Source organism: Micropterus salmoides, unplaced genomic scaffold, assembly GCF_014851395.1.
Source record: "Micropterus salmoides isolate LMB-PRFRI ecotype aquatic unplaced genomic scaffold, ASM1485139v1 Ms_hic_scaffold_8, whole genome shotgun sequence".
In the NCBI taxonomy this organism is placed as follows: Eukaryota; Metazoa; Chordata; class Actinopteri; order Centrarchiformes; family Centrarchidae; genus Micropterus; species Micropterus salmoides.
Window position 1 is genome coordinate 15,615,491 of NW_024044570.1, and position 60,431 is coordinate 15,675,921.

At 38.4% G+C, this 60,431-nt stretch overlaps 7 protein-coding genes across 11 annotated transcripts in view; 2 read left to right on the top strand and 5 right to left on the bottom strand.

Moving 5' to 3' along the window:
• Positions 1-2,322: 2,322 nt before the first annotated feature.
• LOC119893832 (UDP-glucuronosyltransferase 2C1-like) lies at positions 2,323-6,068 on the bottom strand. Its single transcript, XM_038706188.1, has 2 exons — positions 5,882-6,068; positions 2,323-4,944 (listed from the first exon to the last, which is right to left on the bottom strand). Exon 2 carries the CDS (start codon positions 4,923-4,925, stop codon positions 3,324-3,326), a length of 1,602 nt encoding a protein of 533 aa, XP_038562116.1. The 5' UTR covers positions 4,926-4,944; positions 5,882-6,068; the 3' UTR covers positions 2,323-3,323.
• A 4,101-nt stretch (positions 6,069-10,169) lies between these two features.
• Positions 10,170-20,172, top strand: LOC119893466 (ubiquitin-conjugating enzyme E2 Q2-like). 3 transcript variants are annotated; one of them, XM_038705649.1, is made up of 13 exons: positions 10,170-10,423; positions 12,771-12,875; positions 13,017-13,139; positions 13,223-13,279; positions 13,389-13,538; positions 14,807-14,891; positions 14,997-15,057; positions 15,163-15,253; positions 15,337-15,395; positions 16,168-16,216; positions 16,322-16,417; positions 17,440-17,506; positions 17,597-20,172. In XM_038705649.1, exons 1-13 carry the CDS (start codon positions 10,265-10,267, stop codon positions 17,626-17,628), a joined length of 1,134 nt encoding a protein of 377 aa, XP_038561577.1. In that variant the 5' UTR covers positions 10,170-10,264; the 3' UTR covers positions 17,629-20,172. The 3 variants fall into 3 exon arrangements, 2 of the variants coding, with proteins under 2 accessions (XP_038561577.1, XP_038561576.1); XM_038705648.1 differs by having other exon boundaries at positions 10,173-10,423; positions 13,386-13,538; XR_005442808.1 differs by lacking the exon at positions 15,337-15,395 and having other exon boundaries at positions 13,386-13,538.
• Positions 20,173-21,478: 1,306 nt separating this feature from the next.
• Positions 21,479-31,031, bottom strand: scamp5a (secretory carrier membrane protein 5a). Its single transcript, XM_038707106.1, has 7 exons — positions 30,808-31,031; positions 29,879-29,959; positions 29,584-29,703; positions 28,435-28,591; positions 28,240-28,341; positions 26,515-26,632; positions 21,479-24,505 (listed from the first exon to the last, which is right to left on the bottom strand). Exons 2-7 carry the CDS (start codon positions 29,883-29,885, stop codon positions 24,317-24,319), a joined length of 693 nt encoding a protein of 230 aa, XP_038563034.1. The 5' UTR covers positions 29,886-29,959; positions 30,808-31,031; the 3' UTR covers positions 21,479-24,316.
• An 807-nt stretch (positions 31,032-31,838) lies between these two features.
• On the top strand, positions 31,839-36,773 carry parp16 (poly (ADP-ribose) polymerase family, member 16). 2 transcript variants are annotated; one of them, XM_038706652.1, is made up of 7 exons: positions 31,839-31,963; positions 32,863-33,059; positions 34,392-34,529; positions 34,616-34,822; positions 34,975-35,146; positions 35,230-35,374; positions 36,173-36,773. In XM_038706652.1, the coding sequence occupies exons 2-7, from the start codon at positions 32,871-32,873 to the stop codon at positions 36,306-36,308; spliced, it is 987 nt and encodes a 328-aa protein (XP_038562580.1). In that variant the 5' UTR covers positions 31,839-31,963; positions 32,863-32,870; the 3' UTR covers positions 36,309-36,773. The 2 variants fall into 2 exon arrangements, with proteins under 2 accessions (XP_038562580.1, XP_038562579.1); XM_038706651.1 differs by lacking the exon at positions 31,839-31,963 and adding an exon at positions 32,116-32,477.
• Positions 36,774-39,046: 2,273 nt separating this feature from the next.
• si:ch73-330k17.3 (IGFBP domain-containing protein) lies at positions 39,047-40,967 on the bottom strand. The gene is made up of 4 exons (XM_038706364.1): positions 40,555-40,967; positions 39,699-39,786; positions 39,418-39,613; positions 39,047-39,310 (listed from the first exon to the last, which is right to left on the bottom strand). Exons 1-4 carry the CDS (start codon positions 40,901-40,903, stop codon positions 39,251-39,253), a joined length of 693 nt encoding a protein of 230 aa, XP_038562292.1. The 5' UTR covers positions 40,904-40,967; the 3' UTR covers positions 39,047-39,250.
• A 1,297-nt stretch (positions 40,968-42,264) lies between these two features.
• Positions 42,265-54,805, bottom strand: ctdspl2a (CTD (carboxy-terminal domain, RNA polymerase II, polypeptide A) small phosphatase like 2a). 2 transcript variants are annotated; one of them, XM_038707111.1, is made up of 14 exons: positions 54,531-54,805; positions 51,585-51,612; positions 50,704-50,915; positions 49,884-50,013; positions 49,612-49,758; positions 48,686-48,913; positions 47,727-47,820; positions 47,171-47,282; positions 47,003-47,089; positions 46,845-46,907; positions 46,661-46,740; positions 44,782-44,908; positions 44,575-44,670; positions 42,265-43,461 (listed from the first exon to the last, which is right to left on the bottom strand). In XM_038707111.1, exons 3-14 carry the CDS (start codon positions 50,890-50,892, stop codon positions 43,396-43,398), a joined length of 1,419 nt encoding a protein of 472 aa, XP_038563039.1. In that variant the 5' UTR covers positions 50,893-50,915; positions 51,585-51,612; positions 54,531-54,805; the 3' UTR covers positions 42,265-43,395. The 2 variants fall into 2 exon arrangements, with proteins under 2 accessions (XP_038563039.1, XP_038563038.1); XM_038707110.1 differs by lacking the exon at positions 51,585-51,612.
• A 1,134-nt stretch (positions 54,806-55,939) lies between these two features.
• The window catches only part of LOC119894399 (sulfide:quinone oxidoreductase, mitochondrial-like), a 5,842-nt gene continuing 1,350 nt past the window's right edge, over positions 55,940-60,431 (bottom strand). The window contains 9 exon segments of the mRNA XM_038707114.1: positions 55,940-56,980; positions 57,079-57,257; positions 57,341-57,408; positions 58,963-59,146; positions 59,435-59,643; position 59,682; positions 59,729-59,923; positions 60,019-60,072; positions 60,249-60,419. Of these exon segments, the coding sequence (XP_038563042.1) occupies positions 56,923-56,980; positions 57,079-57,257; positions 57,341-57,408; positions 58,963-59,146; positions 59,435-59,643; position 59,682; positions 59,729-59,923; positions 60,019-60,072; positions 60,249-60,419 (1,119 nt within the window). The 3' untranslated portion in view covers positions 55,940-56,922.

Below are 60,431 nucleotides of genomic sequence, written 5' to 3' on the forward strand. Positions count from 1 at the left end.
AACACCTTTGGGATGAATTAGAGCGGAGACTGCGAGCCAGGCCTTCTCATCCAACATCTGTCCCTGACCTCACAAATGCCCTTCTAGAAGAACTAGAAGAATGGTCCAAAAGTCCAATGATCACACACACACAGCTGATTACCAGTTTTAGAACAGTATTTTGACATTTTTATTAAAGGAAAATCTAGTATTTGCAGGTGTTGTATCATTCTTTTTTACATATATATTGATTACATTAACAAGATTTTTATGTGAAATTATATAATAAAACTCAATTAAAGCACTCTACTATAAATTTTAAGCCTGATTATTTGTATTATAGCAGTGTTCAACTATATTTAAAGGTAATTTAATTGTTTTTACAGGTTTATATGTTTTTAATTAAACAATAAAATCCCCAAAAATTGCACATGTAAAATTACAGACTTGTCATTATGGAATATTACCGTATTTTTACGAGTGGGTTATTTACTGTTATTTAACGGTATTTTTCTGGTATATTTCAATTCTTTTACGAGTTGGTTATTTATTGTTATTTTACAGTATTTTTCTGGTGCCCCAGCTGCCAGAATATTTCCGTTTTTTTCACATATTTTTTTTTTAACAGTGTATAGCCTAGCCTCTGTGAAACATCTGTATCCTCACTGTGCTACATTATTATAAACTATGATGAACTGGTTGTGGGTCACATCTCTCTCTCATCCGCACGCTGTCTCTCCCTCTTCGTCTTCGTGCAGTTCTCAAGCATCAGTTCCCTGCTGATGACTATGTAACTGCTGTGGCTGCTTTGACATAGCCTACAGTGTGCTGGTGTTCAAGTTTGCTGTCTGCTGTAGTGTGGGCTACAATGTTCTCAACTTGTTGTAATTTGTTAATAACCTTTAGACATGCTATGTTGGCCATTTAAATGAATACAAAAACATGAATATTACAAGCTAGTATGACGTCATTATGTGGACGGACCTTCTTTCAGTGACCCCAACTGTGACTGACTTCCAACGTCCCTGTCCCTTTAAACACTAAAGTATTAGTATAAAGAAGTTTCAGTTTTTTATGAAGGGAATTGTTTGGATTAGTTCTATATTGTGCTGTCAATGATGCTGAAAGTGCAAATAATGATTAAGGACGCCACTGACTTCACATTGCTCAGGCTGACTGACGAAAATAGACCCGTTCATTGTCCTTAATTCATTTATTCTCTGACTTTGCATCTTTATTTTTATCTTTATGCAGAATTAAAAATGGCACAGAACCAAGCCTGGATCTCCACAGTGAAGAGTGAATTTGAAAAGAGCCCTCTTGTATCAAGTGTGTTTTTTGGCTTCATCCTTCTTTGCTTGGAGAAGTTAGTGGAAGTGGAGTTTATATGCCCACATGGAATGCTCTCTTTGCAGCTGCTTTTTTTTAATTTTTCCTGCAGTTCTGGTTTTTCTGCTGATGATAAACATTCAAGGATGCAAGTTTGAGATTTCAAAAACATGTGGGGAAAAGAGTTTTTCAGCATCATCCTTGCCATAGTGTGGTCCCTACTGGTGTTCTTGGATGGCCAATACTATGCCTGTGCAATGACAAACTGGTCAGGCAGGTATGTAATTGTTGATGAAGCTGCTCCTCAGAAATGGTGCGAACCAGACAACCACAACTCATCACAGAAGTTAAAGCTCAGGACCAAGCAATGCTTTTCTGTGTCTCAGGTATAAGGAATGTCTCGATTTGGCATTTGTAAGAAATTGATCTGTGAACAATATGAAAAGTATGCAGTCATTCTAGTGGCTCTGTGAGGCAGTGCTTTGAGCTAAATGCAAACATGTTAATAGTGACAATAGCAACATTCTGATGTTTAGCATGCATGTCACTGAAAACTGTACTTCATGGCAATTCAAATCAGTGGGAGAAAATCAGTGGAACAGACCAAACTACAGGCCAGTGTTGCCATGGTTTTAGGATGGTAAAAAAAAACCCAACTTAATACAACATTTTGGTTTGTTAACAGTGTTAATTACCAGCTTAATGGAACTCGTCTTTTTCCTTGTTTATTCTTTTGCCTGTAGTTTAGGCCATTGGAATGGGGCATATCATATCGTTCACTTTAGGATTAGGAGTATATTTAATCTATAAGTATGACAAAAAAAAGAAGGGCAACTTCACGCAGAACCTGTTCAAGACAGGGACCATCAGGATCCAGAAGCTCCTGTGCCGACAAATAATTAGAACATAGATGGTTCCTGGGATGTGACTTTCCACCTAAAGAAATTAAAAAGAAATGAAAAAAAAGACAGTGGAAATAGAAGAGGCTAAATGCTTTGAAATGATACATATGAACATAATTATAGAAAACATTTATTTTTATAAAAGTAGAACATCTTTTGTCAAATGTAACTTAAAAAACAATCCCAGTCCCTCTCATACATTTTGATCATCACAATTTGTTACTGAATCATTCATTTATAACTGAAATAAGTAAATTCAGATGTAAATCTTATTTTTATATTCTGCCTCTAAAGAATGAACAGAGAAATTCCTTTTGTTTTAAGATTTAAGATATTAAGATTTTTGTGAGTTCCCAATTAAAGGGCTGTAAAATAAGAGTTGTATAAGCAATGCTTATTGTATTTTTATTTTATTTTATTGTATATTACATAATGCAAGCAAAAATTGTCAAGCTAAAATTTCCTGTGTCTGTGTAAATGTGGTAAATTTACCGTTACGTGACACTTTGGTCCTTGTGTATGGAAGATTTAAAATGTACACTTTTTAAGTTAAATTTTTTTAAATTATAATATATAATATGTGTTTACTTTTTATGTATGCATTAACTGTATCATAATAACATAAAACATGTTAAATTACAATAATATTACTTTTGTTTTTAATATCTGAAGTAATTGTTTTAATTAATACATAAGTTTTAACTGAGTATCCACTATTAATTTAAGTAGAATCTTCAAAATATTTTACTCATCATATTCAGTTATGTTTCCATTATCATCCACATCCATAACTCATATTAGCTAACAGAAACATTAATTCTAAAGGTCTATTGTCCAAACAGTTAGGTGGTAAGTGATAAACATCTATTGCATTTATATTTATATGATATTAATATTTGTTACAAAACACATTAACCCTTTATTTTTTATAGTAAGGTCATAAGCCTTAATTTTGTCAACAGACAGCTATTTCTTCACATTTTATGAATCAAAAAGATTTCATCCAGTATTTTTCCTGTCTTTCAACTTTATCAACTTGACACACAAAAATAAATATTGGGTTATTGATAGTGCTTAGATTTCACACATAAAACAAACATTTTATTTTTCATGTCATTCATGTTTAACTTTGTTCCCAACAAAAATAATTCTCCACAACAATCTTACAATTGAAATGCTGGTGAACATTATAAGCAAAACAACTGTAAACAAAGCAGCAATGACATCCACAGACTTGTAAACAAACCAGGACATTTTGTTGAACTGTGTCTGCAGATGACAGGCTCCTTTATGTCTCATGACATATTCTATCCAAAACACAGCCTGGTCCAGTGGTTTCATGGGCTGATCTCTGTGCAGCTTTGAGAGTGTCTGCATGTTTTCCCTGATCGAGGAATTGTGAAGAGCTGTCATTAGGGCATCTGCAAAAATGTGTCTATCAAGCATGGCAATATCCACAATCACAGCTCCTCCCTTTGCTCTGATTCTGGAGAGGTTATCAGGCTGATCATAGAATAAGGGCAGCCCAACTACAGGAACTCCGTGGTAAATTGCTTCCTGAACCCCATTAGTGCCTCCGTGGGTCACAAACACTCTAGTTCTGGGATGTCCTAAGAGGTCTTTCTGTGGCAGCCAGTTGACCATTAATGTGTTGTTTCCCAGGTTGGCTGGCCTTTGTCCGATATACCTCCACACAACCTTCTGAGGCAGTTGGGCAAAAGCTGCAGCAATCTCCTCGGCAATGTCTTGTGGAAGACTCCCGACTAAAGTTCCTAAGGTCATAATTATGACCCCATGATCTCCAGAACTCTGGACAAAATCATCCAGGTCGGCAGGGAGGGGCTTTGGGGGCTTGCACTGAAATCCACCTATGTAGACTATATTTGGCATTGTTGGACGTGGAAATTCAAAGACAAAATCGTTCCTCATAAGCCATATGTCAGCATCCAGGAAAAATGCTGAGTAATCCACACCAGGGCCAAAGTACCTCTCAACTACCGGTTTGTAATTAGGTTCTGAGATGCATGATAGCACGTACATCCCAATGATATAACTCAAAACATTTTTTACCCTTTGAGGGAAGGTCATCTTATGTGTCAACTCCGTTGAAGTGAACGGAATGTATGACAGAGGTGAGGGAGCAATAAGGAAATGAGCTTCACCTTCAATGGTCCATCTGACATTGAAAACAAGAGGAAGTTGGAGCCGACGGGCCAGCATTGCCCCTCCGCCGATGCTAGGGTCAGTCAAAACCACGTCATATTTGGCTCGATGTAAAGTCTGCATCAGGTCTTCATCTTCAAACATCTGAACGACCATTTCACTCATGCCCTTATGGAACTCAGAGAACTGGTCCATGATGACCCGCTGCCTCTGAATACGATTCCAGATGTTAGACCAAAAAGATGTGTGCTTACCCTGAAGCCGGACCTCTAGCAGTTGAGACAAAAAAGTATCAAAGTTTTCCTGAAATCCATTAGGGCTGGGAATAGTGACAGAGGTGTAGAGAGGAGACTTTTCGCTGATGTACCAGCTATCGGACGTCCGAACCACAGTGACCTCGTGGCCTTTGGTATGCAGTTCCTCTACGAGTACTTTCATGTTTACCCAATGGCTTCCATCCAATGGGAACACCAGGATTTTGCCCCCTGATGCACTGGAGAGTTGACTCAACAGTAGAGCAAAGGTGATCAGAGACGAATGAGGCACCTTCATGTTGACGTCCCTCAGAGGCCTTAAACATACAAAAAAAACAAGTCAGTAAGAATCTGTCTGTCTGGTTAGTACATGTTTTATTTACAGTCATGCTATAATCTGAAATGCAGAGGTAGAAAATAACTAAGTGCATTCACTCAAGTACTTACACTTAAGCAGGATTTTAAGATGCCATTTGACGCTACCTTATACTTCTACTCCACTACATTTAAGAGGGAAATGCACTTTTTACTGTACTACATCATTTTACTTTCCTGCCCTTTAATCAATCACGACACCACAAATTATCTTCTGTCCCTTTGGGGGGACAAGACCCCTAGGTTGAGAACCACTGGACTAAACAACCTAATTATATTTAAAGTAGTTAAACAGTAAATTAGAGAGCAGTAAACAGTAGAAAGCAGTAAAATATTGTACTACTTACACCTTCATTAGTATTAAAAATCTAACAAACATTTTACTGCAGAATGAGTTCTTTTAATTTTTACACTTTAAGTACATTTTACTGATAATACTTATGAATTAGGGACTTTTACTTGTAATGCAGTATTTTTGCCTTGTTTTATTGGTACTTTTACTTGAGTAAAGGATCAGAAAACATCTCCCCCCAATGTTGAGATGAAACTGGACTGTGAACATTACATTGGGCAATCAAATGAAAACAAAAGGATTGCCCAAACAACAAACCTTAAAACAGATTGAAATGTTTTCTATCAGTCCCGATTGTATGACTTTAATGCAGGAAATACTCTACACAACAACTAATGAAATAATATTTTTAAACAAAACTTGATTGCAGTACAAGCATTAGCCTACCTTGTAAACTTTAAACATAACTACCAAGACCTGCACAGACAACTGTTATTCTTTATACCATGTTTCACCAATACACACATTCAATGGCTGTTTTTACTTTATGTGTTTTGTGCTCATAACAGAGCTTTTTATTTACTTACCCAAATCCACTGGTACACGAAAGATAATTCAACTTCAACAGCACAGCTTGAAAGAAAAAGTGGTGAATACACCTCCTAGTAAGTCCCTTAAACTTATGACTAGCTGTGTGCTGCTACAGAAAACGGCCCTGTTTTAAAATGTGTCTACTGTTGATGGTAATGCTGCAACAAGAGTTAATGTTTAGTTGCACAAGAATTCATGATTACAAGAGTTCATGTTTAGTTGCAAGAGGAAAAAAAAATTGTCTGTTGTGCCATCTAGTGTCAAGTCAGTGTATTTAAAGTTGAATTGTTCTTGATCGGTTTACCTGAGCCCAGCAGTAATTTTAACAAGCCCATTTTTAAAAAAGCACAGAGCCATAAGAACCAAACTACTCTGGGAAAACCATGGGTCTGCAAATAACATTATGCTATTTTTAAACCCTCACATGCATAACCTGCCAAATACTCATTTCACAAAGATGGGAGAGAAAAAACACAGCACTAGAAAGGTCGTTGATGAATCAGTAGTTTGAATATAATCATCTTTTTCACAACAAACTCAATAATATTGCTTTACACATGGTACTCTAATCCGGTGTTTCCCAACCAAGTAACTTTCTACCTCCCGTTACAGGTTGTATACGTCTATAGATGATGGCCAGGTCAAAGAGAGGTTTTTCCCTCCCAGAATATTTTATTTGATTATTTTCAGGACTTAAAGATGTACAATAATACAGTAATAAAAATGCTAAAAGCAAGGATTGGAAAAATTATAAAAGATTGTGTGTGGTAGAAATTTATTATTTTGTTAGTATTCTGTTCAGCTGATGATCACTAAGATTTATCTTGGAACTTAAAACCACTGCTCCAATCAGTACATAAACTGTGTAAACAAATTTTACTAGTACTGTGTCAGGTGACATTGAGTTGGGTTTTCATCACAGGCAGGTCTTAATATCCTGATATCCTCTAAATTCTAATGTGTTCAATTAAATGTGCTTACTAGTGTTTGCACATTGAGGAATATATGCTAATTTTGCTCAGGTGTAATGACTTGAGTTTAGCATACTGTGTAACATGGGTTACCTGGGTTTTATAACGAGACCTGCCGGGGGGAGTAATGTTAGGATTATTGTGTTCAGAAATCAGTGTCCGCATAATAAAAAAATAAATAAATGCAAAGTTAAATTAAGATTGGAATTGAGACAACAATCAACAAGCCAACACAATAATACCTATATCATTACCATAAAAATCATACAAAACAGACAATAATACAAAAACAATACAAGATAAAAGCATGAGAACACTGAAAAGACTAAAATACACATTTAAGATAAATATAAAATTAGTAAAATACAATAAAATAAAAGGGATAAAATAAAGTCAAATAAAATCGGGAAAGGCTCTCCTATAAAAGTATGTTTTAAGAAGGGACTTAAAAGACTTCACTGACTCAGCCGACCTGATTTCCTCGGGCAGGCTGTTCCAGAGCCTCAGGGCCCTGACAGCAAACGCTCTGTCCCTTTTAGTTTTCAGTCGAGACTCTGGAACAGACAACAGACCTCTGCCCGAGGATCTCAAGGTACGTGCTGGTGCGTATGGGACTAAAAGGTCAGAAATATAACAAGGCGAGAGGCCATGAAGAGTTTTAAAAGTGATCAATAGAATTTTAAAGTCAATTCTAAAACATACTGGGAGCCAGTGTAATGAAGCTAAAATAGGAGTAATGTGGTCATATTTCTTTGTTCTGGTTAAAAGCCTGGCAGCTGAGTTCTGGACAGTCTGGAGTCGATCAATAGATTTTTGGGTTAAACAGGTGAAAAGGCTGTTGCAATAATCCAGGCGTGATGAGATGAAGGCGTGTAAAATGGTCTCGGTGTCCTTAAAAGTTAACATAGATCTCTCTCATAGATAATTTTTGCTATATTTCTAAGTTGATAAAAACATGATTGAACAAGCTTTGTGGTGTGCTGCTCGAAATTTAAATTACTATCAAACCAAACACCAAGGTTCTTTGCCACAGGCTTAATGTGATTTACTAGGGAACCAGCAGATGGCAGTATTTGATTTGCCATCTGCTCGGACGCAATGACCAGGATTTCTGTTTTGTCTGAGTTCAGCTGGAGGAAATTATTTGACATCCATTTTTTTACTTCACAAAGGCAGTCGGTAAGTGAACTCAGCATTCCAGGGTCTGTGGATCTGACGGGCAAGTATATTTGTGTGTCATCAGCATAAATATGAAAAGAAATGCCATGTTTATGGATAATATATCCAAGGGGAAGCAGATACAAGGAAAACAAAATGGGTCCTATGACCGACCCCTGATGCACACCATATTTAACTGGACAGAACAAGGAGACATAGTTGTTTACAGACACGCAAAACTTCCTATTTGACAGGTAGGATGAAAACCATTCTAGGGCAGTACCAGAGATCCCCACCCAGTGCCTCAGTCTGTCTAACATGATGTTGTGATCAATGGTGTCAAAAGCAGCGCTAAGGTCCAGGAGTACCAGGACTGAGCACATGCCTTCATCAGCAGACATTAAAAGGTCATTGGTGACTTTAAGCAGGGCAGTCTCAGTGCTATGGTACTTCCTGAAACCAGATTGAAACTTTTCAAATATTTTGTTATTTTCCAGTACAGTGAGCAGCTGTTTGGACACAATTCTTTCTAGAATATTTGCAATAAAAGGCAGTTTTGAAATTGGTCTAAAATTATGTGGGAGGCAGGGATCTAAACCAGGTTTCTTTAAAAGTGGGTTCACGCAAGCCGTTTTAAAATAATCAGGGACACAACCAGTAGATAGGGAGCTGTTGAAAACAGAGATCAAATGGGGCCCAACAGAATCTATTACTTTCAGTAAAAACTTTGTAGGTATTACATCAAGTGGGCTGGAGGACACTCTCATTTGTGATACTGTTTTTAAAAGCTCAGACAAGTCAATGGGATAAAACTGGTTAAAACTCTCTTGTTGCTGGTGAGGAACCTCTGAGTAAGAGGCCGCGGGGGTAATAGAGGCTCTGATTGACACCACCTTATTGGTAAAATAATCATCATCAGTCATCATTACTTCCAGCTGAGGCACAAGGAGGGGTTGGGTTTACCAGCTGATCCACAGTCTTAAACAGAAACCTGGGATTGTGTTTATGTGTAGTAATGAGTTCAGAAAAATAGTGTGTTCTCGCATCCTTAACCATGTTATTGTATTTAATTAATAAATCCTTCAGACTGAGGTAATGGACTTGGAGACTGGATTTTTTCCATCTGCGCTCTGCTTTCCTGCATTCCCTTTTGAGGCTGTGAATGCTGCCATTTATCCAGGGTTTTTGTACTGCCTTATAGGTATTCTGCTAAAAACTACCATAAAGAATAATCAACACCTCTGTGATACAGTTTTAAAACATCTCTCAATAGACAAAGACATTAGGTTTGTGTTGGACTGTATTATACTGTTCAAGTGGCCAAACCATTTTATAAAGTAGTATTTAAGTAATGCTTTTGATGATGCCTACTTTTTTTATTTTACATAGCTGGATTAACCTGTTTGGGGGCCCCAGCTCAAATACTTTCTGTTGGGCCCCCCAGTTGCCTGAAAGTTCCCATCAAGTACAAAACACACTGCACACTATAGACAGTAGCCTTATTATATTTTGCACAGAGACACAGAAAAAAAACCCTGCAGTCCTATATTGGAATACTAGCCACATGTTTTTTTCTTTGTCATTTAGTTTGTGGTAATTTGATGATATACACTTTTGTTTAGCCATAAATAACCATGTGACCACGCTATAAACTCACCTTTTAATAAGGTTTTAAAACTGGAGTTTGACACAGAACCACAGGGTTGTGTATTAATGCAGGACCCAGTTGATATTTCACCATTGTGGTGGAAATTCCCAAACAAATTTGCAATTACTCAAATGACCAAAACCAACCAACACACAGTTAACCTGGCGCTCTTGAGGCCCCTCAGTCTGAGGGTAATCCAGCCTGCTCAAGCTTTTGTTTGCTTGTATTATTATATATTGTATTATTATTATTATATACATGCATTATTTAGCATTTTTTCATGTTGGGTGTGCAGTAGGGTGGATTTCTGAGCACTAGGCTACTATGAAATTAGTGCCAAATAAAATCACGTCATGTAATATTAACAAATGAATACAACACAAAATTAAATAATAAAGTACATTTCATTTAATGTAAAGTTGTGTAGTGTAACAGCTGTCAAATTCTCCTGACAGTGTCTACATCATGAACCTCACCCTCCAGCCCTTTGTTGTTGTTCTCACGCTAACATGCGAGATCCGTAGACCCGACTCAACTGCGCGGTCACATCCCGCCCCGACTTCCCCTCTCCCAGCGGCCTGGTGGTTTGAGATGAGTAGAAGATGTCGGTTTCGGGGCTGAAGGCCGAATTGAAGTTTTTGGAGTCAATTTTTGACCCAAACCACGAACGATTCAGAATATTAGACTGGAAACCCGATGAACTCAGCTGCCAATTCAACGTAACCGGAGAGAAGCTGCTGATCATTCACTGCAACATCACGGTGAGTCCAGGCCAGCTCTGCGCACAAGCTAACCCTGCCACTGACTATCAACTGAAACCAAATCATTCCGCGGAAGGTTTTCGTGTTTACAAATGAACTACGAATAAAAGTGTTGACTTTTATTTTCATGCTGCGTTTCACCGTCAAGATCGGAGTAACCCCGTTGATTAAATAAAACAACATCGGACCAGTGTTAAATTCACTTTTTTTTTAAAAGTGTACGAAACGGCGTCGACTTGTAACGACGCTGCGGTAGCCTTTGCTAGCCTCTTAACTGAAAGTAACGTTGACGCTAGCTTGTCTTGTTAGCCAAAATAAATGCGTTACTGTTTTCAGTAGTACGTCTGCTAACTTTCTATCAACTGAACCTACGGATCTAGTTTATTTTCAACATTACTTTGCTTAGGTATGGATGAACACCACAGCTCTTTTTAACTATATTTCAGAGAACACGTTATCGGAACAGGCACACCACTCAATGTCCCTTTTCAGTTCTTTAACGTTAAATAGAGGCGGTTTAGTGGAATGTTGTTCCACTGTTTTCTGCCGTTTCAGTAAATAGCCGGATCCCTCTGACGAACTTACAGGCACGTATTTAAAGCTGTGACGTTATTGGTTCCTTTATCGGGATAGCAAAATATGTTGACAGCGATAAAATGTAGATATGAAGGAGTCTGCACTGTTAGTGTTACAATAATGCGAGCTTCGTAGTATATATATATATATATATATATATATATATATAACGTTAGATGGGCCTGTCGTTTTCATACATTTCAACACGAAGTCTTTGAAGCGGTGTAACGTCGGTAACGTAAATCATCTTCAAAGTTGTGCCAAACGCATGATGTTAGCCATCACAAAGTGTAGGTGATTTTCATGGTACTTGCATTCGTATTTTTTTTTAGGTGGCACAGACCATCCTAACATCTTGACCACATCCTCCTCTCTAAGCAAAAACATCCACACCCACACACCGTTCCACTTAGTGGTCGTTTTTGGGGACACAGATCAGGTTTGTTTAAAAGAAAAAAAAATTGATAGCCACGTCATGTTGAGACTCAAGCTGAGTCAGTATGCATCAATCTCAATGAAAGCAGAGTACATTGTGCATCACGATCTTTGTACTAGAAAAGGGGACGTGAGTGAGTTAAAAGTGGTCCCGCCACTTAGTTCAGTCAATCCTGCCTCTGGGAACCCCAAACCCACATTTCCCACATCTGATTAGCTGGATGTTGCATGATCACCAGTGCTTGATAGGCTGAACTGAACCTAGAGCAGGTAGAGATGGAAAATAATAACCTTGCCGTAGTTATTTGCGCTGATTTGTTCCACTGTGGTATGTACATTCTTTGAATTTGGCTTCATGATGGTTAGTGCTTGATCCTAGAAAGGTGTGGAGTTGTCTTAAATGTTAAATGGCAGCGGTTTGTCTGTATGCAAATGTCATTAGCTTATGCCATGGCAACAACAATCTGCACAAAAAACTATTATTTTATGTGTCGTTAATATCGGAATTACTGTAACGACCAGTTTCTGACTTGGAAAAACTGTTCACAAACAAGTCATTGTTATGAGTAAGATTTCTCTGAAAGTTCCGACATATCAGACTTGGCGCTTAATAAAACAGAAGTGTCTGAAAACCAAACAAAGACTGATGCCTAATGTCAGCCAAAGTCTGTCAGTTAAGGTAAGTAATCTCAAATTGAATGGATATAGAGCTGTATTGTCAATGCACAGTACTTTAAATCCTCACACGACTAACACCACAATCATACGACTATCTTGAGTTGTCTAACTACTTGTATGTTCAGAAGTCGTAAACATGGGAATCTTGAGAGGCATGAAACACTCCTGGAGACCAGTACATTACATATTGTACGTACCACACACAGATGCTGACCGCTTGCTAGACTACACAACAGCCCAGCTATATTTCCCCCCCAGTATACCATAATCTCCTGGGATTAAGAATTAAGCCTTTATAATTCAGATTTCTTCCATCTTTACTCATGTAAACCGAAGTCTTGTGATTTAACATTTATATTAAGCTCTAATTGAAGGTTCAGTGCAGCCACTTGTTGTCCAATGCTGGAGAGACACTTGCTGTATAGCTGGCCGGAGACAGAGCATGTTGTTCAGTGGGTGGCTGTGTGGGCTAAGACATTTGGTCTGAAATCTTTTATAGTTTCAGACCAAATGTTTGATATAGAAGAAATTTCCCAGGGCAACATTTTGGCTTCATAAAAACAGTGGTGTTCTCTGCCAGTTTACTATCTCTAGACAATGAAGCCATTGACATAGCATGATTGGCTAAATTAATTTCCTACTCTTGCCTCGGTTGCAGGAATCCTATCCCTCAACGCCGCCAATATGGTTTGTTGACTCAGATGATCCTAGTCTGGCTGACGTGTTGGAACGCTTGGAGGATGTAAGAAGAGGTAGCACATTGGTAAGTTGGCTGATGGGGATCCGGCTCCACAGAGGCTTGCTCAAAATGGTAATGTCACATTATGTTCAGTGCTGTAAGAGTGGAAACTTGGTAGAATTGTTTAATGGCAGTTTGATTTTCATTATCTGTTTTCACCCACAGCTTCTTCAGCAGTTGAAGCGCCTCATTTGTGATCTCTGTCGGCTTTACAACCTGCCACAGCATCCAGATGTAGAAATGCTTGACCAGCCTCTTCCTGCTGGCCCAATTACCCAAGAGCGAAAGGTACTCACCTAAAACAAGAATAAAGTTCAATGTCTTTTTGTGGCATTTAAAAACTCAGCTCACAATGTTTCACTGCACTACAGCATGGGCCACCAGATGAGGTGACATCTGAGGAGGAAGAGGAGGAAGAAATGGGAGAGGTACCAATGTGTATTCTTCGCAGTTTGGTGTATTCATATGATTTATAACTTAATGGCCCAGTTTGTTTTACATCCTGTTTCTAAACATAATTGATAACACTGGCAGCAGGACATTGACCTGGACCAAGATCTGGACCATTACGACATGAAAGAAGAGGAGCCAGTAGATGGAAAAAAGTCAGAAGATGACGGGATAGAAAAAGAAAATCTCGCCATCTTGGAGAAGATTCGTAAAAACCAGAGACAGGATCACTTGAATGTAAGTGCTTATTCACTTCATGTGTTTTTTTTATTGCGTTTTGGTGACTGTAATAGAGCTGAGAAGAGGAGGAGCTGCTTTTCCCTGTAAATTCTCTTTTAAACATTTAATTGAATGTTAATTCAGTATCAAATCTATTTATTGAGTCCAAATCCTGTCATATACCTTATCAAATCTAATTAGATTTCACATTTGTAGGTAACTGAAGTAATAATAACTAAACTAAACAGATTTAGATCAGTAACCACCTTTTGTCTACTGAGAAGGCTGAAACACCACTTTTAAGTGGCAGCCCACATAATGTTCACAACTTGAGATGAGCAGCATTAGCTATGAAATGTCAGTCAAATTCCTGCTTTATGGGTGAAATGTTTTCTGCGTTGCTCTCTACTAATAAATTTAGATGTTTAGCGTGTCTGGATATTTTGCCAACCAGGAACCATTTGGGGGGGTGGCGTGGTGGTGCAGTGGTTAGCATTGTCCCCTCACGGCAAGAAGGTCGTGGGTTCAAGCCCCTGTTGCCCCGGCCTTTCTGTGTGGAGTTTGCATGTTCCTCCCCTGGTGGCTTCCTCCCACCATCCAAAGACATGCAGGCTAGGTTAATTGGTGTCTCCAAAATTATCCTTAGGTGTGACCTTGTGTGCAACCTTTTACAGGGTGTACCCCGCCTTTCACCCGATGTAAGATGGGACACAGTACTATAGGATTATACTATAAATTATTCTGACAACTTTTTCAGTTAGTTTGGCCATGTTCAGATCAACAGCAGCACTACGTCCAAAATGCTGACTCATCGTTCCTTTCACTGCTGACAAAGTGTGGCTGCTGGCACAGAGGGCTCCAGCAGAGGAATAAAATGCTAGGCTGTCCAGCAAAAAGTTTACTTGGCTCTCAACTTTCGCAGCAGCGCAATCTAACGTTATCAGGCAACACTATGGCCTCATCGGCGATGGAGAAAAGGCCAGCTTGAATAATGAAAGTTCTCAACATGCCGTTTTTGCAATCAGAAAACACAAAACTGGTTTCACTTTATGGGCTTAGAGTAGAAATGTTTAGTAATCTACCCGTTTCATTCAAAAAGAGTTTGTTGTCTTTTCAAGCATTGAAAATGCTCAAATGTAACTTTGTCTATAGAATTAAACAGGACTTTTCCCACAGGATCTCTGATTGCCCTGATGTTGCCCTGCCCACCTGTAGCATGCTGTATCTTCTTCTTTGTCCTGGTGTCCTGCCATCTGTGTGATTCACCTTTGTGATTTATGTTGCAGGGTGCCGTGTCTGGCTCGGTGCAAGCCTCGGACCGCCTAATGAAGGAACTCAGGGAGATCTACAGATCACAGAGTTACAAGACAGGTGACTACAATGACACATTTCATCCCACAGTGGTGACTTTTGTGGTTTTAACATCTCATCAGCAGATTGAAGTACAGCTCTGTGTTCATGTCACTTACTTCATAGGTATTTATTCAGTCGAACTTGTCGGTGACAGCCTTTATGAATGGCATGTCAAGTTAAGAACGTAAGTTCTCACATTCATTTGCTTTTAAAATTTTCCAGCTTTGCAAATATTGTGTTAATGTTGAGGGGTTTTTTGCTAGATTTGACTTGTTGCTCTTTATTACAGGGTAGACCCAGATAGTCCATTACATAGTGACTTGCAGGTCTTAAAAGAAAAGGAAGGAATGGACTACATTCTGCTCAATTTCTCTTATAAAGTGAGTTCTGTGATCATGTTTGTCAGTTGATTTTTGGGGGAAAGAGTTTTCTCTGAAGTTTTTTTTCTTCCTTCATATGACAGGATAATTTTCCTTTTGACCCACCTTTTGTACGGGTTGTCTCACCTGTGCTCTCCGGAGGGTGAGTGTGTAGTGATCTCCCCTGCCCAATTTGCTTACACTCTCTGGGACTTGGTCCACATTTGTTGTGCGCACAGTTTTGACCTGGATTTTGGACTTTGTTGGGAGAGATTTACTCAGGACATTAATTTGTCCTATCGTGGATGGAATTTGAACTTCACATGTTTCACATCATATGTTGTGCCTGCAGCTGTTGCAGATGTGTTGATACTGTGCTTTGCTTGTTTACAAAGCTGACGTCAAATCTTTTGATGAATCACTTTGTGCTTTTAGGTGCAGGGTGGACTTTATGTTATGCCATGTTACTACTGCGTGGTGCAGTCTATGTGGTTTGCTTATGACTGGCTGCAAATTATTGCCTCTAAAATAAATTAAAGAATTGCCATATACCAGTGCAAATAAGACTTTCTGGCAATTCATTCAGTGCTTTACCACTGTGATACAAATCCATCATGCATCTCAAAAACAGATTCTTTAAGTGCTCTGATTATTAATAATAGGCATAAATAAATTTGCCTGGAAATTACTGCTTGAATTTATTTGGTACATCCAAAAGTTGCATTCACAACATCTTCTAGATAAAAATTGCGATTCAACATTGTGAAAATAGAAATCTCTCCCACAAGTAAAATCAAGACATTGTAAAATTTGAAGCACAACAAATTTGCAAAAAGTCAAGTGAACACTTTCTTGATCAAATGTACATTTCTGTTTTTTTAAATATACAATGTACAACTCATCCTTAATACTGAATTTAGCTTTTTTAATTTCAGTTATGTTCTAGGAGGAGGAGCCTTGTGCATGGAACTTCTCACAAAACAGGTATGTAAATGAGTTTGATAGATGTTACGACATCATTTTGCTCAACTTATTATTGGAAGTAATGGTTTTGTGTGGATTGTTTTTTTGTTTTTTGTTTTTTGTCAGGGCTGGAGCAGTGCCTATTCCATAGAGTCTGTCATTATGCAGATAAATGCCACTCTGGTTAAAGGAAAGGCCAGGGTGCAGTTTGGAGCCAATAAGGTAACTGGTGTCATTTGTCAGCTGTCAGCATGTCGTTAGACCACAGAAAGTGTTTCTAGCCATTTCAAATGGCCACACTCAAAGGTGGGGCGAAAACTCTCAGAGGGCTGCGATGAATCCTATATGCGGACAACCAGGAACTGTTGGGGAGAGAGTAAATTGTGCAGCAGCTGTGTTGTGTTTCAGCAGAAAATACAAGTGGAAGGGAAAAGTGTTAAATCGGAGGTCCTTTTTGCGCATTTCAGTCCAAGTGTCTGGCTAAAATCCAAATGTGATTTAATAGACTCACTTTAGCCACACATAAGTATTTCCTCTTGCCAGATCACAGAACTGCTTGGTTTTCACATGCTACATGCAAATCAGGGTGAGCTGTACAAAGAAGGTGGTGGTAATGCAATAATGTCAGAAAAAGAATATTGTTTACACTTTAGCTGCAACAACCTACGATAACGATTAAGTTAATGTTATCTATCTATAACAAATATCCTTAAACTAGCAAACACATGGATGAGTCACACTTACGGACAAAGAATGACACGTCTTCATGGGCTCTAACTCACACGGCCCCCTCACCCTTACAGATTGATGCTTTCTCACCCCTAAAGAGATCATTCAGCAGTTGAACTGATAGAGGATTAGATTAACGCAATAAAAGCTTGTTACCCCCTCTGAATGACCGTATGTGTTTAAAATCCTCTAGCTGCCTTTATATGTGACGAGGAGAACGATTACAGTTTCAGTGTATTTTCTGTACATTTTCTGCTGCCATTACTACTAAAGGACAGACCCTCTATACTGTGTATATATTTTCACAGACTTGTTAACTGACTACTTACACTTTGGAGGTGTAAAGACTAACGTATACATCCTGGTTGTTTTTTGCCTTTTTGTTTAGCCAACAGTAGAAAGATGACAGAAACTTGTGGGAGAGAGCTATGGGGGGTGGCATGCAACAAATGTTACTGTTGCATAGCGGGCAATTTCTGTGCATCTAACAGAACATTATTTGTTTGTTTTTTTAGAACCAGTACAATCTTGCCAGAGCACAACAGTCGTACAAATCCCTTGTGCAGATACATGAAAAGAATGGTGAGTAAATATTTCTCGATGGTTGGGGCTCAATAGACACACAGTGGTATGGATGATTTTGCAAAGGGATTTCTCTTTCTGCTTTCACAGGCTGGTACACACCACCTAAAGAGGACGGATAAGGAGCTACTGCCACTATGCACTGAGAACATGTCTTTGGGTCAAAGTATCTTGTTTTCTTTGGAATCTTTTCCTCCCTTTGACTTAACTGGGGATATATCATCTTTCTCGCGGAAACCATTTTGTTGGCTCATCTGACAAGTATTCCTTCGCCCACTCCAGGAAAGACTTTATTCTGGTATCACTTGGCTTCTCCCCTCAGTGTTTTAGTGAGGACAATGTGAGAGTATCACTACTCCGGTTTTTTTGTTTTGTTTTGGTTTTTTTTCTTAATGCTCATTTGTCTTTCAAAAAAAAAAAAACTTTTCTCCTTAAATGTGAGGAAAGGCGTTTTTTTTAGCTGCTTTGACAAAATGGGCTTCACAAACAGTCAGTTATCCCTCTTTAAACAGGAATTTTAAAAGATTGATACCGAAGCTCTACAAGTGGCACCTCACTGCACCTGTTTTTATCCACCCCAATTTTTGTTTAGTCTTTTTTTTTTCTCTCTTTCGGAAATGAACTGGTACATAAATGCATATACTGTTTTAGAAATATTATTTGGCAAGTGGTTTTTTTTAATTATTATTATTTGAGCATCCTAGACAATAAATGAGCCATTTTTTTAGATGTTGGAAGTTTATCTTTAAGTCGAGATAACCTACCACTCTGTATCTTTTAGCTTTTTTAAAAATTTGCAAAGAATATTAGGCCAAGCAGAATCAAAGTGATACCATGTTGTTGAACTAGGAGTTACTGGCTGCTGTTGGTGAACAAATTCATCGGTGGTTAATAATAAAACAGGGCCAAAGGACATGATACATCTGATAATCTGCACATTTCTAGTCTTGGGAAGAGGAATATATTGATGCATTTTCACCAGAAGATGATGAGATGAGTGTTAGGGCATCATCTTGGAAGTTCTAACAGATTAATGTTGAAGCTAAAGAGCTCTTTTTGCCTTATTTCTGTTAACACATTGGCCCCACAAGTGCTCAGTTTGGCTATTGGTCTTTCTATTGATTATAGCTGTAGTGGTTGATTGCTGGTTTGATGCAGAAAATGAAGCCCTGTGTGCAAAAGTCACAGCTCGTTGCACAGGTGCCTCGTCTTAAGCACTGTTGTAAAACATAGTTGGCTTTCATTACAGTCAGTTAAGCTGAACTGTGCTAGGATGGGCTTTAGAGAGAGATTCAGTTAAGTGTGTGTGGATGTGATTTTCTTTCCATCATGGTTTGTCCTGGCCCAGTTTAGATTGGAAACTGCTAACCTGTCACATGACGTCACATGCAGCTGGATTCATCCCCTCTCTGGTTTTCTCAACATCCATCACTTGCAGGGCTTCCTTTGCCACAATAATATATCACAAAGGTTTCTGTGTCGCTTTTGGTTTGTAACAAGATGGATCCTTAGTAGTGTGATGTGAACTAACCTGAAAATCTGTACGTTTTACCTTTTGAGCATGCAATATATTGTAGTACGTCATCAGTACTGCTGTTGCCCATACTACAGGACACACACTGTATCTATCTGTTGGCTCTTTTGCAGTTTATTTGTTAACACTGTCTGCAAAAGTATGTTTGAATGGCAACTCAGGTAACAAACAATACTTAGGAGGGGAATCTGTACATGTACGTGTTGGGTTTGGGGGTTATTTTCCTGAATTAGTTGACGCTGATGTTTAGGCTTTTGTCACCCACTGATTTGATGTCAGAAACAGAAAATGCAGTGAGCTTTACGATAATATGGGCCACGTGTTTCTTTTAATTCAGGCGATGCAAGAGGAAGGACATTTACAGAAAGATGCCATTGTAACAGGATTGCAGTAGCATGATGACACATGTAATCGCTCATCAATACCCACTGTAGTATTTTTTTAAAAAACAACAAAAAAAAAAACCCTTTTTATTTTGCTTTTGCTTTGTTCCTCACAAGTACTGAAGTAGGTTTGATTTCAGTATGTGATCTTTAAATATTCCAGATAAAAATATTTGCACAACTGGCAACAAGCCTGGAGAGGTCAAGTATAACGACAAACATGTTTTAAATCAGGAAACATGTTTTTTTTTGTTTGTTTTTTTTCCTCAGCACATGTCCTGTTGTTACATGTCTAAGGGGGGGCTGAGGGAGGAGGAGTTATCATCAAGAAGAACCTCTAAAGGGCCTGTGTTGTCTGGCGGCACAGGAAAGTTGGACCATAAACTTTTTGAAGTTTTGAGTACAACCTCTGCCGCTACACAGCCTTTATCGACCTGTGTGAGACTCCCTCGTAAATGCCAAAACTCTGGTCAGAGGGGATATTAAGAGACGTTTGAAGTTTGATAGTCATGCCGTGGTGAATAGACTTGCACGCTACTTTAACTGGACTGTGTGTTGAAAAGATCTATTTGTCTCAATTGTCTATTCATTTACTGGCACCAACAAACAGATGATCAAATCTGGCACCGTTAGCTCGTTTTGGTTTTATTTTGTTTTTCATTTTCCATTTGAAGAAATTTTGACCATGTACAGTAATTTGTAAACTTGCATCAAGTTTATGAATAAAGAATTTTAAGATTATTGCCGTTTTACTGGTTTCCCTGTGTGTTATTTGAGTCACTAGACTGAGTTTGCACTGTTACTTTGTATTGGGCTGATATTGATATTTTATTAAGTGAATAAAAAGTTACTGCTGATACAAACTGTCATACTGATTTGGTTATGTAACGTTATGTATGTTAAGTGTTGTTCGTGTAAGGTGACTAATTATCACACAGTTTCACCTACAGATGAATAGGTGATGCAAAGCCACATCAAAGACTTTCGTTTAGGATCTCATTTAAATTCTTCAGAGCTGCAAAGAAAAATATGGGGAAGTGCTGAATGATGTAATATTTTAGCATGAAAGTTGAATAAAACAATGTTATTTACCACTGCATAGTATGCATTTACAATGACAAGCATCACAAAGGGGAAAAAAACTTGATTGACACAACAATCTACAAATACTCCTTTCATTTACATCCTGTGTTCAAAATCTTAAGCTCAGATGTATTTTTGGCAAAATGTATATAATGTAACAAAAGCACTGTAACAAAATGGCTCCTTGTGTTATATGTATTATAGGACTTTAATGAAAGGATTCATGTGTGAGCAGCATCATTTTTTTGTTAGTCTAAGTGGAGAACATTTTAAGTGTAATTTGCAAACCCCTAATTCATGTGAAGACATTTCTGTGTCTAATTGAGTCCTATAAATCTAATTTTGCAGTGCAGTAAGAATAGTTCAACCTGCTTTTTAATTTAAATCCACTTGTTGAAAAAACAAATTCTGTATCTTGAAACAAGACAGAATAAGGCAGGTTCTAGCACTGAAACAAATTGATTTGTGTTGCGTAAAATATTCCTACCAACTTGCTGCTGAGCTGACAATTCAGAGGAACAGTAAGTACAATATATATACAAAATATTTGTCTTGAATTTTGTAACCTATTTTCAAGATGCAGATCATTCTGTCCTCAGAAGCAAAATATTCATAAGAGGTGTCAAGAGTTCTTGTTGAAATGATTCAACACTTTACCAACACATGAGTATTCATCAAGAGTCACGCGCACTTTAGCATTTTAACCAAGGGCACGAATTGACCATTCAAATTTGGTTAATGAAGCTTAGAAACCTTATTTGGATAGACAGGTGTATTAGCTGTGTGTTTCAATATGTAAATTACATTAAAAGTCAATTGCTTTTTGGTGTTAAAAGTCTTTTTTCATGCTTTCAAACTTAAAAATCCCCTAATATGGAAATTTGTGGTTCTACATCTGCAGCAATAATGGGGAAATTCTGGTGAACATATGCAGAAGACCTGTATGCAAACTCATCAAATGACAAACCAGGATGCAACAAGAATTGTTTAATATCTATTAGGGTAAGACCAAATAATACAAAAGTAATACACAAAAATGTATTCCTCATTTACTTCATTCATGGAGACACAGCCTCCTCAAACGTTTCACTCACCTCATTAGAGCATGTTTCTACAGAATGTGTTTATCCATGGCAAATATTTCCCTCACCTCAAGTACTTATATATTTATATCTAGTTAAGATATGGTACATCATAATACAACCTACAATACATGTGGAAACATAGGGGAGTTAATGGGGAATGGCTTTCAGAAGCTTTGATACAGCGATGTGAAATGCAGAGTAATAGCTGTCCAGTGCAGTGCAGTTCTTGCTACACGAGAACTATACAGATGTAATTTCCATAATCAAATAAACTGTGCTGTATGTACACATGGTAGAAAGTCTGGACAGGGCCAAATTTCTTCAAAGACCATGGTAACTCACTACACACAGAGAAAAGTAGCGTGCTTGTTCATCTTTGTACACACTTTACACTTAATCTAAAGAACTGATCAGCAATACTTTTGCTCACAGATGAGCATGTGAATGGTACAGTTTACAGGGTTATACTTCATAACTACTGTATGTGCATCTGCTGGTGAAAATGTTATGCGATTGTTAAATTATAATAGTGTTGTCCAACTTAAAAACAGGCCCATTTTAAAATTCAAAACACTTTTATGTTATGATCCGTTTGCTATTCATGTCTATATTTGAAGCCTGCACAACAGGATCCCAATTGATCCTAATAATTCTACAGTTAAATATATCTATGTTAATATTGCTCCACTGTGATTCACTGTGAATTAAGTTTGCACTGATGTCAACAGGTAACCCAGTGCAAAAGTGACTTAAAAATTTCCATAAAGTAAAAAAAACAACAAAAAAACTGTTAGCCACAGCCATGGAAAGACACACCGAACATGTGCTCATCCATACATCATCCAAAATAGACACAAACAAAAAATAGGGTGGTACAAAAAACAACAACAAAAAAGTAAAACAACAAACAGCCTATTGAATACCACACCATCACAATCAGACAAGACGACTCACAGGTTTTTGAAATAACGAGCACTCGGATACTGATCTTCACATCTGTTTCAAGTCTAATACTGTATTACTGTAATAACCATCTACTGAATCTTGAAGAAGTTTTCAAACAAGACTTGAGTGACACGAGGCAAACATCTTTCCACTGAAATCAAAATGACACTGTCAGGCCTCACGAGGGCTACACACAAATATCCTCTCTTTCAATTTCACTTCATAAAGAAATAAATGGCTTGAATTTTCTTTTTTATAAATATCATATTACACCTACTCATGGAATAACACCAACAGCCACGAAATGACACACTAAGGCCTGAAATCCAGAGCTTCAGAAACAAGTAAGTCATTTAAGCATTTACATGTAGGGGTAAGTGGGAGAATTTGCCAAAGGGGGAGAACATCCATCACTTCATACAATGCTATGACCACCTACAACAATGATTTTTAATATTTACTGTTTTTCCAAACTGCAAGTGTTAAGGTTTTCTTTCACATTTAACCTGTACAACATTAATTTGGAATGTTTTTTCCAATGAGCTGCAATCCTAAATACTGCATGTGCTTCACTTTAATATGTAATAATAATTAATTTAACTGAAATCAACCAGCTAAACACATAACCAGTGTGTACTGGCGAAACTAAACACCCCGAATGTTTGAATAATGGTGATAAAAGGAGACAAAAGCCCGGTATGTTGACACTGAAAGGGATTTACAGGTAGAACTTAAAACCAGCTGTCACACCTTTCCTGAGAATGTAAAGGAAATGTTAAATTAGTCTGAAAGGTTCACTGACGCAGATCAGTAAAAAAAACAAAACATCATCAGGTCACCAAAACACTAACTGTCAAAGGTTTTCTATGGGATTTAAATATTCCCAGTACCTTCTAATTTGTCTTCTGATTTTAGAGACAAATTATTTAATTTTGATTAGATTTTGCTATATTTTGAAATGCTGATTCAATTGTCGAGATTTTGGCCAAGTTCAACTTTTTCTTTTTCAACAAAAAAGTAACAAAGTTTACATACAGAGTAAGAAAAAGACGTTGAATTTCTTGGCCAATATTTAAAGGATAACAATCCTCCCAAATAAATATGGTTGAATTGTACCCTAAACTTAAAGGAATAGCTTGACACTGTCTGCTTTCTTGCTGGAATTCCACTCTTCCTTGCTGGATATCAGTCTTCTCATCTAACTCACAGCATGAAAGCAAATTGGTGAATTTCCCAAACTGTCAATCCATTGCTTTAATGGGAAATCATGTTTTTTGGACATGTTGTATATGACACTTGTCAGCTGAGTGGCAAACAACAACAGTACAGCAACTGAGGGGCAAATGTTGTGACCTTCAAGGCGAATTAAAATAAACACTTCTAACAATGTAGCTACTACAGTACATTAAAAAAAAACATATTTAAGGTAGTTAAAAGATGATTTTAAAGTGTGACAAGGGCAGAGGCTTGTTGGTTTTAGCTATATTATGTGTCTCCGTTGGAAAGCAACACACACATTTACCAGCTAAAATTGGGCAGCATTAGAGATTAAAAAAACAGACAACAGCTCTTTAATAACTGGCTGCTGGTTTAAATGTAACTGACTATTAACTCCCACGTATATCAGAATTCAATAGGCCAAACTTGACTTTTCTCTACATTGTTCTGTTTAAATTCAGCTTGTACAATGTTATAATGAAGGGCACCTAATTCTGAAATGTGTTCTTAATTGATCCCTTTGTATCTCTCCCACACGGCAGTGTGGTCCCCCTCCTCTGTCCTACATTGGGTCGTCGTAGTTGTAGGTGGGTGCTGCTGAGTACTGGTTCTGCTGCATAGCTCCCTGTGCAGCTCCCATGGCTGCCTGCTGAGCTGCCTGCTGGACGTGGGGGTTCTTCCAGGCCCCAGTGGTCCACTCCTCCTGGGCCTTACCCAAGCTGCCACCACTGCCACGGTAGAAGTTATGAACCTGCAAAGTAAAGGTACTTTAGCATTGTTACTGTGCTTCAGGAAATTAATGTTTTACAGAATTAAAATGGAACTGAAATAAATTTTCTTTTTGCAAATAAGTAAAGTTTTTTTATTTATTATTAATTTGTCTGCCGCCCCTACATTAGTGTTCTCTAGAGGGCATGAATTTTTTGTACCACTGATGATGTCGGTACTTTAATTGTTTAATTGATGAGTTAAAAATAGTCCATTTTATCACTTAACTTCCAACAGCCATATTGGTAGCAATGCACCCAGGTGATGGACGTTAGCCTTTGCTTAGTCCCATCTGTGATTTGACATCAGATTTTCCCTCCCAACTTGTCACGTATGGACGCTTCATCAAGACCCCTTGGTGTCGCTTTTTAATGCCTTGGGTACCCCTTTTGCATAATTTTTAGACATGTAAAGCTCTGCGGTCAAGTTAGCAACAATGTATATGCAACATCCGGTCACGTTAGCAATGATCAATATACAACATCCGGTTACACTACTACAAAATAAGTCCGGTTTCCGGTACCCGGATGGTTTACTCATAATGGTGAAAAAGTTGAGCGTGGAATGCTGGACTCTTTTCACCCTCATTGGTCGCCATCTTAGCTACGAAGCGGAGGTGGAGGTACCATCAACCTATTTTCAAACTTGTGAAAATGCCGTCAGAGGAGGCTGCAGCATTTGCAATCGTAAAAGTATGTTATTTTTATTCATTTTAAATCAAAGTGAACTGAATTCAAGTGAGGCAGGTAAAGATGGGACAAGTTGCCATGTTAACAACTTGCAAGTGTTGACGTCATCAAGACAGTTATATGATTTTATGGAGTTGGTTGTTGAGGATTTAAATACAGTGCATTGACAATATAGCACCATATATCCAGTTTAATTACACTTAACAATGACCTTTAGCTGATGTGGGGCCTCCAAATTGGTTTGGTTTTCAGGCACTTTAGCATTAAGTGCCACGTGAATTTGCCAGGACTTATACAAGTTCCTAACCTCTAACATGCACTTCCTGTGCTCTTCTTCTTCTATCCCCTACAATGATCTTGTATTGATTGCACTTTTTGTTAACTCTTACTTCCTTCCCTAGGTATTTACCCCATTGATGCGATATGTACTATGAGCTCTTACTAGTATTTATTGTCAGTTGTAGATCTGTATTTGATTCTATGTTGATGCTTGTATGTTGTTCCTCAAATGTAAGTCGCTTTGGATAAAAGCGTCTGCCAAATGAGTAAATGTAATGTAAATGTAAGTTACTCATACTCAAGTTTTAACAGTCTGATGATTTGCCATCACCAACAGTTGGACCCATGAAAGACAGATACAGCTAATGCTAGCTAGACTCTATGCTTTGTACAATGTGGCACAACACCGAGTGTAACTCAGCAGGTGTTGAAATAACAAGAACAAAAAGTAAGTTAGCACTCCCTTCTCGTGGGAATTGTTAGCAAGCCAAGTTCATTAGCTTTCACTTTCCGAATTGAAGCTAGGTAGCCTAGTTAGCTAGCTCACAATTATCGAATTTTCGGAATACACTTAGCAGCACCATGGGTCCATAACCAAAGCTATGTGAATTTAATAGAAGATAGGGAGAGAATAAGTGTTTTGTATCAGTGTATGTGGGCTACAAGGTGATGACGTTCTCCAGTTAGTAGCACACCACGGAAGTTGACAACAGGTCTCCTAGCAACACCGGACCTAAAATGTCAGTCGATCACTGCCAAGTAAAACGCCCACCCAGAGGTTTGAAGCTTAGCCGCATTTTCCACAAATTTCAAAAAAACCTTATCCTCTTATATGTAAATAATCATGCAAAATAGTATAATCGTGTAATAACTGTAGCAGTACCATTATAGTTAATATTTCCTAAGAAAAACATTTCAACTTTAAAGAGCCTTTTTACCCATGAGCCCACACACTGCTCATTTCTGCTTCTGGAGAAGAAGCTTAATTTTTTTTTACTGAAAGAAGCAGAAATGTATATGTCACCTTTGTGAGGGCGATGGTGGAGAGGACAGCCACCGCAGTAAACATGATGGTGGGTATCAGCATGACCACAGCTGAGCCAATGTTGGTGCTGAAGAAGGTGATGGTAGCCAGCCAGCCACTGATGGGAACAACAAAAGAGTTGTAACATCTTAAATGTATGACGTGCGTTACAAAAATATGTGTAAACATTGTTATAAGCCAGAGAATTTGCGTCAAAAACATCAAACTCCTCCATGGTTATACACCAGTCAAATGTGAACACTCAGAAATTATAGACAGATTTAGTGCGACTTCCCAAGTATAGCAATATCTCCTATTAACTCAGTATCAAAGTAATGTGATAGTTGTCTGTACATCCTAATTTGGCAAACTTTTAATGGTGCTAATTCTCCAAAATATGAACAAATATAGGCTTTGGAGTGCACTGTTACCTCACTACTGTCTGAAGCGGGGCCAGAGTGTCAGACTGAAAACCCTTGGTCCAAGGTAGTATGGTACACTATTTGCAGGCTTTGCTAAAGGTAAAGGTAAAGATGTTCTTTATATTTATGTAGAATTATGTAGAGTTTTTTTCTTCATCCTATGTGAACCAGATTGACCTGGCAGTAACCCTGTAGACTAACCTATTCTCACCTTAATAGAACTGTGCTGTGTGTAAATTATAAAGACAACTTTTTGTTCAGTGCTGGGTATGGTACAGTATACCAAGGTGATGGTAGATTAATTAATTATTTTTTCTGCTTCATCATCATTTGAGTACACATGGGTGACAAATTTAAGGAAACATCTTAATAAAGATGTGGATATGCTTGCATGCAGGTCATACTTGTTACGGCTGCCACCGCCCCACCTGTATTTGCCTGTGCTTTTGAGTAGGCTATCTGGTATGCTGAGCAGGCTGTGCAAGCCCACGCGGAGGATTGGCTGCACGAGGAGGGAAGGTCCCGCCTACTTCCTGGGTTTCCGGTGACCATGCCATCGATTGGTGTAGCATGCTACTACGGGCCAATCAAAGGGCGACAGTGACGCCCACCACCTGCTTAAAAGCCTCCCGGGTCTGCCATTTGGGGCAGCAATCTGACCCGAGTTGCTTGCCTTGGGAACACATGTCTCAGAGCTTGTAGTAGTGTTTTGTTACCTGTGCCAGACTTTGTGTCTTGACTGTGTTTCACTGTGTGAAGGTAAGGAAGTGGGCCAGGTTTAAGCTTCGAGATAACGGACACCTTTCTTGCACACACCGTAGTTGTTTTATGTTAGTTTTCACCAGGTTCAGGGGTGCTGTGCACTTTGTGTTTTGGGTTTTTGCAAATGCTGTAGGTTAGTGAGCTTTTGGTTTACTCTTGTTTTTGTTAGTACCCCTGTAGAGCAGTAATCCTCCTTTTGAGGATCTCATTTTGTTATAATTGTTTGTTGATTTCCACAGCACCCATTGGCCCATTTGCGTTACTTCAAATAAATATCCTTTCAAACCAACAACATCTGGTTTATGTTTATGTCCCAATATCCCTAGACACCTCGGGACGTAACACAATGGTGTTTATTCCATGGAGATGGAGTTCCAGTGACTTGAAGAATCTATGCCAAGGAGCACTGACGCTCTGAAGGTGTATTGCTAATTAACTTTATGTGGTTTATTCTCTTTTAATTTGTCATCCATCACCATTTACACTTTATATAAACATATTAGATATTTGTGTTGGATAGTAAACAGTTAAAAATTCTTACCACACTCCCCAACCTGGAATGCCAACAGTCTGAATGATACTGATAACCACCTGCGCCATGAAGACGAAGAAGAAAGCCATAAAGTTGAAAGAGCTGTCGGTCCTAGATAGAGAGGATAATAAACGTCAGAAAGGATGTGATTCAGCAGTGCAGTGGCTATAGATTTTGAGTATGCTCAGTGTGGACCCAGCTCACTTGAAGGCCTTGTAGATGGGCCTGAACCAGCACACGTAGGAGCATGGGGTGAAGAGGATGAGCCACAGGAAGGACATGCCAAAGTTGGTCGCTCCACCACCTCCACACATCCACGCCAGACAGCCAATCAGATTAACAGCCAGTGTGGCACTATTCACTGTGAACAGAGAGAGCGCAACAATGACCAAAACAAGACTGAAGACAAAAACCTCTATGGCGAGTATCCCAAAGGCTGCATTACTCAGAATTCAGCAGGATTGAATCACTGCACCAAATTTTCTGTTCTATATTAATGCTACAATACATTAATGAGGACTGGAGCTACAGTTTATTTAGCACACACAGCACACCATTTCTACTCTACAAGTACCAAACAGTTAGTGTGAACTAATCTACTTTTTCACCACTTACATTCTTGTTTTCGAATGGCAGAACCTATGTGATAATGAAAAATATAACATGATGCTCATGTGAATATTACAATTTGACACATTACACCTTTATCACTAAAGGACACAATTTACAATTGTTTTCTTAATTAATTAGTCTGGTCTAGGTAATGACAAAAATTTGTGGAGAAAAGCAGTTTCCCAGAGCCCAAGATGTCTTCAAATATCTTCTTTTGTCCGACTAACAGGCCAAAACTCAAAGATATTGAATCTTCAATGATAGAAAAGCAGCAATAATCACATTTACGAAGATGGAAGCAGAGAAATTTGGCATTTTGCTTGAAAAATACCTTAATCGATAAATTGATAATCGAAAATAGCAATTTTCTGCTGACTGATTTGATCAAAGTCAATCTGATTTTAGATTTGAGGAGATTTTGTTAAAACACAGAGCAAGAAGCAAATGTGTCAAACAAACTTAAGGCACAATATTTACTATGCATAAAAATTTTAAACTGGCTCTGTGCCAGACATTGAGAACGGTCAACCTGGTCTCACAGTTCTATGAGTGTCTATGATGTTTGACTCTCATCATATTTTGGGTAAAACAAAGTGACATAGCATGAAAAAACTGAGTCGTACAGGTTAACAGCTTACACAATGATCAAAGCAACATACGCGATGAAACCTGAGTGGTAGCAGATGTTTACTGAACTGCAAGCCAGTAGTCAACACAAACTTTTACTGCTGGTAAACTCACAGATCCATAGGTAGTACAGCTTCTTGCACATGCTGCGACACCCGTCTGGGATCTCATTGAAGTCTTGGTAAAAACATGGCTTGAGGGGGATGAACCGAGGCAGAGGAGGGAAGTTGTTTTCTAGGATACAAAGACACAGTTCAACACAGCTGCCCACACACCAAATTCGTAAAGAAATCAAGTCAAACAGCTGCATGAACATGAATGATTAGTATTTTGCCTATATAAATGGGTTGATTTTGCAATGACAGCCAGCTTTACACAACTGTGTAGTTGAAAAGAAAGGAAAGCTTACCTGCCATGATGACCGTTCCGTATTTTTGTCTGCTTGCAAAGAGACACAAGAACTTCAATCTCAGCTGCCTTGAAAACCAATCTGCAGAGAAAGAACAGAGCTGTTTTATGAAGTGCAACATCACTCTCTTAACACCAGGCAACAGGCCACAATCCTCTATAGGCCTTCATGTGGATGCAGGAACACACTTCACTGGAAAGACTTTTAATCCCTCCTATATGCTTTGATTAGAGGTGGTACCCAGCCCTTCCAGCATATCCACCTATGGTGGTGCATCATTCATTAAATCGACTGAGTTAAACACGTTTTATTGAACACATTACAGCTGTGCAACGCGCGCGGTGGGAAAAAGTGTGGCCTTGTCGTGATTCCTAAAATGTATTCATAACCTATGGGCGCTATATAGGCGTGTTACATGCCTATTGAGTTTACAGACTGGGCTATATATAGCCTAGTAGAGCTGTTTGTTTAGCTCTATAATCGACCACCTTCTAGCCTACATTATCTGACTGTGTTTGTAAATCACATTTCAATGATGATGGTGGATGTGGAGTAAAACTCTAAAGGGCATCTTACTGCCACAAAACAAAGCAATTTTTGACACAGACTGATCCTGGTTGAATGTATGCATTGTGACCCTAAACATGTCTTAAATGTGTATTTCTTTCAGCGGATGGCAGTGATGCTGCAGTAGGGCACAGTGCATCGTGATCACAGGCGACGGAGAAGCGTCCTTCAGCCTGTGCGACACGGTGCATCGGTGCTTCCGGACGCCGAGCAGGTCAAGCACAAACTCCTCACAATAAGCAACCCAGGCTACAGATGTCGAGGTTTTACTGATCCCGAATCCGGTTTATTTTAATACATTAATTTCAATCCTGCCCCAGATGGAGTGCAATGAATGAAAATGCAGCGATGAAACGCCTTACCTTCCGTTTAGTCCGAGAATGTCGCTAGAATCTCTCAGTTCGTTTAAATAGCATCCTTTGGATTAATGAGCATTAAAACGCACCCGAGGAAACAGTCAGATCTAACGGTGATAAGACAGAAATATCTTAGGTTATTCCTCAATTGATGGATTTGGGAGTAAGGGGCGGTCACGTGACGTAAGGTCTTTTCTTTACGCACATACCCCCACTTCCCTCCCTCCGCTGGTTTTACCCGCCCGGGCAGGACCATGGCTCAGGACAGAAAAACGGGATTTGTTGCTGTCCTAAAACAACCAATCACAAAGCAGAAATATAAATAGGCCTTAATTTAAAATATACAAGCCCCGCCCCTTCCTGATGCTGTCCACAGTGCTGAAAAGCAGAGGAGACATTACCCGTGATCTGATTGGCTGCCTGTTAGCACACTATATACTAATCAAGCATTACAGCAAAAAAAACACATTTAAGACAAGGATGTGAAATGTGCAACACGAATAAACTATTCGTGTTGCACATTTCATTAATAAAGGCACCTCAAAGGACTTTTTGAAATGCATAAAACAACTGAAAATACAGCTTAAAACGTTGAAACACAAATTAAAAGGATATAAACTATTTTAAATTAAAAAAAACGCAGATTTTCTCAGAAAGACATACGTGGTAGGTCTACATGTGATATATTTATGCATGCATGCATGCATTTACAATCTATCGTGCCTTCTTGGTTTCGGGACTGTTGTTCTGACGCCCCTGCACCTGACAAGTCTTTCCGTGGTCCCGAGCAGCTGTTGGGACAGGTGAGAGAGTGATATTTTGTTTCTGCTGTGAAACTCTTAAAAGGCTCTCTGATCAGTCCAGTACCGTAGTGCTGCTTTCACATTTCCTCGTAAATGGTGCTTCTGGCACATAATAGAATGGAGATGAAAAATACACAAACGCGTTTGTCGCCCAATTTAGTTGTGTACTCTTTCTCTGTATTAATTTACTGACACGCCCCCCCCCAACGCTTTACCATTAACTTACATTTCCGTGTTTTTCTCTATGGTTTTTGTTTACAAAATTTCACAATTGCTTTATTTTACAGAACATGAACGCAGCAGTTCCCAAAGCTAACGTTAGCTCTTCCTGCAGTGTTATGAGTTGAGCGAGACTAAAGGTAACGGCATATAATGATAATTAACTATTGTCTGTCAAGTTAATGTGCTTATGTGCTACACTGATGTATTCACGATATATTCAGGATCCCAAAGTAGTCCGACAGTGTTGCATTTGTCATCAGTAACGTTACTCGGCGATAGATATATTAGCAGCCCTTCACTTGTTGTTGCTCAGCTAATGTTAGCTAACGTAGCTTTTTCTCACCATCCTACGGCAGTTTAAGAGGAGCAACATTATGCTACTAGCTAATACAGGAACTAGACAGTAACGTCAGTTATTATTTCCAGGAAAGTTGTCAGCACTAGAAAAGGAACTACATGGGGCTTTTTTTAATCGGAGTGTCAGTTTTTGTTTTGATGTTGACCGTTACAGTAGACGTTAAATCCTAACAAAAGTAACGTAGGTTAAGTTAGTGCCGAACTTGCGAGTAGCTTACGTGTGTACCTGTTTGCTAAATTTGAAGATGAGCTAACGTTAGCCTATGCCCGACCAGTTGGCTGTCATACGAACAGGTAATAATAGAACAATGCAAAATGTTGTATTCCTATCAAAATATGTCTTCCCTTCAAAGTAAGAGAACATTTAGGAGAGAGACGACTTCATGCTGCAAAAATATGCATCCTGCTCCTTCACACATTTTGGACTATGATAAGTGTTTTATATTTTAAAAACCAAGACAAAAAGAAAACATTCTTAATTGGAGTCAGATTCTGATGGGAGTGCACAGTTTGGCACCACACAACAGTTCTTAAACCATTTCTGTTACCCCCCTATAAATTGTCATGAGGTGTTTGCTGTGCCGTTATCACCTTATGGGTTTTGGCTGTTAAGGTGATAACATCAACTTAACTTTTGACTTCGCTCACTTGTGCGTTATCTTATCTCCTTTGTCCGCAGTGCTGGGAATGCAGCCACCGCTCCCACCTGAGGCGGTCAGAGAGCTGGTGTGCTCCTGTCTGCACAGAGACCCAGTAGCAGCAGACCTCCGCTGCAGCCTGTTTGTTGCTGCTGCACAGAACTACAAGAGGGACTCTTTGCTCAGACCCTTCCCGCCTAGATACATAAGTGGTGACAGTAAGGACTTTGAGGAGCTGGTAAGATATATGATGACAGCCAAAAGCAAATGAACCGTTTGTGCTTTTATGTCAAACACTGACATAATTCATTTTAAGTGCCTTAATTTTAGATAAATGAGATATATTAGTAAGCAATAAAGGCAATAAGTGAATTCAGAAAAGAAAATGTGATTGTGACCTTTTTACTTTTGTTTAGAAAGAATGCACATGCACACTAGAGGGTGATATGGGAGTGGATTTTCACTCCTGTCCCATCCCTCTCTCACAAAAATACTCCTGTCCTGTCCCAGTCTTATGCACACAATGAGCATGATGGTGGCATGATAAACATACACTTGGTGGCTGTGTGGTTAGAGGTGGCAGTGTTTCAGTAAACAGGTGAAGAACAAGACTACAAGAGTTATCCTGCTCAGAACTGCCTCTTCATAACATCATCATATTATTGTGACTTAATCTCAGATGTTTAGTGAAGTTTGCGGTGCCAAAGTATTTCACTGTCTTTGCACACACATCACACACAGCGTCATTATTACCTTCACAGCCAAAATACAGCCAGACGTGAGTCAGCCATAGTCAGTATTCAATCGCAGGAAACGTAAAGGGCTGCATCAGCTCACTTTAAAGAAGCTCATTCTCAGAGCCGTAGCGCAAGCATGACTTTGACAGGCGGAAGAAGAAGTAGTTCCTATAACCGAGTATAATTAGACCATCCTGGCGACAGTAAGATACTTATGATAAAACACACACTCACTCCAAATTACTGAGTTTAGACATTGACTTTTATATGGGGTGGTGATGGTTCAGTGGATAAGATGCATGCATTGTGGGAGACCCGGGTTCAACTCCCCACTGTGACACATCCATCAATGTGTCCCTGAGCAAAATACTTAACCCCTAGTTGATCCAGAGGTGTGCGACCTCTGATATAAATAGCAGTTGTAAGTCGCTTTGGATAAAAGCGTCAGCTAAATGAATCACTACATCGAATTCACCGTTCATACACTGAGCCTAATATACACTGGTGGAACAGCCACCAGGGTCAATTTGGGGTTCAGTATCTTGCCCAAGGACACTTCGACATGCAGCTTGGAGGAGCCGGAGATTGAACGACCGATCTTTCGATGAACAGGCAACCCGCTCCTCTTCCTGAGCCACAGCCGAGAGCTGCGAGAGCCCGCGCACTTTTTCCGGTTATGTTATCGCACATGACGACATTGTGATTAGATTAATTTTGCAGCCCTAATGCAGATGTGCATACGATACAGTGAAAGGGAAGACAAGGTATACTGTATGGACAGGTGTGACCACCCCTGTTTTGGCTATATGATCATGATTTGTATTCTTCTCTAGTTGGCAGATGTGAACTCTTTGCCGGGCGTGAGAGAGTTGGTGAGACTACGACCCAGACAGGGAAATCATCACCTGGCTCTCACACACTGGATTCTCTCCTCAAAAAGCTTTGCTGTGAAGACACTCCAGAAAGAAGAGGTACACCACTACAAGAATAAATACGTAAACAGTGTATTTTACTGCTTGTGTTTTTGTTCATAGTGTGTGTCTTCGATCTCTACCAGTATGCCAAACTTTGTAACCTTACGGAAAATGAAGGGATTTCTGCGCCAGTGCCAGACTTCCTGTTTGAGCTGGAGTACTGCGATCAGATGAACGCCAGGTTTGAGAAGACGAGGGCAGGCAGAGACGTCTTCTATGCGTTCCACGGGAGCCGCCTAGAAAACTTTCACTCTATCATTCACAATGGGTTGCACTGTCACCTCAACAAGGTTAGTGCAGTCATCACTGCTTCATCTCTTCTGTGGCAATAACAGGCTTACAGACCTGCGTAAGTGTTGCGGTGCAGAGATTACTAAAGTGCTGTTTCTGCCCAACACAAAAACTCAGTCCATGTGGTTTATTTTCTGCATCTTGTGTACAGAACTCAGTGTTTGGAGAGGGGACCTACCTCACCAGTGACCTCAGCATGGCTGTCCTCTATAGTCCACACAGCAGCGGCTGGCGAGAAAGCCTCCTAGGTCCACTGCTCAGCTGTGTTGCCTTGTGTGAAGTCATCGATCACCCAGATGTTAAGTGCCAAGTGAAGAAAAAAGGTGTGTTAACCGTGTCACTGACTGGACTCACAGAATAACATACATTTTTCAGATTAAAACCAGAAAATCGTTTCCCTTTTCAGATTCGGAAATCATTGACCGTCAGCGCTCAAGAGCAAAGAACAGCGAAGGAGGGGAAGTACCGCAGAAGTACTTTGTAGTCACCAACAATCAGCTTTTGCGAGTCAAGTACCTGCTTGTTTACTCTCAAAGGAGGCACCTGTCCAGGTAAGAAGCTCCTGGGTCAAATGTAGTTTTGCAGATCACTTGTGGGTAAAGGATGAAAATGCTGAAAAAGTTTTTATGTATAAGCCAAATTACACACAAATGTTTTTTTTAAGTGTTTTGCAAAACATTTACTCACAAAGTTAAACACTGGAGACAGCATGCCATTTATTATGAGCTGAACCTTAAAAAACACGCTTGTGCTGCAATCGACTTTGTCATGTGCCAGTGTAGTGGCAGTGTGGCGAAATAACTGCCCAGTTACAGCTGAGTATGTAAATTACGTGCTATGTAAACACACTCGTAAGCTTCAGGTTTGTAACAGATGCCTCTTTGTATCTGTATGTGTGAATTCCCCGTAACACAACAATACAACTTGTACATTCACTTTTATTATCCAGCTGAGCTCAGCGTGTACACTTGTGCTCAGTGTGAACAGTGAAGTGTTGAGATGATTACCATTAGAAGTTTTCTTTACGGTTTTATTTACCAATACTTAATACTCTTATAAAGACTTGTACACTTGGAGACACATTAAAGCAAACAACATTATTTAAACCTTTTGTAGAAATACAAAAGTTAAATCTTAAATAGGAATATAGAAAAGACATGGAACAGAAATAGATGAATATGTTTAAAATCATTCATATAATTACAATTCTGATTACACTGTATTAGAATATAGGAACTATACAAAAACCATAGTACAATTCAGGCCTCTTGTTTTTCTGGAAACAGAGTAAATGAGTACATTTTGTTTGTTGCAGGCAAAGAAGTCATTGTTGTGTTTTTCTTCTTCAGACATTCCCGCAGCACCTCCTGGCTCCTCAGACACCATTTTGCCATCATGATGAGCCTCTATATTCTGCTGCTCATATTCATCGGTGCCTTCAACTCCACCACCTTCGTTTCCTTTTGGAACAGACTGTTTAGGTGATAATGCAATGGGACAAATGGCCTGGATGTTTGTAGTCCACAGTGCCTTCCTGAGCAGAGACTGACTGGAGGCAGTTTTATGCACCTTTTATACAGTTTTCTCTCTACAATCATTGTTTTCTTTATATGTACAAATAACTAAAATTACTGTTATTCCAATTTTTCAAATAGCAGCTAGTGAGATCCTGTTGTGTATTCATGTTCATATTTGATATTGGTAATAAGACCATTCTTCTAAATGATGATTTAAATGAAACTTTAAGGTATTGAATATAATAATTAGGTTTAATGAAGGAAAAAATCTATGAGGTAATTTTTGCTGACATACTGTATTTCTAATGATGGATCACCGAAAGGCTACTGATAAATGTATTGCAGTAAAGAAGTAAGCTGGATGTTCTCTTAAAGGCAGCAGGTCCTTAGTTAAAAGTTTTGACGCTAATAAAATTATTCTTTTGATACTTGGTTTAAGTTGTTTGAAGGGTTTGAGTGAGGTTAGTTTGTTGTAAGTCTTCAAAAGTGTAGTTGACTTTAAATGACTGTCAGGCTTGTTTAGGCATGAGTTTATAACATCACACATTATTCAGATATGCTGAGCATAATCATGCAGAACTCTGCAGCTGCTTTCCGAACATCAAAATCTACTTGAAGGTCACTCCTTCATAATAATCTTTTGTTCTTTTCCTTTGTTGCTGGGTTTTGTGTTTTATTCAAACCTGAACATGGTTTCCTCTAACAGGGGCACATTTATTACAGCTGGCACGCAGACAGTTCTTTGTTATCTGCTGTATTTATTAGTAAAAAAATAGTGAGATGGCTATATGGCATTAATAACCGAGGTGGCCCGCTTTGGAACCAGAACCTGTCATTCTATTCAAATTTACCTGATATGCTAAATTTATCCACAGTTAGAAGCACAGGAAATATAAAAAAAGGAAGAGAGTTTATATAGTTTTTTGTGTCATACAACCTTGTAAGAGGACAAATTATTAACTAAAATTATGAAATTCTAGATTTAGATACTTATAAATATATATATATATATATATGTTTCTTGGAAGTCTATTAAAGATTTGGAAACAGTTACAATACCTTGTATTTACCAATAATTTCATGCATTTCAGCATTGTTTGTACAATGCTGACAACACAGACCCTTTTTCTTATTCATTTCCCCATGTTTCCCTCTTTTGGCACACTCTTCTGTCTGATTGAACGCCGGATATTATTTAGATATACTTCAATGATGCAACCGACTGACAAGTTAAGAAGATGAAAGAAAACGCAGGTCTTTGTTTTGGTATAAAAAAATGATTCCTTCTTGTGAAATCCTTCAGATAAACTGCTTCTCCTCTACAGAAACAGCTCACATTTGAAGGACACAGAACAAACTGTCCATTGTTGGTCCACACTTTATTCCCCTTTCGGTGCAAGCTTCATTATTGCTGCCTCGTAAACTGTCTGTTATTCAATAACCAACAGTCAGGGGGACAGCGATGGCAGAGGGGAGTCAAGACTCTTCACCAAAATGAGAACAATTCAAAGAGAAGAGACCCAGTACTGGACTAATACGACTGTAATGTTCCTCTTCATTTCTCTGCCTCAAGGGTTTCTTCTTAAAATTGTGCTGCATTGTTTCTACTTGTTCTAGGTGTCCAAATGGGTTCACTTATTCATTGTTCAACATTCACTGTAAAGGGAGTTCTTTGTAGAAATCTAAACTTGAGAACAAGAGTTTAAAGCCATGCTAGCACCTCCATGAGGCTCTATTTAGGCACGATGGTGCTTTGAGCTAAATGCTAACACCACCATGTTATCATGTTCAACAATGACAATGTTAACATGCTGATGTTCAGCAGATGTAATGTTTGTCTTATTCACTATGGTAGTTTAGTGTGTTAGCATGTCAACATTTACTAATTAGCATAAAACAGTTGATGGGAATATCGTTATGTTTGCAGGTATTTGGTCATTAACCAAAGTATATGACACATTAACATTAAGACCTGATGAAGGTGCTGTATGGAAAGTCAGCACCCAGGCAGGTAATGTGCAAAGCATCATGCTAGTTACTGCTTCATTAATTACCATCATCTGTTCACTATGTTTTATGGAGCATTGTGGGATTAATTGAGTCCCAATACAATGAGGTTAATAATTTTCAGAAGAGAATTCAAACATCTCAATATACATATCTCTTACTCACAGCTTCAAAGCAGATGGATTTTGTGTACTGACGTGAATCTTATTAAACAGCAACTTTGTCTGGCAGTCAGGCTTGAACACAAGGTACAACAAACATACAATAAACTGTGTGAAAATAAATGCTGAAACCAACCACACAAGCTCACTAATAACAATATATATATATATATATATATATGTATATGTATATATGTATATATGTATATGTATATGTATATATGTATATGTATATGTATATGTATATATGTATATATATATATATATATATATATTATATATATATATATATATGTATATATATATATGTATATATATATATATATATATATATATATATGTATATATATATATATATATATGTATATATATATATATATATGTATATATATATATATATATGTATATATATATATATATATATATATATGACAGCGTAGTATAAAACCTGGAATAGTTCCAGCTGTCTTCTCCCAACCTGATCATCAATGGTTAAAACACCACCATTGTTCACATCAAATTAATAAAATAAACAATGTACAGTATGGCATGAAATTTTATTTATCATGATTTAAAATACATAAAATTTCACAGGTTTTAATTCAAATTTACATTGCATACAAAATGAGATTGCTGGATGAAGAATTTTCAAGTTAATACACAAAGTTGATAGATAGCTGCCTTATTTCCATTTTGCTACATGAGCTAGTTTCCTCTGGGTTTCCTCTCTTTACAAAGGGAATTACCTCGATTCATTTGGACAGGCTGGGACCAAACATAGAAAATGTCCCTCGGGAGTACTCTACAGAGAAAAAAAAAGCAAGACACAGTGTTGCATTAGTGAGTGTTTCGAGGCAGAACTTTATTATAAAATAAGCCATTTGTTGTTGATGCTTTTCTCCCACCTACCTGTAGGTTGCTGTGGCATACACCATTATGAGTCGCTGTCAGGTGATTGTGCACACACTTCCCAAAGCGGTGTAGACAGGAAGAATTAGAGGGGGTGCAGGTCTGAGGGCATGGCGGGGGTTTCAGCAGCAGACAGCTTGAACAGGAGGTGTGTTGGCAGGAGCCCTGGCACGATGTCTTCTCCAGAGACACAAACCTACAGAGCAGGAAATTCAGATTTCTGTTAAAAATGCAGCGTGAGAAGATAGTGAGGGGAAAACTTCTTGTTTTCTGTCAGTCACCTGGCAGAGCAGATTTCAGAGGGGTTGGCCTGGCAGTATTCCTTGGTGCACTCTGGGTGACAGCTCTCTGGATCCGAGGATTCAATCACTGCACAACACAGGTTTTAAACAAACACTGAGAAACAGAAGTGTGACTCTTCACAAGGCATTATCAAATTTAATATTTACATATTTCTCTAAGCAGCAACAAACCAATGAAAATCTCTACTACCTCTGATACCGTATCAATAACAGTGACAACTCTTTTCACCGTGAAGAGATAACAGGTGTAATTATGGCTTAACTGTTAGAAGAAACCTTTGAATCAAAGGAAGCCTTGACCACTCTATCAGTGTCCATAGCCCATAAACAAGATTTACCACATTGGCACAATTCCCACTAAAATGACTTACTCAGTGGTGAAATGTAGTTAAGTACATTTACTCAAGTGCTGTCATTAATTGATCTTTTTTAGGTTTATGCTACTTTAAACTTTTACTTCCCTACATTTCAGGGGCAAACATATGATTAGTTTTCAAAATATGATGCATTGCTATAGTATAGACAACCCAACAGTATATAAAATAGCTATAACATTAAGATGCAGGTTATATTTCAATTAACCTGTACTAACAATACAATAAAAACATTTATTTGAGCAATTCTGCATGGTGGGTACATATTTTTGATACTTTACAGACATTTTCAATCATAAAACCTTTGTGATGCAAAATTCAGACATTGCTGCATTTTTATTTTTTAGATTGGTGGTCACTGTATGGATAAATTTGGCTCACCATGGCCTATTAATGATAAAAATCCATTCAGGGCATGTCAACTGCTTGATACTAATTGAGGCTGTAAATGATGATCTCACCTGCTTCACAGATCCCTTTGTGCCCTGCATCTGGTTTGTCAGCTGCCAAACCCTGGTACACACACACCAGGCCCTCATCACACTTGCCCAGGTAGTCCCATGTTCCTCCACATGTCTCCCCCTCTGCTCTGGCACAGACGGGGCAGCAGCCACAGACACCTGTCGTGACACCACCTTTACACTGGAGCTTCAGCGCCTGTCGGGAGGAGCAGTGTATCCGCTCGCAGGGCGGGCAGTGAAGAGTCTGAAGCTGCTGAGCGGCTCCAGAGGGCGCTTCCTCTGACCCCAACACCCCCAGCAAAGCACTCAAACAGAAGAGCATCCACATCCTTGACTGACCAAACGGCATCCTGAGGTGAGAACACCTGTCAGCACCTTTTATATATGTTGGCCCCTGAGACAACACACTAGCAAGGCTTCATAGTTTATGAGCCACAACCTCCACCCCCCAAACAGCAGCCAATAGAATAGGGCAGGGGGAGTTCACTGGGTGGATTTAGTGTAAATACACAGTTAATTATCCCATGTCTTATCTTTACACTATCAACAGTGTGATTTTGTTTTGAAATAATTCTTCCTTCTGAACACTGTTAGATAAGTCAGATGAAGACTGGCCCCCTTTGTATTTGGAGTCACATGGCCTCTGGAAGGGGTAATTCAGTACACACCTACAATCAGGTAATGACCTATTTCTTGAAAGAACAAAAGGATTAAAGACATCAACAGGTTATCTGATCAGGACATCTCGTAAGTTCCGTATCTCTGAATAAAAACTCTGGCAGGTTGTGTACATAACAATAAATGATGGCCACTGTCACTGGATATCTATCAAGTTACACTGGAGGTTTCAATGTAAATGTCTTTTTTATCAGCCTTTTTATAGGGCAGCAAGCAAGCTGAAGAGTACAGTCAGTTTACTCATAAGTCAGGTATTTCAAGAACAAGGAGTTCTAAGGGGATCAAATAATGCTACTTTATCCAACATAAAAATCTAAACTTTTTGTTGATTTATACAGAAACTAAAACTAAATATTAAAACGATCTGCTTTAAGAATGAGGCAAAGCAATTATGAGCATTTCAGTGTTTTAAAGCAAAGCCATAATAAGCCAATAGCCATAATAGTATTACAAATTAACAACACAAGACAAGAAACACTCATGATCATTAGATGTGGAACCCCTCATTACCAAAAACCTCATTGAGACCTTCTAGGAAGCTTTCAGGGAGATCCCGACACATGCAAACTGTTGCATCTTCAACCTTTCCTCACGTTACTTTTTAAAGGTTTGATGGTGGAAGAAAAGAGACCATTATCGTAAATCTTTGTTCATATTAAAATTAAGCATCCTATTTTAACCAGCAGTGGATATCATTTACCTTATTATACTACATGTCTGCTTTTAAAACATTCTTTCAGAGGTAATTAAAGAAACCACATTCAAGGTGATGAAACACACGGGAGCCTCAAAGCAGGAAAGGACTTCTGTTCTCACATCGACTGAAAACTCTCAACCTTAATAATTGTGAACTGTTAAAATGTTTTTTTACATGCTGTAATAAATCTTGTAAACTGGAATCATTTACAAACTACCAGTAGCCAAAATTACCAGATATTTAAATCACCAAAAACCTTTTAAAAAAAAAAAATCTAAATGTTCATAAATGTACCCAAAGGTTATGTATTTTAAATATCAGTAGAAAGCTCCAAGTCATATAAAAATGTATTTATTTTTAAGGAAACCATTAAGTAACACTGAATACAACAGGAGTGATCATTCAATAGGTCAATAAAACTTGTGACTCCTACATCATAAAGATCCCACATACAAGACGTCCTGGAAAACAAGATTTCAAAGCAAACATGTTGGCAATTTGCTGGTGCTACAATTTCATCCCCCACATAACAAACTGAGGTGACACACACCTGTGTAGAAAAGTGACAACATTTTACATCAAGTTACAAAGGGCTGGACGTCAAAGTGCAAGATGCCTGAAACCCTCCCCGCCCCCCTCTCACGCCACCCCCCATTAAAGAGGACGATTGAGGTGTCGAAATCAGAAATGTACTCTCAAATACAAATCTCCAAAATTATAATTCAGCCATTATGGCTTTGTATTCAGTTGAGACTATATTCTAGTTTACATTACATAACTTTAAAACATTGTTTCAGAAACATTTTCCTCCCAAAGATACATTTTTATAACCGCACCTTATTACAGACTGCATGTAATGGAGTAAAGCATCACAGGAAACTGCAGGCATACAACAGAAAAGCAGCCATCTATCAACAACTTCAAACAAAACACACAAACATCTTGTTGGTTTATAAAAGCAACCGAATCAAAGAATACATACTAAAATCTGAAGTGAAAATAAATCGACTTAAAAACCTTGAAGAAAAAAAAAATATGTACATATATTTACAAGTAAACAGATTGAATATTATACAGGTTTGACTGGCCACCAAGGTCCATAAAATCCAACACTACATGACATTCAGTTTTGTCGATCCAAAACTGTTTTTAAAAGACAAAATACCTTACAGGAGGCCGTCTTCAAAGCCGCACTAAAAAGGAGCGAGCAAAAAGTGAAAAGTCTGCCAAAGCGAGCAGGTCTGTTTGTTCAGAGTCTGGTTGTATAAAAACATCCAGGATTATTGGACTCAAATATAGCTTTAAATTTTTTGCATTATTTCAATAATAATAATAATAATAATAATAATAATAATAATAACAATGGCATGGAGAATTCCATTGAATATTTCCTTCTGGAAGTCAGTTTTTTCCCCTCTCTCTCCAATGTTGATACCATCTTGAACTGAAAGACAAGCACAAGGTCCTCAGTCTGGAGGAAGGAGGTCGTGCAAACGAAACTGTTGACGGATGTGCGGTCTGACATCTTCATTCTTTGATAAAAGAGGGGACAGATGGAATTTTTAATTTTATTTAATTACAAGAAACAAAATCCTTTTCAATTCAATGTTGATGATTAAAGCCTATAGTTTCACACCAGCGTGGGCAAAGCTGGCGGTAACAAGACTGAAAAGGTGAATAATTTACTGCATGGGTTGTCCCAACAGGGAAATACTACCTACTGATTATAATGTTCAGTTTTTTCAGTCAAGCTGTTTTAGAGAAATGCTGATTCAAGTGTATGATCATTTTGGAGGCTGTTTTACAGTGTTGTTTAACTGTAGTGCATTATACTGACGGGTGTTTTATCCACCATGTTTATATCAACGAAGGTAGCCTAAACATCTCTCATTATAAACACAAACCAATTCAACAGCAACACAAATGATCACAAATTGAATTAAAACCTCTCTAAAATAAAAACCAAACACTATAACCTTTATTGCAGGACTGTTGTATTTTTAGATACATGTACCAGAGTGTCTTTACCTACAGCTCCTGACAGAAATCTTAGGAAAATACTTGATCCATCATGTGTTAGGATCTCATTTCTTTCTTAATTTAAGTGAGTGAATTATTCCAATTGCGTGTGCATAAAGAGAAACGTGAAATTGCATTAAGCCAAATAAATTTTATGAAGGTGTGTTATATTTTAAATCAGCTGTACTACATAAGATAGTTAAAGTATGTGGTTGAAAAATTCCATCAACAAATACTGAAACAAAAAAATATAATAATATTTCTATAATATCCTCATAACGACTTAACATATTTTATAGGATTCAGTACTTTACAATGAGAATAAATTACATGTCATATTTAAAAAATGTTCTCCTGATCTGTCATCAGTACTAAAAGTATATCTCGTGACTTTATCCACATTAATCTTTCAATTTATCATTGAGTAACATAGGGCTCTGTCGTAGCTGCACAACACTGAAGATATTTTTCTCTTCTATCAGAATAGAATAAGAATTTTACAGGGATTGTGCGTCACTGCATCTCCACAGGGAAGAGTAGGTGGAATATTCATAACACACCAGCAGCAGTGTTAGGCTGTTACCAGCAGGCTAACTAGACAGAGGCCAAAATGTCAGAATACGTACCAGCTCCACAAGCTTCTCAAGGAAAGGAACAAGCTTTAGAAGCTCATTGTCATTTCTATCCACAAACCAGCTCTCAATAGGGATCCCATTGGAAAGCTGAAAAAGACATCAAATCTATGCTCTCATTTCATAGTGACACAGTGAAACACTGGTAAAAAAAAATAAAAATAGCAAGTGGTTTAACTTTCTGATGTGAAATGGTTTCACCTGATAAGCAAAGGCTTGGGGTGAGTTGTCGATTATTATCGTCTTGGAAAGGTCCCGTCCGAGAATGTTTAGGTCTTTAATATAATTTCCTTGAACACACACACAGTGCTCACGAAAGAGCCTATGCCTATGAAACACAGAATGAGAGAATATTCCTCGGTTAAAATATGCAATAATACCCCTTTTCAACAAAAAAACGCAAGGAATTAATGAAAAAATTACCTGGTGTGCTGTATTTAAAAAAGGGGATAATGTGTGTGGTGATAATCCTCATTCATTTGAAACAGTGACACAAGCAATAACCTGCTTTGTGAATGTCTAATTTTTATTAGCACAAAAGGTTCTTCCCCTTATTTGTTCATTTGACAGAAGGAAGAGGAAGTTACTGCTGCGTCCAACCAGACTATTTTACATCCTGTATTTATGGCTGAAGACAATTAAAAAGTCAGAGGTGTGGAGGACTGGATCACAAAGCATGGGCATGTATGGAGGATTAACTAAATCATCAATGTTGATTGCTTGTTTAACTATTTCTAGCTTTCTATGTCAAGCAAACTTGATTAACTTGAAAACAGCACTATGGAAACAAACTCTGCATCTAGTATAAAACAGTGTTATTTAAAAGTACTTTTTTGGTTTCAAGCAGCAAAGATCGTGTAAAAACATTCACAATTTATCTTCAAGACTGTCTAAAAGGCTGTAAAAGAAAGTTTGTCTTCAATTACTTCCTAAAGCAGAGTGTAGAATACAACTGGTCAACATTTCTGGTGGAATCATGGATGACAGACAGTGTCCTCCAGCTGCACATCCTGTTCACTATATATTGATCCTTAAAATTCATCCACTTCACTACACCTAACTCAAAGCACACATATTTTATTCACAGAAAATCAAAGTACTTTATTCCAAAAGCTGCTTCAAAGTTGTGTGGGTTCCTACAGCTTAAAGCAAGCTATGGATTCAGACTTAATGAAATTTAAGACCAATTTCACAATAACCCAAATTGAACGAAAGAAAACAAAAACATGAACCAACATCAAATCAGGGGAACATTGTGTGGAACAGATCTCCTACTCTCTCATTTGACTTGTATGACTGGTGTTTTGTACCTCTGCTTTCTATGTAGATATACGTTTTGCCTTGTATGCACTGCCTTGTACTGGTTTCAACCGTGCTGCAAAATCTTGGTTACATTTCCTTGAATTTGCACTTAAGCCATGTCATTCAGGGTACAGTGACAGCTAACTAGCAGCCAGTGGATCCTCTGGTCTGAGCATCCCGGCCAGAAACAAGATATTAGTATTGTTCAGTATTTCCATTAATTAACGAGACCATGGAGGCCCGGCACAGTCTAATTTGTTCCGCCATAGTTTCAAAATGAACCAAAACTATTTTTACACATCTCACATTAACATTACAGACCTCTAACGCTGTGTTTTGTGGGAACTGCTCCGTGCTGCTGTAAGCTCACACACTCACACTCTGGCATCCGACTCGAGACAAAGTTTTTTTGGAGGTAACTACGGTAATGTTACCGGTCTGAACCACTTTAAGCGTCACTTGTTCGTGAGAACGTGATTAAGCTAGCCGCACCTAAATTTGGAGTGCACACGTATTTGAGGCCCACCCACCATAGTCTCACACAATCCTGTGGTAAACACTGTTGTTGTTCATTATGTGACGTTTGTTTATTTTAAATAGATGTTACCAGTTATGTTGATACATCAGGAAATCAGTTCATAAAATCCTACTTCCCATGTCTTACCAAGACTTGATTGATTTAAGAAATTTGAATAACATTTAAGGCTTTAGTTTAAGATTAATAAATTCAATTTCCTTTAAGACTTTAAGAATCTGCGGGAACCTTGTGTCCACTGACCTGACCAACTGTTTTTTCGGATCCAGGATGTTGAGCAACTTGTCAGCGTAGACTTTCTTTGAAGCCGTGAAGAGAATAATCTGAAATTTTAATGGACAGCAATAAATGAGTAATGTCTCAACTTAGAGTGGGTCAAATTAAACAGATACTGTCTGGACTCACTGGAAATGAAAGGGCATCTCACCTCATACATTTGAGACATGCGCTCAAGAAACTCGCGGAAAAAGGGCCTCAGCCGAACATACACCTTCAGATTAAAAGTGAACAAACAGAAGAAGTTCAATCACTGTGGCAAGAAAATGGAGACCTTTCAATTAGAGAATGACATTTAACAGTTAGTACCTGGTATATTACATCTTGAAAGAGCACTGGGAATGTCAGGGCTGCGTCTTCTAGCTCATTTAAACTACAGTGGACCAGAGTTTCGTCCTGAAAATCAGTATTAAAATTCCATTAAAGTCAATTTACTTTTAATATGAGAAAAAGCACAAGAAACCTTTCACTGCTTACCAGATCCAAGACAAGAGAAAACTCTGGTGTGCTGCGTGTTTTCAAAGGTAACGCTGGTTTGCGTGTTAATTGCTCTTCTGTCAGCGGAGGCACGTGCTTGATGAAGAAGTACCTTAAAAGCACAAAAAACAAACAAACAAAAAAAAAACATAAAAAGACTCCCATTTTAACTAAATAATCCAAGGAGTGTCCCAACAAAAAGCGAAACTTTTGGAACCGACTTTTAAATATAGTGTTGTTTTTTTCCCCACAACTTAATAAAGCAGAAAATGTCTACTCCACTTTCATGGGTCTGAAAAGATCCACTGCAGTAAAATATCTTCACGCTGCAAGTTCTGGCTGTTTAAACATGAGAGCTCCAAAGAAGTAAACACCATGGTGTGGGTCATACACAGGTGGACAGACCTGTTTTTGCTGCCATCTAGTGGTTGAAAGCATCACTTCCATCAAACTCTGTCCACACACCAACATGCAAAGTGGAATCAGACAGCATTTTTCATAAATAAATAGTTATTGCTATTTGCTTAGAAATAAGCACAAATTTATATCTACTTACGGATCAAAAACTTCCCAGTCCTCATCATATGAGGTTTCTGCAGGAGGTGGAGGTAATGTGTGTTGGTAACCACCGTCTGGCATACAACCAGGAACTGATGAAGACAGAGAGATGGGCAAGGAGTTAAAATATTACGACCTAGAGTAAGAGAGAGCCGAAGTCATGATGTCCGCTAGCTTTGTAACTCTCATTCAACACCTCTGTCGCTGGCCCTTCCCGGAAAGAAAACTAAGTCTGTTCCTGAGGTTTCCTTTCTATATTTTAAGACAAATTAGCACTCTCTGCAGCACTTGCTATTAGAGGTTGAAACCTTCGTGATGTTAACAAAGTTTTTACTGTCTGTCTTAAACAGTTAAACTGTTAACATAGTTGTAACCTCTGCTTTATAATTTAACAATAGGTTGCCGAAACGAAACTAGAACTCCCAGGTTCTGTTTCAGAAGTAAGAAAACCTCATTCAAATCCCACTGACATTTGTAAAACGTAGAAAACTGAACTACTTAGCCTTCGAACAAAGCTTGTCTCAATTGTAAATTGTCCAGTTCACTCCATATGTTTAGATAAGGGCGGTCACTTTTAAAATAATCATCTAATATCGTTGTTTATTCCACATTTCAGTTGTTATAATACCTAGACCATTGTGTGTAAATATATGCTAAAAGATTGTATGCTAGAACCTTCGTGATGTTAACTTAGGTTTCCAAAGAGCCAAAAAAACAGATTTATTTGATTTTAACATCCTACTATGGTGAACTCCACCTGGTGATAAGAGCAGCAGTTTAAATAATGAGACCTATCTGCAGCTAGTATTTCAGGTCTGAAAAAAATAAAGAAGAAAAAGGCTAAAACCGTACTGACACAGAAATGATCTGTCACCTAAGATATCCTCGATTATGTTTATGTAAAGAAAGGGTCCCAAATTAAAAAATGTCCGAGGCCTAACGTGAGAGTGGTCACACCTGTTAATGGTGGCATGTCAGTTTCTGTGACAATTTCCCCTTCTTCTATGGATGTATCAGAGTTAATCTGGACTCTCTGTGGTAATATCGGGGCAGCGTGACACGGAGTGATGCCCTCTGTGGATGTGAGTGTGCTGCTTGGCATTTCTTCTGCCTGCTCAATGTCCAGCTGTTTCATGATTTCCTCCGCCTCCATCGCTTGGCCAGGAGAGTCTGAACCAGGAGTGGCTGAATACAAGTGACAAGAGCGGTTAGTGTAGTTTTACTCACATATTATAGAAGTTTCTCTCATAAACCACTTAACTGACAGTTGAGCGCCCTTTCACACCTACCTCATTTGGTCCAGACTTTCGGACAGTTTGATCCAAACCAAAATTAAAGAGGTGGTAACAGCTCAAATTGAACGATGGTTTGGTTCGTTTCTAGTGTGAAAATATTTTTTGGGATAGATCGGACTTTCGGACCAAATAGAGAAAGATCTGCCAAGCTATTGTCAGAAGCAGAAAAAGGAAAAACGCAACAAAACAAAATGAGCCATGGTAGCACATGGTGAGAGGAGACCAAATTATTCATTATAATTACAGTGGCAATTTCATTTTTATCCTTCATTCAAACTACAATAGAAGGCTACCTGCTGAACTGACAACACACAAACACACGCCCATCTAGAAATCAATCAAGTGCAAGTATAGGGTGACGCAGCTCACACAGATGATGATGACTGGATGTAGGTATGTCATGTATAGTTCTTTAGCGTGCTTGCATAATTGCAATGTGAAACCGAAACTAACAGCATCAAATGTATGAAAAACGGGCTTTTGGACTTTGAGGTGTGAAAAGGCCCTAAAATCTATCTAGAATTTTTATAATCAGTCTTAATATTTGATATTTTTACACATACACATCTATGGATTCTTTTGTTTTACCAGTTTTAGTTGCTGGTGAGAAAAAGTTGAAGACTGGAGAGAAGATGGTTCCAAGCAGGGTGGTCCGTGGTGGGCTGCTTGCTTCCTCAACAGGGATCTCTAGTTTACCGTTTGGTTTCATGGGTTTACTGTTGCAAGTCATTGTGTCTAAAAAAACATACAACAACTCTTAAATAACAACCCAAAAAACAACATATTTATTGGTTACTATTTAACATGGAAGAGGCATCTGTTAGTCAAGTATACAACACTTGTTACTGGGTCTGTACTACCTTTATTTGGACTTTTCCGGCAAACTCTGGAGACTGATTTGTTGGAAAGGCCTCTAGTCTGTGGTGTTGACGTTATTAAATCAGAATTACATTCAATGCGACTCCTCTTGGCGGGAATTTCCTGCTCCACCTAAGAAAAATAATAACAAGAATACAGAACCAGTCAAGGTTTCGAATCGTTCACACAAGTTCAGCTTTTCAGTCGCTTTTTAGTCTTTCAATTTGAAAATCTCCAAATTTACTATAATGAAAAATGCAATTAGTAGCATTGCAAAATAAGTTTTGGCAGCATATTTCCATTACAGCAATTAAATCATGGTACAATCAACAATAGTTGATGTTTATATTCAAACACTTGTTTCAAAGAATTCCAAAATATACAAACTGAGCATATATATTGGTAGGCAAAGAAGTGATTGAGATGATTATGACTTATGGTCATTAAGCTGACATTGTATTAGCTTTTTAGAGAAATTATCTGATCTACTCTTTTCTGTTAATAATATAAATGTGTACAGTATGTGGTTCTACAGTTGGCAGTCAGCAGAGTATTTTTAACAGCTGTCAGAATGAAAATAGAGGAAGTTTACAGAACCGTCTAAAAACAACCAGTAGGAAACAATGTTGGCTGTGTTGAGACTTTCTGTTGAGCATCTAAAAACACTCCTAGATGTTATGTGTAAGTCACCGTTTCGAACCAAATGCAGTTTAGGCACTACTTTCTGTATATAGTAAGAGTGTGTGTTCCTACAGTGTGTTATGTTACAGAAGCAAAAACTAAATTGCAAAAAAGCAGTTATGATTCCTGACGTAAGCCCACCTTGACAGCATTTCCACGGATGAATTTCTTTATAGTGGAGAAAAGGCCTGTTTCATTCTTCTGCATTTTGCCTCGACCTCTCGCGGGGGATGGCTCCACTTCACAGTGTTTCCGTTTGGCCTGGGACGGGTGGGTTTGACGGCCTAAGTTTGGCTGCTGAGGAGCTTTACGCACTCTCAGCCTCATCATGCTCCAACGTCACATAGAAAAATCTGACAAGGGGGAGAAAAAAAGTTTTTAAAAAAAACACTGCTTTAATAATTAACATACATGTTTTCAATGAATTAAAAAGAACCAAAGTTGTAATTGTTTCAGCTTATTCAACCACAAGCAGCTTTAGAGAACTTTGTCTGAATTAAAGTCTAAAACTAGAACATTTTGATTAAAATATGCTATTATATGATCATACAATGAGAAAACAAGATGGTGTATCTGACCAGATATTTCAAGCCAATAAATATTGGTCAGCACTCAGAACCAAAAAGGTACTGAAGCTTTGATACCCTGCACTTTAAATTTCTGATGCAGTGACTTCTTGACAGTATAATGTAACTTGTATACACTAAATTTCAAAAGACATTATGTGATTTTTTTACCAATCATTATGGCAGCTAAATTAAAGATAAGCTAATAAAACATCCTTAAATTATGGACAGACTTTGAATCCAGAACTGTCAAATTCAATAGTAAAATAAGAAAATGGCAAGTCAATAAATACCATGTTCTCTCCACATTTTATTATGTACAGACAAGTAAAAGAAGCTCAGAACTGCAAGCTATGATGAGTAGTCATTTCCCTGATTTGACACCAACAAGGCCAAAGTTACAAGTTTCATCTTTTTTGCAATTTTTATATTTTAACATTTTTGTTTAAGACTTACTTGTGACCCCTCTTACTTGAAAGTACTCCTACACATTCAAAAAGCAGAAGCACAGACAGTACTTAGGTTACAAGGCAACTCCAGATATTGGATTTTTAAAGACAGATACTGACACTGATGGGTGTTTATAAAATATTTTAAAAGTTTATTTTGGGCAATAACATTTTTAAACATAAACAAATAAGTTACTAAGGATCCCTTAAAGGTGGTTACAAATAATCCTGACCAAGATATGCACTGAGGATATTTATGGTTTTAAAAATAAATATGATCCCTCATAGACAAATATAGGTGAGAGATACTGTTAGTACTGTTGACATTTCTGTGCTGGGATTTCTTGCTTACTCACCAGACAACACAGTGAAAAAAGCATGTAACGTATTAAGTATTGCGACATACAATATACAACATCATATATGTTATAATCTATTGATGTTGGCACCTTTTCAGTTTTTGCTGACAAAAAAATAATAAAATATGCTGACAACTACTTTACGGTCCAAGAATGATTATTTACCCAGTATAACGTTACATGGCCACAAGATATTATCCTGTATTGCCCTCAAACGCTTAATTTATGGATTTTCTCTCTTATCCGGTGTAATACTCCTTTAACTATCATGTTAGTTAACATTTTCACCGTTGGTTGTCACAGTAAACAAGATTATAATCAGACCCCTGGCTTGTACTATGAAGCAATCCAGGTAACTTCAGGAGTAACTCTGACGTCGGGTGTAACTTCCCGATTAATCCGCACTATGAAAGGTGGATAGGTGTTAACAAAGGTCTGTTGCCATGGCAATTTAGACTGCATCTCTAAACTGCTCCGAGCAGGTTATCTTCATGGTTAACTCGAGGTTTCCCTATGTATGCGGACTACACACCACATCTGTACTCAGTGTTAATGATGAGAAGTAGGCAATTAATACATACCACTTAATAAAATATTTTTAGATTTCATCCGTTTCATCCTGACTTGTTCCACTGCGGTTGCTGTTGATGTTATTTTTAACACAACAGCATTATGTTCATACAGCAAGCCCTGCAAACTCTGTGAATTTAGGGAGAAGATAATTAAATAATGGGCCAGTTTCTGAGATGTAGCCAATCTGCAGGCTATAACTCAATTATTAACCGTTTTCACATATTTAGATTGACTATTTTACGTGTCAAAAAATACGGAGCCAGTGTGGGGGTTAACAGCAGAGAAAAGATCAAGATGAAAGTGGAAAATTTACAAGAACAAAAATTCCCTGAAATTAAAGTAAAAAAAAAATCCAAATCACTCTGGTGTTTCCTTCAGAATAGACTACACCCAATTCAGGGCAAAGTTTCTAAGGTGGGTGCTAGGTGGGGAAAACTCACCTATTTCCTCTCTGCTAAATCCAATTGTGAAGTCTCATAATTTTCCACTGCACTCATAATACATGGCGGAGGTGTGTGTGTGTGTGTGTGTGTGTGATGTTGCAGCCTTGCAAAGTGAAGCATGTGGTTGCTTGAGGAAAAAAAACACTATTTTTCAGAGAATTTCTCTCATAAATATTTGAACATAATGTCAGAGAATATATTTTAACTTGATTTGTGATTATTAGTTTCTCCTAAATCTACCACATTAATCATGGAAATTCTTTCCCCCTCTCTCCAATTATTTTATTACAATGGACATAATGTGCAGTTGTACATTTACATTTTAATTATATTAGGATATAAGTATAATGATATATAAAAGAAGAGTCCATAAATACATAATAGAGAATTAGCCTACAATAAGAGCAAATTTACTCAACGCATGCCAACAAGCCTCCCTCACTTTGTCGGCCGCCACGGTGTTAAATTTGGCCGTTATTGTGTCTTTAAACTCCTCATCTCCTGACACTATCAGCGCATTCTTCTGGGGAAAATACAGAGCATGCGTCGTTGCGAAACTCTATCTGCACGGCCGAACATGCCCCCTTCATGTGACTTTATGCAACTCCAATTAAGTTAACACCGACTCAACTAACCAAAATCTTTTTCAACGTCGTAGAACCGTTTACTACCAGTGTAGGCAGTCAGAGTTCGTCAACCCTGAGTTTGCTTGATAACCCTGAGTTAACTCTGAGTAGGTTGGACTCCCTTCGTAGCACAGGCCACTGGTCACTAGAGTGGGCGGTTGACGTGATAAACATTGACTGTTGCTGGAAATTCGAAATCCGAGGCCTTATTATGTTCAAATTGAACTGGTGTTCAGTGCAAATGCTTTATGTATGTATATTTGCTCAGCTATGCAGCGGTTTTATTAGCTAATTATTGCTATATCTGATCAGGTAGCATAACAGCATCGCTAACTACCGTTATGTAAGATCTCCTAGTCTAACGTTAACGTTATTTATTAAAACTCCAGAACGTCAGCTAACGTTAGCCAGCTGCTGATAAGTAGCATTAAAAGCCCAATGTACAACCACCACTGGTTTGACGCCTGTGTCCCACATGTGGTACGACAAAACTATGACTTTGTGTGGCCACAACTGGCACTTGACCGCTTATTATAACTGCTATCAACTGTAATTTATCCTAATATAATTTAAACCAGATGATGTCGGTGGGCTCCATGGCTAATAATGATAAGTGGCTACAGTTAGCTTTGAGGCTAGCAAAAAAACCGCCAATGGCAGCAAAAGCAAGGCCGTGTCATTATTTACTTCAGTTCCCACAGCACGTCTCGTGTGTATTCCCGTAAACATATCTGTGTTTAACATGCAAACTGTCCATTAATTCCTCGGCGGAACAAAGCTACATCACAGCTAGCTACGCTGTGGCTAACGCGTCATTTTGTTCGCTTCCATGACTGTTTTCAGCCATTAGACTACGCCCCCTTCACTGGCTAACGTTAGCCGCTAGCTAGCAGCAGTCAGGCTATCAGGGGGGGACAAACCTTTTTGTTTACATTTTGACGTCGTTACTTACTGGTAATCTACGGAGCTCTTCAAATGTTCCCGCAGCGTAGTCAGCTCTCGGCCGCGACCGTTGCGGCCACCGGTAGAGGCCGGGCCGTGGTTGTTGCTGCCAGCTGTCGGTCGCTTGGTAGCTTGTCACTTATCAACCATGTCTGCGGGCGCCATTTCCCGCCTCATCACAAACATAACGTTGATGGTGCGCAGGAGAATGCGACACACGCAAGAGAACCAACGTGGCGGGGAGCGGAATCAACAGGAAAATGGCTATAGTGTGTGCGCAGCTGGGCTGATGCTCACTAACACACTTTATCCCTGCTGGTATTGTTGTGTGACTACAGGATGTGCAAATCGTAGACTGTGTGCATAATGTGTTATGTCCTTTTACAGTTTTAAGAATCGTACTGGTGTTTAGCATCTTTTTGCCTAAAGTTTTTATAATTTTAAAAACGTTTTTCAACATTACAGTGTGGAGTGCAGCTTGCAGAGAAGATCACAGTGAACTTTCTGTTCCAGCTTAGTTTTCAGTCAAATTCAGCTCAAATACTTTCAAGCCCTTGTGGAAAGATCTAGATTAGATATTAGATACTGGTAAGCAGCACTGTGAACATCAACTATGTTTTTGAAAAATAAACAGGAAATACCAACAGGCAAAAATAGACAATGTGACAGGTAGCCTAATCTGAATTTGAGATCTTTTTGCCGTAGGAAGTCCTGGCTGCCCAAACTTTGCACCAGCAATCGGGTCTTTGAAACATAATGTAGATTCAGCTACATTAGGCCTATCAAGAAAACTTTGAACACTCCTTTTAAAATTAATTTTTAAACAAGGTTCAAGCTCTAAGAGGTTGACTTTCATACCACAGTGAAATTAGGGACTGTTGGAGGGTAGTAATAAATATCAATCAACACGCTCTTCTGTTATGTACATGGGTACTGAGTCCTCAAAACCAAATACCAAGAGTCATCAGCAGAACAAAGACTCTAAATTATGTATTCTTGCACAGACAACATGCATTGTCAGCTTGCATGAATAAGTTGTCCTGCCGAAAACTCTTAATGTAAGACAAAGGTGTTCAATCTGAAAACAATTTGGTAAAACTATGGGTATTTTCAGAAGTGGGAAGCAAAAGATTTGTGCAGTTATAAGCTAGAACATGCAAAAACTTGTTATTCATTTCACAACAACCCTTCTCGCTACAGCCTCAGGGCAGAGTCAACACGATCTGCATTTACAGCCGATTTAGTAGAGTGAACAAAATGAAATGAAATGGCAGTGTCCACTAACTGCAGATTGTGCCCTAAAGTGATAATATTAATCAGGGACATCAGAAAAGTAAACATTACACACAAATCACAGCACCTAAGTCATGTATAACCAGTAAAACTGCTGGATGTAAAATACTATAAAGTGCAACAAGGTTGAAACAATACTGAGAATGTATTTATGATTTTTCATCAACAATTTCAGTTTTTACTTCAATATCATAATTACAGCAGGTTTAAAGTGTATACAGTCATTTTAATGATTAAAAAGAAATGCACCGACTATATAACCACCATGACGTTTTTAACTCGGTTAAGCGCTGATAGAAAAATAATCTATGTACAAAACTCTGTTTCTGATATAAGAAAAGCACTTAGTTTGCAAGTTGATGGTTAAGCATTCTCAAATACAACCACTCATACAATATGTTTGATAGCATAAATGATTAACATTGTACCATGGATACAAATACATTTTCATAGACTGGATGCTTTAGCATGTAATTTGGAGAACACTGAAGACCTAAACTGACGACAAACTATACACATTATTACTGACGTCCTATATATACACCATTTTTAGTAAAGCAATATATATTGTGCTTAGTGACTGCTATTAACACAGCACTTGTAATGACTGGTATACAGTGATTACAGCTGTAGAGGTGGGCATCCCTCCAATATCCTGTAAAAACAAATGACCATGTTATTGTACCAAAGCATCAACATTTTTAATAGTTCATTTACACTTGCAATTTAAAAAAAAGGCCAATTGGGTCTGTTTATTGGATGTACATGGGTAACATGGATTATATACTCTGCAGCAAGAAGTTAGGGTCGCAAATCTAAGAATCTTCTACAAACCTTTTGCTGGTTGGATAATAAGGTTGATGAAAGCAGCAAGACTGTACATTCAAAGTGCTGCCAAAAGAACCAAAAGCAGCTAAAAGCTACTTGGGACTGCAGAGTCAAGTGACTTTTTCTCATTACAGGGAGTCATTTTATTCCATGGCAACATCAATTCACAACTTAGTGAAGGTTTAACTAAAGCGAGACATATTGCCACTGAACTAGCCACTATCTGTGTCCATCCTCTCGATTAAATGTGCAGTATTAACTTGCAAAGTGATGGTGAGGTTTCATTTCATCCCAAAATGAAAGAGTTTCCTGTATGGTCCTGGTCCACCCCATAGGCCCCTGACGTAAGAAAAATAAAGAACATTAATAAAATTTGGTGAAAGGTATGGTATGATTTCTCACTACTAACTATTAACATGTTAATTAACTATACATACTTTAAAAGCCCGTGCCAATAGAGGTGAGGCAACGCATCAGCTTTCATGTAGTACATGAGTCTTCTTTCTTTGGCTTGGTTGATGGGGAATGTTTCCAGTGGTTGGTTATTGTAGTCAAACTCTGCCAGAATTACCGTGTTGTAGCTCGTGACCAACGGACATGAAGTGTAGCCATCATACTGTAAACAAGGAGATTACTGATTATGTATTTGCATATATTTCAACAGAGAAGTAAAATTCTTGATGTTTATGTGCCACTTACCTTCTTATCTGGCTTCTCATTTTTCAGAATTTTCCTGATGGTTCTGCTCAATATAGCAGACTGTGCAGCTGAGAGTAAGAAAAAGCTGGTTAGCTTTTTCAATAAATGTGTAAATTCTCTTTTTAGGAATTAAGATGACTAATGCTATATCCCAAATCCACACTACATGTTGATTATATGCAGTTTAATCAGAAAGTATACAAAATAAATCAACATACTTTATAGCAACATAACATGACACAATACGTGCAACGTCAGACGTCCATCAAACTTCGGAAGGTCACTGCAAGTTACACCTCACAAACAGAAAGTGTCTTTCTTAAGACTTATTTCTTAATGTTCTTTTCACACCAGCTTAGACTAACATTTCGCAGGACAATTTCTTTTCTGCCTTATTTCCATCTGTGTGTGTGGAAGAAGGTGAGAACCAATAAAAAGCAGAGAAGGGGCACTGGATTTATACTCCTGCGGTGACTTGACGCATATACCTATGGCGTTGGCAATGCACGTACCTTCGCATTTATATTCGTGTGTTGGTGTCTGTATCACTCTGCAGTTACACCGCCAAAACCCTAGTTGGCGGTGGGGTTTCTATGTTTCTCTGTGTTGACTTCTAGAAGTGAGGCAGGTACTGTGAAAGATTGCATCAATTTCTTGTGGCAGTGTGCTTAAATGAAAAATTTAGGCGCACCAGCGCAACCAATGCAAAAAGTTAGTCAGATTTTCTTACTGCAAGGCAACAGTGCTAACCACAGAACCTGACGTACTGCCCTGCCATGCTTTCACCTAATCCAAAATTGATCCTCTGTATGGTCGCCATGATGTTGACAGATTTGGGGTGCATTCAGTTTCATAATCCGTGTAAAATGTGCATTGTCTTTCCTTGAATCGAGAGGCAAACACCTGAGATGCCTGGATCAAAGCACACAAAGTGAATTTAGTCTACATTCTGCCATAAATGCATGTTTTATTGGTTTGTTATGGCAACATGTGCTTTTATTGGATGGTTTTAAGTTTAAATGATGTACAGTATATGACATCATTATGGGGCTTATTGAAGGCCATCAAGGGAAGAAAATGCTCCCTTAACTGCCATAACTCTACACTGCACTTGATCAACCTCAGCTGAAATTAAAATTCTGACTTGCTGGTGTCACTGGATTAAATAAATAAACTATAAACTAATGGGCCGCCAAAATCAGCAAGATTCATCCCGTGGGGATAAGGAATATCTGTGCCACATGTTAGAGCTATTTCCTCAGTTATCTTTCATATATTTCCCTCTGCACCAAAGTTCATCTAAGGACACGGATGGATTGATACTGTCAACCCTACAGCCGCTACGCCAACATCCCTCACATTTGGCTTACATGATAACACTAGATTCTTTACTGCAGTCAGATTTCAGTTGTGCAGGAAGTAATAAGTAATGTTTTATAACCTAATGTCATTAACAATGATGCCAAGTTGCCAGGAACTTCCCATCATTTAATCCACAGTTAACAGACAGGAAATGGCACACATTTAACTTAGCTAGGTGCAGAGGGTTAAACTTATTCCCCATTTGTTTACATTTTACAAAGAAATGCAATATTCCAACTAATGACACAAAAATCACTTACCAACAGCAGCGGCCGTTCTGATTGTGGGCAGATTGGTACAATCTCCAATCCCAAACACATTTGAATACATATTATGTTGGAGGTTGTCTTTGTTGACATCCAACCAACCCGCCGGATCTGCCAGTGGACTGCCTTTAATCACCAAATTGGGTCCCATTGGTGGAGTGACATGAAGCATTTCATACTAATAAAGAAAAACTGCGAAGTTTAAGAGTTATTTACTGGAGTCTGTGTTCTTAAATTGGCATATTACTAGGTTTAATTAATTACTTAGGTTCAAAAGGAGTAAATAAATAGTGTATTACGTTTTTCAGAACATACAGACTCAACAAACAAAAAACAACATCACTAAAGGATTTAAAGAGGAAGGAATTACGAAGCACATTGTGGAATAGGTTGTCCATGGCTCAAAACAGTCAATACTGTATTACTACGTAAAAGGTGCTGTTGCGATACAGTAACACAGTTTTACCTCAAACACTTTGGTTTCGCCCGGTTTGTCAAGATTTTCAAACACAGCTTCTTTCTTATCTGCCCGCACTTCAATCAGGTTGTGCCTCAGGTTCACCTGTAGGTCACGCTGTTTAACAATATCCCACAATGAATCTGCATATTTCTTGACCCCAAAGAGCACAGGTAGAGATGTGTTGTATATTAAATTGGCCTTCGCTCTTTTTCCTTCTTGGATGGAAACAAAAAAATCTTCATTTAATTTCAACACTTAACAAATGTACTATATTATCATTCAAATCTAAAAATGAAGTACCTTTCTGAGATAGGCATCTGTTAGGTACATGATCTTCTGTGGAGCTCCAGCACATTTCACAGGAGTATTTGGGAAAGTGAAAACAGCGTTGCCCTCTTTGAAGTCCTGCAGCGCTTTCCACGTTTTCTCCACAGTTTGGACTGAGTAGTTTGACCCAATCTTTGGATGCTCAAATCCTTCTGGCAGTCCTTTGATCTACAGATAAGAGGAGTTTTCTGAGATGTAATTCAATTTTCATACAATGGCAAAAGTTTACTAGGTAGAGTTGAAAAATTAAAGCTTTACTTCACCTTCTCATAATGAAGTTGTAAACCAAGAGCCACGATCAAATACTCATAGGAGATCTGCAATGTGAAAGAAAGTCTAAGTAGAGCTAGATGCACATAGAGATCATATTATTAAAAAACAAAATCTGCTTCATATGCAAACTAGTACTCAAAGCCTTCCCGGCAGATGACACACTATAAAGCAGTTTTATACATACACACTGTCAGATAACAGCTTCCTAAAGCAAACATACTTCAGTCCCATCGTCTGTGCGGACAGTATTTGCATCTGGGTTGATTTCCTGAACTTTAGATTTCACCCACTTTACTCCAGACGGCACAACACTCGCAGTGGAACGCCCTGATGAGGCCACAGATTTTGCCCCAGCACCAACCAGCGTCCAGATTGGCTGATAGTAGTGCATCTGAAAACATTG

Excerpts from the sequence above, each read along its gene's own strand:
- LOC119893832 (XM_038706188.1), bottom strand. The coding sequence starts at position 4,925 with ATGAAGGTGCCTCATTCGTCTCTGATCACCTTTGCTCTACTGTTGAGT.
- LOC119893466 (XM_038705648.1), top strand. The coding sequence starts at position 10,265 with ATGTCGGTTTCGGGGCTGAAGGCCGAATTGAAGTTTTTGGAGTCAATT. Across the intron at positions 14,892-14,996 it reads ATCACAGAGTTACAAGACAG|GTATTTATTCAGTCGAACTT; the intron begins GTGACTACAATG and ends CTTACTTCATAG. Across the intron at positions 15,058-15,162 it reads TGGCATGTCAAGTTAAGAAC|GGTAGACCCAGATAGTCCAT; the intron begins GTAAGTTCTCAC and ends TCTTTATTACAG.
- scamp5a (XM_038707106.1), bottom strand. Across the intron at positions 28,342-28,434 it reads CCCATCTACAAGGCCTTCAA|GACCGACAGCTCTTTCAACT; the intron begins GTGAGCTGGGTC and ends CTCTCTATCTAG. Across the intron at positions 24,506-26,514 it reads CCACCATCGCCCTCACAAAG|GTTCATAACTTCTACCGTGG; the intron begins GTGACATATACA and ends TTTACTTTGCAG.
- parp16 (XM_038706651.1), top strand. The coding sequence starts at position 32,447 with ATGCCCGACCAGTTGGCTGTCATACGAACAG. Across the intron at positions 34,530-34,615 it reads AGACACTCCAGAAAGAAGAG|TATGCCAAACTTTGTAACCT; the intron begins GTACACCACTAC and ends GATCTCTACCAG. Across the intron at positions 34,823-34,974 it reads TGCACTGTCACCTCAACAAG|AACTCAGTGTTTGGAGAGGG; the intron begins GTTAGTGCAGTC and ends TCTTGTGTACAG.
- si:ch73-330k17.3 (XM_038706364.1), bottom strand. The coding sequence starts at position 40,903 with ATGCCGTTTGGTCAGTCAAGGATGTGGATGCTCTTCTGTTTGAGTGCT. Across the intron at positions 39,614-39,698 it reads TCTGAAATCTGCTCTGCCAG|GTTTGTGTCTCTGGAGAAGA; the intron begins GTGACTGACAGA and ends CCTGCTCTGTAG. Across the intron at positions 39,311-39,417 it reads TATGCCACAGCAACCTACAG|AGTACTCCCGAGGGACATTT; the intron begins GTAGGTGGGAGA and ends TTTTCTCTGTAG.
- ctdspl2a (XM_038707110.1), bottom strand. The coding sequence starts at position 50,892 with ATGATGAGGCTGAGAGTGCGTAAAGCTCCTCAGCAGCCAAACTTAGGC. Across the intron at positions 48,914-49,611 it reads CTCACCAGCAACTAAAACTG|CCACTCCTGGTTCAGACTCT; the intron begins GTAAAACAAAAG and ends ACTTGTATTCAG. Across the intron at positions 47,090-47,170 it reads TTTCTCTTGTCTTGGATCTG|GACGAAACTCTGGTCCACTG; the intron begins GTAAGCAGTGAA and ends ACTGATTTTCAG.